Source organism: Lissotriton vulgaris, chromosome 2_1 (genome assembly GCF_964263255.1).
Source record: "Lissotriton vulgaris chromosome 2_1, aLisVul1.2, whole genome shotgun sequence".
NCBI lineage: Eukaryota > Metazoa > Chordata > Amphibia > Caudata > Salamandridae > Lissotriton > Lissotriton vulgaris.
This window is the reverse complement of record NC_141687.1, coordinates 1851196629-1851268717: the sequence shown is the minus strand read 5'-3', so window position 1 is coordinate 1851268717 and position 72089 is coordinate 1851196629. Positions and strand designations below refer to the sequence as shown.

The window sequence follows — 72089 nt, the reverse complement described above, 5'->3', positions numbered from 1 at the left end:
CTCCCCACCACCACCCAAAAATACACGAAAGGGCAATCTGAATGAACTTGCCTTATTAAAGGAAATAATGCGCCCTACCTGCAGACATGTGCACACACGGGTTACCAAAGGTTAGAATCCAGGTGGCCTCTTTGTACAAAAACACGAAAACCTTAGACCCTTGCCACAAATTAATCTCACACGGCACCCCAAAATTAGCACATGCTGTCAAAATACAGTCCTTCCTTCTAATCCTCTCCCTGCTCGGACACTTCTATAATCGCACATTGAGTAGCCAGGCCATGCAGAAGATCAAAGGCAACAACTTCAGGCTGCAGGATACCGAGAAACCAGTGACTACTCCGCTGGGAGAATGAAAACAGCGCACACCGTAAAAACAAGCATTACATGCCCGCCGCAGACACGTACCTGTTCACAGCTTCCAAGAGCAGGGTAGGAGCGAGGCTGGGCTCTGGCAAACGGCGGCCCACACGGACTCACGCGCAAGGAGACAACTCCGCTGAGCGACCGGCGGTGCACACCTCAGAAAGGCGGCGGGAAAGCGCAGGGGTTTGGGTGACAGACGCTGTCGGCCTACCTACCACGAGAACCGTGAACAGTGCGGCTGCATCACTCATCTGAGGTGCACAAGCGCAGCGTCACCGACAGCTCCTGTGAAGGGAGCGGGTGATGCCCTCGTGACGGAAGAGAAGCACTGCTCCTGGCTGTGGTGTCACCTACTACAGATCTGCTTCAGACACAATGTCCCTGCCACAGTCCCAGCGCGCGAAGCAGGGGTGGCGGCCGCGTGCTGGCACAAGAGACGGCGCCTCTCCTCCCCCTGGGATGCCGCCACTCTTGTTGCCAGACAGAGCACAGCACACCGAGTGCAGACCGGCCTCTGCATCCCTCTGGTGCCCACACTCGGCGTCCTCTGCAGAGCTGGGCTCTGGTACTCGCTCTGCCTGGTTGCTAGGCGACGTGGTGATGCTGCATCGATGCAGCAACCGTAAAGTCTTTCAAACCCGAATGTATTCAGGCGACGAAAAAAACAAGTCAGGTCCCGTGCTGTGATTGGCTGCCGGCCCGGGACACCCCCGTGACGTCAGCCAATCACAGCGCGGCCCGGGAAATGACGTCACGGGGGTGTCCCGGGCCTGCAGCCAATCACAGCGCGGCCCGGGACACACTGCAAAAGGGGCGGGGCTTAAAAAAAAGACCCAGAAACGCCCCCGAATCGCGTTTTAACGGGAAAACGTGATTGACAGGCAATCTCTTCCAATGGCTAGCCTCCATTTATGGAGCTAGCCAATGGAACAAGGGGTGGATTAAAGTCCCCCATATTGTAAACAATAGCTTTCGCCTGGGCGTGGCACTGCTTCGCAGTGCTCCGGCCAGGTCGAAACCTAAAAAAACGATGTTAAATTAGATAGGTTTGCTTTGTTGAACCATTTGGCTGAAAAACAGGCATATAGTATCCACAACTCAAATGCAGGAATTGCAAAGGAGAAGTCATTTATCTTGAACATATTAAAAAGGGTGTGAGGAAAGTCTCTAAAGAACGCACTGCAGTTTTAAAATGGAGTCCACCAACCACCAAGCAGAAGGTTCGGATGTTTCTTACAATAGGTTTTCTCTAGTCCTCATGAAAAAGATTGATGTCCACTTCCAACTCTCATTTAAAAACATGGAGGACCACTGGTGTACCTTTCCAGGGTATCGGAACCAGTGGCTGCAAGTCTCCCAGAATTTCTGAAAAAGGTTGCAGAAGTTTGTTTTAACAAAGTGAAGCAATCGTAATGGGCCATACTTTAATAGTCTATGTCCCTATTTCAGTAGGGATCCTGTTAACAAGCTCAAAAATCCAGCACATAACTAATAATAGATTGGCACGTTATGAGCAGACCATTCTTGCAGCAGAGAACATTTCCATTTGAAGATGCAATGTCCTGAATACAGCAACAATACTTTTAATTTCAGACAAGAACTGTGAAGACAAGCACGATCAAACTGATTGAGTTCAGCACAATTATATAAAAGTGACAAAATTATGCACAAAAAGAGACATTGGAATTAGCAGATCTGGCATTGTCAATGGTTCTCATCTAAAAGATCAGCATTGTGGTTTAAAAACTGCTTATGCGGTATGTTCAATCACAGAGACACAAAGAATCATCTCCACCAAATGGGACATTAGCGCAAGTGGCAGAACTGACTGCCTTAACGACAGCGTGCTGCTTATCAGAAAATTTGAAAGTGTAAATCTATAAGATAGCCAGTTTTGTTCATGATTATGGACAGCTATGGCCAAAAGTGGGATTTTTGGCACCTTCAGAAGATTTAATAAAAAACTGCATATATATATTGGATTTGTTGGATGCAATTCCGATGCCAAAAGAAGTATCTGTTGTAAAGTGCATAGCCCAAAAAGCTGGCAAAGATAAGGTCACATTAGGAAATAAATATGCAGATCAGATGGCAAGATACTGTGCCTTACAAGAATAGTTAATTTTTCAAAATACTTCCTTTGTAACTATTGTGACTAATGTAAACTGTTACTTTATAGATTTGATCTAAACATCCTTGAGTGGACAGAAGTTCAGGTACATGTTCCTGAAAATTAGAAAACAAGTAGAGAAAATAAGGCTATGAAAATAATAATCAGGATTTGTAAGTAAATTCAAAACAGAAATAGGTCTTGACAGACTCGGTGTTGTAGTCCATGTGTAAATACTTGCATAATGAAGCTCTTGCAGTAAGAGATGGTTTGGTGAAAAGACATTAGTAAAATACAGAATTTAAGACATGTTGCTGAAGATTTGTGTAGTCAGTGTACGTCTAACGTCATTGTCGTTACAGACCTAATCTTCTTCATGAACAGAAGAGCCTACTGGTTACAAGCCTTCACGTCCATGCTCTGTGCCAAATCAATAAAGAAAACACCTGACAGTTTTAGACTATCCATTATTCACTCTCCAATCTTCAAAGCTGATCTCGCCATTGCCTGATACGACAATGGGATCATTCTTATTCAATCATCAAATCCTAGAACAGTTTGAATATTTAATACTCATAAATAATTTGTCAATGGCTAACAATGTAACTTCTTCGCTACAAGAGCAAGTTCTAACAACCGCAGTGAAACCTCAATGCATTGTTAGCAGTGCTACCTCCTACACACCATGGACTTAGAACCCAACTCACCTAGTGATGGTATCAATTTGACACTTCTTCCTACCCATCTCTCACTCCCCACCTTTGATACACCATCCTTGAAACAGCAATCGCCCGTCAACTCTTCCAACACCTTCCTCCTCTCTTATGAGATTCCTGTGTGCCTACTTCCTCTCTCCCTTTGGATGGATCACATGCTCAGGCTACCACCAGGACTCCCATGCACACGCTAAACCCTCTAAATAGGGAGGATAAGCTGGCAGACATCAAGAATAATCTTTAACTAATTAAAGAGATCCTCTAGATGTTATTTCACTTCTTTTTAAAAATGGAGAAGTAGGAGGATCTCAGTACGATATTGGAGATTAATCAACCTAACCTCTTCACAATGGTCAAATACTTCTGAAGGGAAATCCCGTCCAGGGGCAACAGAATTATCACTGGAACTCTGTCATATACTAACAATCACTCCAGACCAAATAGGATTTCCGATCACCTGACTATCCTACAAATCGGATCATATTAAATCTGCTCCCTCAACATTCAATATCTATACTATTCCCTCCAATCAGTTTAGGGAACCCAGTGTCGGCCTCAGATCTATGAGCAGGGAAAACTTACTGTCCAAACATCACACCTTGAAACAGTAGTGACCACATCTCACATCAAATCGATGCGTATTAATTGCAGATCAGTGAAGACATGCAGCTGAAATTGCAGACTTCAAACTCTCACATGAACTAGACCTCCTGATCCTAACTGAAACCTGGCTCAAGGACACCTCAACACCAATCCTGGACATTCTAGCCCCCCCCCCCACCCCATACTAGGACATCATTGGAATGCATAGGCTAGTTAAAATCAGGGGTAGCATTGCCTGCATCCATCGATCTAGTCTTTAGTCCCTCCTTGAGACAGATACACTAAACAACAATGTCCTACTACGAACACCTGGAACTCGAAATTTTGAACAACAAGATAATATGCACACTCCACACGATCCACCATCCCCTGGAGTTGATAAGACCAGGACAACCTCGTACAAAAAAAGAATGGTAAGAAAACAATGGTCTCGGGATCTGAGAAACAGCAACGTAAATGATTTTACCCTCATGAACAATAATCTCCCACCGCACCCCAACATGAGAAATCTAGATGAAAAAAATGATCACTACATTGACTCGAGGGTGGATATTTTAAAACGCACTTCGTTTCATCTAAAAAAAAATCCCAACCAAACATTCAAAACCTTGGTTCAATGGCTACCTTAACGAGGAACGATGCAAACTTAAGCTTGCTGAAAGATCTTGGAGACATTTTCCCTCCCTAGCTAACTTCAAACAGCTATGGAAGGCAAGAAACGCTCATAACAAACATTTACGCAGCACCAAATATGATCACTTTTGATCATAGCTTAACCAAGCAAACAGACCCAAAACACTTTTCAAAATAATCAACAATCGAACCACTCCTCCAATCAACTATTAACACTCATGGACTCAATCCCAAGCAGTGAGGAGTTCTCAGCCCACTTCGCTGAAAGATCAAATTAGATCTGTAATCCTCCTTACCAGACTTAGAATCAGGCTCACTCTTCATCCCCTCCGGGGGCACCTTCCAAGGTTTCTTACTTCCTTAGATATTTTAGGAGGTGGTCCCAAATAGCCCAGCCAGGTTCAAAGTGGGTCATTATTTTTCCAATCACATGCGAGTATTTCCGTTTTGGAAGCATTTTATTTGAGATGGCTCCATGTCATCCTCTGATCAATGTCTTTGGATAGCAACAGGGGCACCATAATTTCCATGGCCAATACAAACTTAATCGAGCGGAGGGGACACCCTGGTTTAGCCCCCCTTTCCAAAACAAAATACGCCCTAGATTGTATTGTCTGTGCGTACTCCAGCTAATGACATTGTGTACAATGCTCAGAAATTCAGGGACCATCCTATTTCATGCTGCCCTGCTATCAGACAGCCAACCCGGCACATCAAAAGCCTTTTCAAGGTCTTAGGCTACCCAACCATTAATAGAATTAAGTTTGGGCCAGTGCTTAATTTGTAAAATAAAGAGTGCCAGTGCCCAAAGCATGCAAAAGGCACAATTTATGGACGGAAAGCAGATCAAATCAAAACATTTACCCCCTGTCAAGAGGTCTGGATTAAATCCATCATTCTTTTGGTCACCATGCCACCCCAGTTTAGACCTGGCCATATGCAAATCAGTCTTGACCCTGTGCCTCATGGGAAAAGTCCAGCCCGAACTGCCAAGCCAGGTCCTCCCTGGACCAGAAACAAGCATCCTATGACCGGTTTCAGTGTTTCACCCCTCATCAGCCAGGATAGCTTGATTCCAGTGGCACAGTGAGCCCAGGACCCATGTCTGGGCATACCTGGCACACTTCGGGTGAGAGAGCAAAAGACACACAATTGATGGACGGAATGCAGAACAAAAGCATGGCTCAGAAGCATGGTTGGCTCTATTAAAAGAGAGCACATCAAATACCAAGACTGCGTAGCCCCGTAGCCACCTCAGGCCTCTTTAATCCATTGCCAGATACTGCCTGTCCCTTTATGTCATGACAGTATATTCCTGCATTTTCCCTGGTGACTTTATTTTCGTCTTTCCCGTTTGTGTTTACTCTCTCTTGGTCACTGGAAATGTCTGATGATGAAAAGTGAGGATGCTCAAAAATGAGAGGTAGTGGCCCTTAACAGAAACCACTGGCTCACACTTAACACTAGTTTTACCCAATCCATAATCCTAAACAGATGGCGTAAATTGAGATGCGTATTTCTGCCAGAGATAAAGCAATTTTGCTCTGGGTCAACCACTGCATATACAATTTTGTTTGCCAGCACGTTCCCCAATATTTTAAAGTCAAGGTTCAAGAGTGACAGAGGGCAATAAGAGCCCCCACACACAAGGAGTTTCATCCTGGCTTCGGAATCACCACTTGCAATGCTTCCCTCATTGTTTAGGTTAGTAGCCTCAGTTGTTGTCCCATTTCAGAACCAGTAGTAATCAAGTGGCAAGCCTAGATCCGTAGGTGGCATAAAACTGAATCGGGAGGTCATCCGTTTCAGGGGGGTTATACTTTTCGCTGTCAGGGTAATAGGTAGCATTAGTTGCTCTAGGCAGTGGTCCTTTCAACTCCATTTGTTGTAAAGTATTTATTCGTGCTTGTCCTGAATTGGTTCAGATCTTTACTCCACAACAGATCACAACAAATCAAGGTTCATCAGTCTCTTTTTATTTACTCACCTGTCACAATAGGAGTCCCACAGCAATCAACGCTCTAACCCACCCTCTGTAACCTGTTCATGGAGCCACTAACTGAAATTGTGAAGCTATCCAAAATCCACTATCACATGTATGCCGACGGCACCAAACTCTACTTGAATATCTTGCCCCTGAAGATAGCCGGTCTCTTAACAACTCTGCTAAAACCACAAAACTGGTTGACACACAACCACTTTAAACACTCAAAAAACTAACTTCCTCTTAATCGCCCAACCTAAACAGTCCTTGGATATCAAAGAATGGATGAAGCAACTAACAACTGTTATCTACCTTTCACCCATTACAGATTTCATGAGATCTTTAGGAATAACTCTTGGTGAGAACTTGAACATGCAGAAACACTTCAGTATGGCCACTAAAGGTGGCAACTTCCAAATGAACAGCCTAAGGAAATTAAAACCCTTCCACCCCCATAACGACATTAAATCAGTTGTACAAGCACTAGTGATTTCTAGACTGGACTATGGAAGTGCAATCTATGCGGCCTACCTAAATCAGCACTGGCTCCTCAAAGGGCTTACCTTAACTGCTGCAAGCCTCATCAAAGTATCTAAAAGAAACAACCACATCACTCCTGATCTACAGGCTATGAATTGGCTCCCATATAAGGCAAGGATTGAGTAAAAAGAAAAATTGCTTGCATGACGCATAAAGCCACACAGTTCAATACCTGAGGTACCTGGCTCAAAAACTTGAGTTATCTGGTGGGTGTAGATACTCTAGAACCTTACTGCTGAAACCTCAGAAATTATTTAACCCGTTGCATGCTCATGACGAGCTCAGCTCGTCATGAGGCACGGTTGAGCTGCACTCATGACGAGCTGAGCTCGTCATGACCGTTGGAACGTTCACACGCGGTGATAATTTCCCCGCTGTGCTGAACGTTCCAAAACAGGTGTGGTCGTGAAAAGCTCAGCTCGCCATGAGTGCAGCTCCACTGTGCCTCATGACGAGCTGAGCTCGTCACAAGCCGCGCGGCCCCCACTCCCCCGCACAGCAGGTGAAAACGCCCCGCAGCCAAGGAATCAAAAAGAAAACTTTCAAGTGAGCCTTCTCAGGTATTGTCCCGACAATCTAATACTCCCTTCCCCCTGAAATAAGACTGATCCCCTCAACCATATCATTTAAACAAAATTTGCAATGCAATAGGTCTTGCATTACTAAAAGTTTGAGCAAGTGGTGTTGCAAATAATGCATCGCCAATAGCTCAAACTTTCAGTATTGAGAGACCTATTGCATTGCAAATACTTGTATGCAGTGCTTTGAGGCTTAGATGAGAAAGACATACAGTGGGAAGCTGGCTGGTATGGTGTTACATTTGTTTTACGGCTAAGAACAGATCCTCTACTTACAATGGCTTTAGAATTAAGAAAATGCCTATCCCGTGCCTTGTCGCAGGCTAGTGATGCTGGCGGCGGGCACCCACTAAGAAGGGGCACTGGGAGGCACGGGTTTGATGGTAAAAAAAATAATAATGATTATCATGATCAAATGGGCGCCGTGCTGCAACATCAAACTTTGCGCCTGTACATATTAAATTAAGTGGGCCCCGTGATTAAGCAGGAGTCTGCAGGCAATTTAAAAAAATAAAATTAATGTTGTTTGGGTGCTGATTGCACAAGAGAAAGTGCAAAGGCGCCATGTTAAAGATATAGCTTGCTCTAGCAATTACAAGCGGTGAAACAAGGCTGGTGTAACGTAAAAAAAAAGGTTGCGGGAGAGCATGTCCTGCCTGCATCAGCTGGTAGGAGAAAGTCCTGTACGAAAATAGTGCTCTCCGTCTGCAATTAAAACATCCCGAATAGCAACACAAGTAAAAAGGCCAGTCCTCATGAGAAGTTACAAAAGTAGAAAAGGCGGAACTAAGGAGACACTACTAAGCCTTCTATTGATGAATCAAGTGACGATTTAGAAAGGGCAGTAACAGGAGCAATTGCAAAAATGGACGGAAAATGAGTGGAGCTTAGTCCATACCTGAATACAGCATGCCTCGAAGAGACAGCACAAGTGCTGCCTTGGCAAGACCAAAAAGAGAAGTCAAAGTGCTAATAATAAACAAATGTTGCTCTAGGCCAGGGGTACTCATAGTACGGCCCGCGGGCCGGTGGCGGCCCGGCAAGCCTTCCTTGGCGGCCCGCGGACCTTACAGACATGTGCCAGTTTAAAAAACAATAATAATTCTCGAGTGTCAGTAAACACCACCGGTTGCAGCAGCCAGGACTAGGAGAGGCTCTGCTCTCTGGGGGCTGAGAGATTACAGCCATAGAGTGGAGCTGCAGGGGCTTCAGAAGAGGTGAAGCAGAACAAAGACTCATTAAAAAGTTAATGGTCTTTAAAGACGTGTGAAATGCTCCGGCGCGGCTGTGCGCGCGCCAGGCAAGCTGTCTCATCCCGGGCTGACAAGGGGGTGGCAGGGTGCTAAGAACTTCAGTGTATGTCGTCTTTAACCAGCAAATGTTCAACGTTGTGCCAAGTACATCTGCACTTGAAAGAATGACTTAAATAACTTGCTTCGCAACAGGAGCCAAACTGCCAACTACAACTCTGAACACTCTTTTTCTTATCACGGTGCCGGACACAGGCACAGGGAAAGTGGGTGGCCGGAGTGTGCGTGTGCTGCTGACCAGCCTTTACATTGCTGTCAGAGCGCGACTTGCAGAGTTGCTAAAATGCATATTTTTAATTTTACCAGCCTTGCTGCCCTTTGCCCCCAAGAAGGCATTGCTGGGGCTTGGCGGGCTCCCAGGAGGGAAAGTCAGGGGAGGGAGAGAGAGGGAGGGGGAGAGAGAGGGATAGTCAGGGGAGGGCGATGGAGGGAGAGAGAGGGAGAGTCAGGGGAGGGCGATGGAGGGAGAGAGAGGGAGAGTCAGGGGAGGGTGAGGGAGAGGGAGAGAGGGAGAATCGGGGAGGGCGAGGTAGGAAGAGAGTCAGGGGAGGGTGAGAGAGGGGGAGAGAGGGAGAATCAGGGGAGGGCGAGGTAGGAAGAGAGTCAGGGGAGGGCGAGGGAGAGACAGGGAGGGAGAGTCAGGGGAGGGCGAGGGAGGGAGAGCGAGGCTGGAGGGAGAGTGAGGGAGAGCCAAGGCGAGGGAGGGAGAGCCAGGGCGAGGGAGGGATGGAGAGTGAGGGGAGGGTGAGAGAGGGAGAGAGACAGGGGAGGGCAAAGGAGGGAGAGGGAGCGAGAGAGTCAGGGAAGGGAGAGAGTCAGGGGAGTGAGAGAGGGAGAGTCAGGGGAGAGTGAGGGAGGGAGGGGGAGGGCGAGTCAGGGGAGGGAGAGAGGGAGAGAAGGGGGAGGGAGGAAGGCATAAGTAGGGATGGAGAGAGAGGTAGGGAGACAGCGGGAGGGAGACCGAAAGAGATGGAGGGAGACAGAAAGAGAGAGGGAGGGAGACAGCGAGAGAGAGGGAGGGAGACAGCGAGAGAGAGGGAGACAGAGAGAGAGGGAGACAGAGAGAGAGGGAGGGAGGGAAGGAAAAGGAGGAAGGGAAGGAGACAGAGAGGGAGGAAGACAGAGAGCAGGAGGGAGGGAGACAGAGGGAGGGAGGGAGACAGAGAGAGAGAGACGGAGGGATGCAGAGGGATGGAGACAGAGAGAGAAAGACAGAGACAGGGGGAGGGAGACAGAGGGAGGAAGAGGGAGGGATGGAGACAGGGATGGAGACAGAGGGTGGGATGGAGACAGAGGGTGAGAAGGAGCAAGACCGAGGGTGTGAAGGAGGGAGAAAGAGGGTGTGAAGGAGGGAGACAAAGGAAGAGGGAGGGCGACAGAGGGAGGGAGGGAGACCAAGGGAGGGAGGGAGACCAAGGGAGGGAGGAAGAGAAAGAGAGAGAGGGAGGGAGAAAGAGAGGGAGGGAGACAGAAAGGGAGGGAGACAAAAAGGGAGGGAGACGGGGAGGGAGACAGGGAGGGAGGGAGGTATAGAGGGAGGGAGACAGGGAGGGAGGTATGGAGGGAGGGAGACGGGGGAGGGAGAGAGGGAGGGAGGGAGACAGGGAAGGAGAGAGAGGGAGGGAGGGAGACAGAGAGAGGGAGGGAGAGAGGGAGGGAGACAGAGAGGGAGGGAGACAGAGGGAGGGAGACAGAGAGAGGGAGGGAGACAGAGAGGGAGACAGGGAGGGAGACAGGCAGGGAGGGAGACAGGAAGGGAGGGAGACAGGAAGGGAGGGAGACAGGCAGGGAGGGAGACAGGCAGGGAGGGAGACAGTGAGGGAGGGAGAGAGAGGGAGGGAGGAAGACAGAGAGAGGGAGGGAGACAGAGAGAGGGAGGGAGACAGGGAGGGAGACAGAGAGGGAGGGAGACAGAGGGAGGGAGAGGGAGAGAGGGAAGAGGGAGAGAAAGATAGGGAGGGAGGGAGAGGAAGAGAGAGGGAGAGAGAGAGAGAGAGAGAGAGAGATATGTGTGTATGCTGGATCTGGTGAGTCAGTGGACAAAGACATCTGCTGCAGGGGCCTGTGTTCAACCTCATGGTCACAGTTTTTTTTTGCTCTAGCCCCGCCCCCTATCTCACTGACCCCGCCCCCACCGGTGCGGCCCTCGGCCGCAAACCACACTGTAACTTTGGCCCCTGTGAGAAAGTTTGTGAGTACCCATGCTCTAGGCTCATGTATTCTACTAGCCGGCCACATTTACAATAATCATATAAAGTGCTGGACCTTTAGGATCTTGCATATGTATATATAGCAGGTGGCATGGGATTGGCGATTGCCTCCTGCCGGGTCCCTCCCATCATGTTCCTCTGTAGATTCGGTTATCTGTTTTACCATTTCTTCCCTCGTACCCTCTTGTAAAGCGGTCCGATACCCCATTTGGAATAAGCGAGTCCAACAGGCATAAGGGAAGTTTGGTGGCGATGGGGCCTTCCCGCTAGCTAATTTTGATAAGAAGAGGGCAAATGGTGCATAAAAAAAAACATTTGAGTAAACAAGGTTTATAAAAGCACTTTGAAAGTGTAGACTTGACAACCCTCCATAGCTTACTGAATTACAACTGTCCAACAATTACTGTAGTGTGCAAACTGAACCATGGGTGCAGGTAGGATAACTTAATTACCTTGCTTGTCACATTGTAGTCACTGGTCTGAATCACATTGGTTAAACTGAAAATCTTCATGCCATATTGACGATCGTATAACAAGTACAGATATTGTAAAAATCAAAACATAAATGTTAATTATGTTTTGATCAAAAATTGCAACATTAGCTTGTCCTTAACTATGCAAGTTACATCAACAAGGGGGAGGAGCTTGCGGGATTTAAAATACTGAGATGCTGTATTGAATTAATTTTGGTGAAGAACTCTCTGCAATTCAGGGCGCTGAGGAAGTCTATAGGCCGAAATGCATCTGCCGCTATTGCTTACGCTGCCAGATAAAGCTTGGTTATTCGCCGGACTCCCCCTCTGGCCTCTGTTTCTTCTACGTGTGGAGGGATGTCTTGTCATATTATCTGCACCAGCCGGCGGTGCAGTCCAGATGGCCCTGCTGCAACAAGTGACCCGGACTACAGCTGGTAAATAATTGCTGCTTCGCACCGATTTTCGTGCTCGGGACTCAGTTCAGGAAGGCTCAGGCGGAGTGAAGTATTTTTCCTCCTTCAAGGCGCCTTTTGGGTCCGGATGTTTGCACCTTGTTGTCTTGGAAGAGTCTTCGAAGTATCACGAGATGGGGGACTCCTCCCCTGGACTACAGTGCGCATGGGCATCTTCTCCATCTTCAGATTGTTTTTCGCCATTGTGGCAAAGATGGAGTATAGAACAGTAAGAGATGACCATGTAAATGTATGTTAAGAAGGTAACCCTGCAGCTGTGACAGGCACCGGGGAGGAGGGTGGACGATATGAATGTCAACAGCCATACATGCCAAGAACAGATGCATACTGGTAAGTAGCATTTCCCGTTCGAGGCATGTGGGCTGCTGAATTCATATCTCAGCATAGACTGTATAGCAGTTTCTCCTCTAGCGGTGGTCACCTGCAAAAAGAGTTTTGAGGACAGCCTGGCCAACAGCAGCTTGTTGCTTAGCTTGCACGTCAACACAGTAGTGTTTAGTGAAAGTGTGTATGGTAGACCATGTAGCTGCCCTACATATGTCTTCTAAGGGAATATTTCCTAGGAAAGCCACGGATGCCCCCATTTTGCACGTTGAGTGTGCTCTTGGGGGAACTGTTAAAGTGCGCTTTGCTTTTTGATAGCATATTTGATCCATCTGGCTATTCCGGTCTTGGAAATGGGATTACCCTTATGTTGTGGTGAAAAGGTAACAAATAGTTGTTTTGTCTTTCTGAATGATTTTGTTCTGTCAACATAATATAGCAGAGCTCTCTTAACGTCTAGTGTGTGTAGAGCTCTTTCAGCTACTGATTGTGGGTTTGGAAAGAAAACTGGTAATTCTATGGACTGATTGATGTGAAAAGGGGAGATGACTTTTGGCATAAATGTAGGGTTTGTACGGAGTACTACCTTATTGTGGTGTATTTGCATGAAAGGTTCCTGAATGGCTAGTGCCTGTAGTTCACTTACTCGTCTAAGAGAGGTAATGGCAATTAAAAAAGCCACCTTCCATGTTAAGAATTGTAGTTCACATGAATGAAGTGGTTCGAAGGAAGGTCCCATGAGTCTGGTAAGTACTATGTTTAGGTTCCAGACTGGAGAAGGTGGATGCTTTGGAGGGATAATTCTTTGAAGTCCTTCTATAAAAGCTTTGATAGGTGGTATTCTAAACAGGGAGACATGTTGTCTGTTTAGAAGATATGCTGCTATAGCAGCAAGGTGTAGCCTTATTGAGGAGTATGCTAGGTTACATCTTTGAAGATGTAGCAGGTAACAAATTAGGTTTTGGATGGAGGCATCCAATGGATTGATTTGATTATTATTACAATAGATTACAAATCTTTTCCATTTAGCTGCGTAGCATGCTCTGGTAGTGGGACGCCTTGCTTCCTTGATAGTGTTCATGCAGTCGGGAGGCAAGTTAAGATATCTGAACTATAAGACCTCAGGAGCCAGATCGCTAGGTTCATCTGATTGGGATCTGGGTGCCTGATTTCTCCATGGTTCTGTGTTCGCAGTTGTGGTGAAAGGCGTAGTCTTTGGTGGGGGACCACAGAGAGTTCCAGCAGTGTCGTGTACCATTGCTGTCTTGTCCATGTGGGAGCAACCAGGATCATTGTGAATGACTGTTGCCTTAGTTTGCGTGCCACTAATGGAATCAGTGGGGTTGGTGGAAAAGCGTACGCAAATCTGCCTGACCGGTTCATCCATATCGCATTGCCTTGTGACAACGGGTGTGGGAACCTGGCGGCAAAGGACAGGCATTTTGAGTTTTCGTTTGTGGCAAACAGATCTATTTCTGGATGTCCCCACTCTTGGAAGAATGGTTGAAGAACTTGAGAGTGAATCTCCCATTTGTGTACTTGTTGACTGTGTCTGCTTAGTAGATCTGCTATCTGATTGTCTATTCCTGGGAGGTGTTCTGCCAGGAGATAAATGTTTTGTGGAATAGGTGAGATAGCTGCAGAGTGTGTCCCCTCTCCCCGTTTTTGGATGTAGTACATGGCTGTCATGTTGTCCGTCCGGATTAAAACAGCCTTGTAGTACAAGTATTTCTGAAAGGCTTTCATCGCTAGAAATACTGCTAGTAACTCTAAGTGGTTGATGTGTAGTGTCTTTTGTTTGACTGTCCAGAGACCTTGGACTGTGTATTGAAGGAGATGGGCTCCCCAACCTGTTAGTGATGCACCCGCTGTTAATACTACTTGTGGAACTGGCTCTTGGAACAGTCACCCCTTGAAAAGGTTTTGTAGATTCCACCACTGCAGAGAGCTGTAAGTGCGACTGTCCATCAACAATAGGTTTTTTAGTTGTCCTTGAGCCTGATTCCACTGCCGGGCTAGACATTCTTGTAGGGGACGCATCCGAAGGCGAGAATGAGGGATGATGAATATGCAGGAAGCCATCATGCCTATAAGCTGCATGAACACTCGAGCTGGCAGGGAGTGTTGTGGCTGAAATTTTTGAATGAGAGACTGTATGTTGGCTATCCTGGCTGAATTTGGATATGCTTTCCCCACTGAGTTATCTACTGTTGCTCCCAGATATTGTTGTATGTGGGAGGGTTGCAGAGGTGATTGAGTAATTAATGGAAAACCCTAGACTGTGCAGTAGCTGGATTGTCTGTGATGTATGGCTGGCACACTGTGCATATGAGTTGGCATTTATGAGCGAGTCGTCGAGGTGGGGGAACACATGGACGTGTTGCCATCTGAGGTGTGCTGCTACTACTGCTAGGCATTTTGTGAAAACCCTTGGTGCTGTAGTTATTCCGAAGGGGAGAACTTTTAATTGATAGTGTTGACCCTCTATTGTGAACCTGAGGCATCTCCTGTGAGCTAGATGTATGGGGATGTGAAAGTAAGCATCCTTTAGATCTAGTGTGGCAAGGAAGTCGCCTTGCTGGAGCAGTGGGAGCACTTGTTGTAAAGTGATCATATGGAAGTACTCTGAGAGTATGCATTGGTTCAGAGGTCTCAGTTCCAATATTGGTCGGAGGGATCAGTCTTTCTTGGGGATGAGGAAGTATAGAGAATATACTCCTGTCCCTTGATGTTGTAGTGGGGCAGGCTCTATGGCACCCTTTTGTAACATGGAGAGCACCTCTTGTTGTAACAGCATCATGTGTTCATTGGACGGTATGTTGGGTGGAGTAGAAATGAGTTGCAGGCAGTAACCATACTGGATTATTTGTCTCACCCACTTGTCTGTGGTGATGGAGTTCCACATTGGTAGGAATTGTGTTATTCTCCCTCAGTCTGGTGTTAAATGGTCTGGAGGGAGTGAGAACAAGTCACTGTTTAGTGGCGGTGGAGGCTCTGGTGTTGTTACCACCACGTCCTCTGCCCTTGTGATTGTTCCCTCTATAACCTCCTCTATTGGAGCCTTTGTTAAAGGTGCCATGTGAATGATGAGGAAGTTTGGGATGTGTTACCTCTGCCTGATGCTCGAAAGGAGGAGCGACGAAAGGAGCCCCTAGATTGTTAGAACTGTAGTGCACCCATGGACTTAGCGGTTTCAGTATCTTTCTTCATCTTCTCGAAGATGTTATCTAGAGCAGGGCCAAACAAGAAATCTTGGTTAAATGAGTTGATTAAGTATTGTTGATTGCACTTCATTCTTAAAACCCGAAATGCGGAGCCAGGCATGCCGGCGTAGTAATACGCTAGTATTGACAGACCTGGCGGCTGTATCAGCTGCATCTAGGGTGCATTTTATGGATGAGTTAGTGATAAATTTCCCTTCCTGTATTAGGTAGTTTGCTTTAGCCTTATACGGTTCTGGTAGGTGTTGTAATAATCCCTCCAGTTGGTCGTAGTGTGCTGTCGTAACGTGCTAGGATATTGGCAATTCTCCAGGTATTTGCTGCCTGGGAGGCCACTCTTTTACCTGAGGCTTCTAAGATTTTTGACTCCTTGTCAGAACGGGGAGCATCACCCGTTGTTTATGAATTCGCCCGTTTCCTAGCATTAGAGACGACTAGTGAGTCTAATGGTAGCGGAGCCTTAATATAAGAAGGGTCTGTAGGGGCTGGTTTATATTTTTTCTCAATCGGTGGATTGAGGACACGCACTCTGGTTGGGTCTTTAAATATGCCTGGCGCGTGTTTTAGTACTCCTTTTAGCATAGGGAGTATACGTACACACTTTTCTGATGTTGGGAAGGTGTCAAATATGAAATCTTCCTCTATAGTGTCAGTGCATGTGTACGCCATGATACTGAGCTGCCCTGTCCACTAGCTGGTTAAAAACAACAGTGTTGTCAGTAGGGGATGGCTTTGTGGGGTATGGAGAGGGATCAGGTAAGGGTGTTGGATTATATGGGACATTAGGGTCACTATGTGTCATCCTGGTTTCCCTGATCGTCAGGTTGCATAAAGTCATCCTGAGGATCTTCCCCCATGTCTTCTGTTTCATCATAATCTAAGGTTGGAAGAGACTATGGAACATAAGGCATGTTGGGTGTGAAAGGAGGAGGTGTAAAAGGTCTTGAAGGAGATGTTCCAAAGTCCTTCTTCTTAGGAGGAACAGGAGAAGGGGTTTCGGTGTTCAATCTTCTTTTGCTCTTATTGTAAACTGTTATATGTCCTGTATCAGGGTCTATATACAGTTTGTGTTGTTGTGGGCTCACTGGATCTGGATGGAAAAGTTCTTCCTGAACTGCCCATGGCTTTGGCGCCAAGGTCTTCGGATCGGTCGCTTGTTTGTCTTTATTCTTTGATTTGTGGTGAGTCTCTGGCTCGAGGACTCTTAGGTGTGGAGCTTTCTTCAGCTCGACAGGCTTTGTCGGCTCGAGTGCTCTTTTTGGCTCAACCGTACAAAAGGGGGTGGTGATGGACGGAGCATCTGAATCAATCAAACACTCGCACCCAGTCAAAAGATCTGGGTTTAATCCATCACCGTTCTTTAGCCGACTGCCACCCCAGTTCAGACATGGCTATATACAAATCAGTCTGACCCTGTGCCTCATGGGAACATTCCAGCCCGAACTGCCAAGCCATGTCTTCCATGGACCGGAAACAAGCTTCCGAGGACCGGTTTCGGGCATTCCAGCCGTCTTGCTTGAATCCAGTGGCAAAGTGAGCAAGGGACTCACGTCTGAGCATAACCTGCCACACTTATGGCGGCCAAAAGCGGTAAAAAAAGGGGGTGGTGATGGACGGAGCATCTGAATCAAACACTCACACCCAGTCAAAAGATCTGGGTTTAGTCCATCACAGTTCTTTAGCCTACTCTGCCACCCCAGTTCAGACACGTCTATATACAAATCAGTCTGACCCTGTGCCTCATGGCAACAGTCCAGCCCGATCTGCCAAGCCATGTCTTCCCTGGACCGGAAACAAGCTTCCGAGGACCGGTTTCTGGCATTCCAGCCGTCTTCAGCCGGTCCTCGGAAGCTTGTTTCCGGTCCAGGGAAGGCATGGCTTGGTCAGACTGATTTGCATGTAGCCGTGTCTGAACTGGGGTGGCAGAGTGGGCTAAAGTACGGTGATGGATTAAATCCAGATCTTTTGACTGGGTGTGAGTGTTTGATTGGTTCAGATGCTCCGTCCATTACCACCCCCTTTTGTACCGCTTTTGGCCGCCATAAGTGTGGCAGGGTATGCTCAGACGTGAGTCCCTTGCTCACTTTGCCACTGGATTCCAGCAAGCCGGGCTGAAGACGGCTGGAATGCCAGAAACCGGTCCTCGGAAGCTTGTTTCCAGTCCAGGGAAGGCATGGTTTGGCAGTTCGGGCTGGACTGTTCCCATGAGGCACAGGGTCAGACTGATTTGCATATAGCCATGTCTGAACTGGGGTGGCAGAGTGGGCTAAAGAACGGTAATGGATTAAACCCAGATCTTTTGACTGGGTGTGAGTGTTTGATTGGTTCAGATGCTCCGTCCATTACCAACCCCTTTTGTACCGCTTTTTGGCTCGACGACTTGCTTTGGTTCAACAGCCTTTTTTCACGGCTCTGCTGAGTCTTTTGGCTCGACGGCCTTCTTCGGATCGACAGCAGTTTTCGGGTCAGAGCCCTTTTTGGGATCGACGACCTTCTTCGGGTCAATGGTCTTCTTCGGATCTACAACTTTTTTGGGAAGTGTCTTGCTCTGTCCCGGGGTACCAAAATGCTTGGGTGTGGTCTTCGGAACCGAGCCGGAAGGCGGGGCTTCTGAAGCAGTATGTCGGTCTCAGCTAAGGCTTTTAGGCGATGCTTTGACCGGAGCCTTGTCTGGAGATGTAAGCGGAGGATGGGCTCGGTACTCACGGTTTGCCCCGGTGTGATCTGCTCATCGGAGTCCGACTGGTCCTCGACGGTGACTATCTCGAGGTCGGAGTCCGCCACTTCTGGGAGTTCATGTTAGTCATCGAAGATGTTTTCCGGTTCAGGCGCCTGTTGCTGCATCTCTTGTCGAGCAGCTCTTCCGTTCCGGATAGTTTTCTTCGACCGGAACTGAGCACAAGCTGGACAGTTTTCTTTGTTGTGCTCCGGAGATAGGCACCTGTTGCATACTGTATGCTTATCGCTATGTGGAAATTTGGATCCAAATTGTGGCCATCTTTTGAACGGGGTCCTTTCCATCCGCAGGAGGCCCACGTGGTGTCGAAAAGGCCCAACGGCCCGCGTCGACGACAAGGAGAAAGATGGAAAGTGTTGTTGAGTCGAGGGATACCGAGCGGAAACAATACCAATGAAGGTAGAAGGTTTTTGGCCTTAGAAAGTTGAAAAACTTCGGTCTCGAAGTTGGAGTTGTCAAAGTGCATCCGCACCCAATGGCGGAGAAAAACAATCTGAAGATGGAGAAGATGCCCATGCGCACTGTAGTCCAGGGGAGGAGTCACCTATCTCGTGATACTTCGAAGACTCTTAAATGACAACAAGGTGCAAACATCCGGACCCAACACTAGGCGGCGATCTATGCTAAGATATGATTTCAGCAGCCCACATGCCTCGAACAGACATTTATTAGGATATGGACATAGTTGCTTTGTTCTAACACCAAAAAACATCAAATTGCCGTTGAGATAACAACGTAGTACTTCAAAGATTTCTTTATTAGATTAACTTGCAGTTTAAATCTACTGAGAAAATAAAAGCTAGTGGGATTTTAGTGACTGGGCAGACAAAGACAGCAAGACAAACCATAAAGGGTGCCCTACAAGGCGCTTAATGTGATATATGCAAGGGATGAAGAAATATGATCACATCACCCCCACCCCTCCAATCTTCTGCAACTCCATTAGCTCACCTCAGTCCACTAAATCAAAACCAGGTACATTGTTATAAACATTGATGATCTAGTGGACCAGCAAAGCCACATGATCCGAGGCACCCCTCTTATCTTGGGGGAACACTCACCTTCTCTGCTAAATCTCGCAATCCTGCAGTTAGGTCAGTATCACTGCAGATTAAGTGTAGAAAAAAAATAAAATAATGGCCCAGACATTTTCCATCTATGCGCCTAGGCTCAGGAACAAAATTCATGTATCCATCATCACATCCAACACTACCTGTTGCAGTGTAGGAAAGATTTGAAGATACACTTCTTGAAATAACATCACAATACAATAACAAACCACTAACAAGCTACCAGTCCTGTCAGTAGTTGACTGAATAGCTCCCTTTCTTTGACCGTGACCAGAACTTTCCTGCATTTTTGGGCAAATTCCAGCTACACAAGTACATACATATATTAATCAGCACACAATTCTCTGGGGCGATACATCTTAATGAATGTTACTTTGCATTATATTCACCAGTTGGGAGACCCACATGTTGTACATGAGTGCAATTACAACCATCAACAAACCTACAGAACAACGTAATAAAAAATGAAACCTTTTTTTGGACCAGATAGCAATTGCATAGCGGCAGTATCAACCTTCACAACTTAATGAGATAGGTGCTGCTAAAACAAATATATGGAATCTGTAATGTCTCAAATGTTCAGTATTAAGTTTCAGAGCATCTATTTTGCAAAAGAGAAAGCCTGGCATACATCACTGAGTTCACAGACTCCAATATCTGTACTACAGAGGTCACAAACTGCCAACATTATAGAAATGTTAGGATTAACACTTGTGTTCACTTTTTGTAGATGAAATCAGCACGCCGTTCTTTAATAGCTGCAAACTTCTCAATTACTTGAATATTAAAGTCCGGGATTCGCTTAACAAGGTCTCTCTCTATAGATAGCATTGCTAAAGCATTTAGTCTTTCTTCAATTATGGTGCTCCTCAAGAATGTCTTAATTCTTTTCAAAGTTGGAAAACATCGTTCCGACTCAGTTGTTGTCATGGGAGTAGTTAAAAGTATTTTGAGTAAAGTCATTGTCTCTGTAAGGGTGTTTTCCATATTAAGTTTATGAATTAAAGCGAGCAGAGAAACTGCACCAGTAGCCTGCCGATAGACATGCATTCCATATAGTACAGTTAACTCGGTTCTTAGATCGTCTTTGTTGAGCATAGGATAAACTTCCACAGCTTCATGCAGTGCTTGCTCAGGGAAAGAAATATCATAATTTGCAAACTGGTCACTTTGTAGTAATGTGGCACTCACCAAATGCTTTGTAAAAAAAAAACGTTGCTTTGCATGCTCAACAATAGTGTCACATATTTCCTTTGCAATTAGGGTCAGGCTGCTGATGTTTTTTCTGCGGTTTGAAAAAATAGAATCTTTTGGCAGTCTGCTGTCTAAACTGTCAATCTCCTCTCCAACTTTGTCCATACCGGTGATAAACTGAATTGTAGCCCATTGTATAAATACAGTCGCTATATCACGTTTTTGTAGCTGGTTATGGAATTTGTCAACAAGAGACATTATTTCATGAAACAAAAACAGAAAAAACTGGAACTCTCGGTCTTGTAGTGTTCTTGCAAAGCCACGGGCCTCACTTCGACTTTTGTATTCAAAGTCACCACTGGCTTCAATGGTATTGTAACATTTCTCCAGATCAACCCTATATTCATATATTAAGTTGACTGTGCGCATGTTAAAGTTCAAACAAGGTGCAGATCCATTTTGAACCCTACTCTCCACAATGTCCTGAAGTATTTTAGTTCTTTTTGATGAACCTGAGAAGAATGCTGCAATACTGGCTACATCCAAAAAGAAAATGTAGGCCTCAGAGATCCTGCCTACTGCTTGCTGCATAATAAGATTTAGTTGGTGGGCATAACAGTGGACATAATGAGCATTAGGATACACAGCTTGAATTTTTTCCTGTACTCCACCAAAAATTCCCCTTGTAACTGAAGCACCATCGTAGCTTTGTGCAATTAGTTTTTGCTTTTCAGAGTGCTCTGGAAAAATCAAGTCCAGTTCAGTGAGCATAGCTGTAGCAACAGTTTCTGCAATGAAGTCTTTTAAATGTATAAAACCATAGAATCTCTCTACTACTTTAATATCATTTTCAATATAGCGAAAGATTAATACAGCCTGTGTTTTATTGGCCACATCAGTGGTGTCATCAGCCTGAATAGCCACAAAGTCTGTTGTTTTTAACTGCTGAACAATGTAGTTTCTTACAATCTCGAGCATACATTCAAGAAGTTCGTTTTGTATGGTTTTAGAGGTGCCTTTTAACACTGCAACATTTGCTAAACGTGCTTCCATTTCACGGTCCAAGCTTGCACTTAAATCTACAAGGCCTCTGAACATACCAGGATTTAAGGAGCTTTCAGAATCATCATGTCTTTGTAACACAAGTTCAAAAGCCCCACAGAAACGAATACAATCAATTAATGTTGACAATATGCGTCTATTTTTATCGACTGCTTCATTGTGTTTCATTATTGCTCTTCGGTATGTGTCGCTTATGTGGGCTTCAATGGTTGCATCTCCCAACATTCCAAGTCTTGTCAGGTTTTCCATATGACATTTCGAGTGTGCGTGCTTCTTTATTTTATCTGACAAATGCTTCAAATCGATCACTCCTAGTCTTGCCCACTTAAGGTCACCACCAAACAGCAAGCAGGGAAAGCAGAACAAACAATTTTTGGAAGTACTTCCTGTAAGCCAATCAACTTTCGCGTACCAGGTGTTTGAGAATGTACGTTTGTATATCTTCCCTCTGTCTTGGGAACATTGATGTAGTTGCAGGTCTGGTCGGTCAGGTCCTAATCGTTTTATCATTAGTTTATTTTCATGACTCAGTCCCAGGAATGGTTTTGCAAGTAGCTGCTCTACTGTATTCATCGTCTCTTACCAATATTACAGGTACCTGTAAAATTAAAATACAATGTGTAAGATTATGCAAATATCTCACATTTCTCTTCAAATGCATATATTGGGTACTTTAGCATTATACCTGGACAATGTCCCTTTGTGCTATACAACTTATTAACATAGCCTAATCTCTGGCTATTCCGTTGCGGAAGGCCCTGAAACAGAGATACAGGCCTAGACAGGCGGGGGCCGATAAAGAGGAAGAAGGCCTTTAACAACCAGTATAGCCAAGGCAGAAGGCTATTATCACAATCCATCTACCGAGGGCAGATTTTTTTTTCTTCAAAAAGGAGGAAACAAAGACAAACTTTGGAATGTTGGAGCAGAATGTTCAAATCAGCCACTTCATTGTCCTCAACTGAACTCTCAACACTCCAGTCTTCCAAAATGATTATATACACCTCTACAAATTATACTATCCCACTCACTATGTAGACCACATACAAAGCCTGTAACTACTATGTAAAAAATTACATAGCATCAGTTTTTTTTACTCTAAACCCTGGGGTTCGTACCTTGGAGGTCAGCTGCAACAAGCGCAGCAAAGGAAGTTGGGTTCTGTGCAAGACCTCTTCTTCGTCAAACAAATTATGTAAACGTCTTCAGGCGTTACGACGCTGGAAAAAAAAAAGGACTACATAATTAGTGGTGCCAATCAGACACATACATTTCACATTACAGACAAATTAGTTCATACTACACAGTGAAAATCACTTATGTGAAAAGGGATTCCTTTCTAGAGGTTCCTTAATTGTAGAGCTGGCAAAGAAATGGTAATACACACAACAATTGGTCCTCGCAGATGGTTAGGACAAGTTAACTCTAATAACATATCGTGAGACAACACTACTAAGCCTAACACCCAATCAACAGGAGTGGGGCCAGTGTAGACCCAGCAGAGGGAAGAGCAGATGATGTCATTGCCATATTGAGGCTGAAGAGTCAATTGGGTGAATCTGTTGCAAGGGGCTCGCATTCTTTGATTTGATCAACAACTTTGTACCTTGGTTTGAAGTTCTCATAAGTCGCTCTGAGGTGATGCCCATAGATTAAATAAGCAAACTGTGAATCTTCAAGGTGAAGTTTGTAGTAGTTTTATTATAAAGGGAGTGGATTAGAGACGTCACCCACAGAGGAGCAAGAACCAACTGACAAAATTCAATAAATCAACATTCTCCCTGCAAGTGCTTACAGTCTAAATTACATCATCTCCATGGCAACCAGAACTTAGAGGAGATGCTTACTCTAGAACACCACATCACCGCCCCCCTTAATTACACCAACCTAAGACGACAAAGGATTAACAAAACAAAGATAATCTTGAGAAATAAAGATGGAGCAAATCAAAGAAAACAAGTAAATTAGTGGACACACTCTTGCAAACGAAGAGGCATCGTCCTTGTGCGAAGAGATCTCCTCTTCTTGTGTCACAGGAACCTCCGCACCATTCGTTTCTTGTGGGTGATATTTGGCAATCCTATTTAGATTCCATATCCTATGGTCATTGGTTTAGGCAACACTGTCAAACAGCTTAATGATCTTCATGAGCTTTTCAAACTTGTACTTGCCCAGTGCCTTCTTTGGTAACCTGACGCTGAACAATCGCCAACCCCCACAACTGTCTTCACCGTTTTCCTCAAACAATTCCTTCCTTGTCTCCCTCTTTCCTTGCACCTGTACAATCCACACCACTATCAGCTTCTTTCCTTATAGACGCCACCCACAACGGAATAACCTCCATGATGGCAGCTCTTCCTTTGAACAGCCTAACAGGAGGCACCCCCGTAGAGGAATGTGAAGTAAACCTGTAATCTCACTTTTATTCTTACAACCTCTTCCCAGTCATTACCAGAGACTACTGCCAATTGCATAGCTTCCTTAAGAACCTTTACAAACCTCTCCATCACACCATTGCATTCAGGATGATACAAGCTGCCTTCTTATGCTAGATATCTCTAGAGGAAGTGAACTGAACACCATTGTCTGATAAAATGGATGCAAGAAAGCCTTCTCTTTCAAACAGATCCCCCAGAAATTTGATTACTGCTTCTGATCCCACAGAGTTGACTATCTTCACCTCTGGCCACCTTGAGAACATGTCCAGACAGACTAAGACATAGCGATCCTGAGACTTCAACTTACCCGGACCAAAAATGTCTATTGCTATGTCCACCCAAGGGCCACAAGTTTGTTATCTGATCACCATAGGTGGAGTCCTGCACTTCAGTACTTTGTCACTTCTAGGACAATGAGGGCCATCACGTACCACTCTCTATATAGGTACAACCATAGCTGGCCAAAAGTATGCCTCTCTGATCCTAATGGACATTAGCCACCAATTTGCTTCTCAAACTCTCAGGTACAACCAATTTACTTTGACGCATTTATATCCCATTCTTTACAGCCAAATCTTTAACATGCCAAAATCCTCTGAGATTCTCCTCCCACTCCTGTTTCTCTCCCCATCCACATTGTACTTTAGCCACCACTTGTTTCAACACAAGGTCCTTATCTAGGCTTTCACTCCACAAAGCTTCAGTGATTCGCCCATCATTAATCATGCAGACATTTACCTCCTCATCAAACTCTTCTCCTGGAAAAAAAAAAAGATATATATATCACAATTATCAGATAAAATCAGAACTCTCATTGGTTCCAGTCAACCTGGATAGACAGTCTGTCAAAATGTTTTAAGAACTGTGTATGTTTGAGACTTTGAATTCAATATCTTGCAAGGCAACCACCCACTTCCTTTTCCTGCGAGAAACAAAATCAACACCTTTTTACCAAAGACTTCTTTCAAAGGTTTATGATGAGAAATGACCTCAAAGCACTTACCCCACAAGAGTTTTTTAATTTATGTATTGCCCAGTAAACTCCAAGCGCCTCTTTCTCCATCACAAGTAATTTCATTCCTCTCCCCTCACAGGTCCGGAAGTGAACAAAATAGTCCTCTCAGAACCTTCCACATTTTGCAATAAGACTGCACCTAACCCCTTGGAACTTGCGTCAGTCATCACATATGAATCCTTAGGAGGATCAAAACTAGCCAGACTAGGAGCCTCATTCGGTTATTTTTTAATCTCATCAAACTGCTCATTGCATGCTTGACCCCAAACAAACTCAGATCCTTTTTTAACATACCCGCATGCAATCAGTTTTTGCACAAAGTTGGGAACAAACATATTATAAAATTCCACCATCCCCAAAAATTTCACCAAATCTTCTTTATCCTTGGAATAGCTCAGATTGGAGATGGCATCTACCAACGATGGTCTAGGCCAGATCCGAAACCCAGAGACCAAGTGCCCCAAATATTCAATTTCTCCAACATCAAAATCGCATTTATCCACCTTCAGGGTGAGGCTAGCATCAAGAAGCTTTTCCAACACCACAGTCAATCTCTCATTATGCTCTTTTAGATCAAGCCCATAAACTAGATTGTCTTGATAAATCTTAATTCCATGAATACCGTTCAGAACACTCTCCATTACCCTCTGAAAAACAGAGGCCTCTGAGATTTGACCAAAAGGCATCCTGAAAAACTTGAAAGTTCCGAAAGTGGTGATAAAAGTGGGGAGGTCCCAGGATACTGGCGTTTGACCCGATGATACGCTGAAGACCGGTTAAACGCGGAAACCTTTTTTGCTCCACCCAGAGACGACAGCATTTCAGTTATATTAGGAAGTGGGTAATAATCAACGACCACCTTTTTGTTCAATTCCATCAACTCATTGCATAGTCTAGCCTCACCATTAGCTTTGCAGGCCATGACGACAGGGGCAATCCATTCACTGGCATCCACCCCTGAACTATTCCATTCTTTACAAGTTTGTCTAATTCATTTCTCATGCTATATTTGACCAACAAGGGACCATCCCTAACTTTTGCTATTTTATGAACAGCGCCTTATGTGATGGACATAGTGACCCTCCCATAATGACCCGTTCTTCGCAACTGAAGCTTGTGACCTTCCACCCTGGACACTCCTTATAATTCACCATATGACCAGAATTCTCACATCTGAAACATTTACCGTGAAAGTGGATGTTTTAGTCGACATCATGGTCTTGTCAGATCTGTTTAAAAGTCTTATCAGAGACTTTGTTTCACACCTCCTTAACTACTTCACCTTCACTCTTTCCTACACTGCTTTCTTTATGAATCGTGACCGCAAAAGCTTATAAATGCTCATGCATTTTGAAAATAGTTATTACTTCTTGCAGCAAAGGGTTGTCTTTTTGCCACAAAACTTTGCTTTGTCAATAATGAATCCAAGCATAAGCTGGTCCCTTAACCTTTCCTCAAAGGTTGCACCAAAACTACACGTGGATGCCAACTTTCTCAACATGGTGATTTACTGCTCAACAGATTCTTCTGGTCTTTGCATTCTCTTTCCAAAGTGATAACGCTCCAACACCATACTCAATTTAGGAAGATAATGTAAATCCATCTTTCTGATGCAAATCTCATATTCATTAAAATCTGAAGCCTCATTGTCAGGAAACTCAGAGAGATGTTCAAACACCTCTTGCCCCTCTGAGCCTAGAAATGCATAAACAAAGAAGTCCCACACACTCTAGCATAATTAAACACCTTTTTCCATTTCAACCGAGGAATCAAAGTTGAATGGCTGATTTAGTTGCAAGGGGCTCCCATACTTTGATTTGATCAATGACTTTGCGTGTACCTTGGTTTGAAGTTCTCACAAGTAGCTCTGAGGTGATGCCCACAAATTAAATCAGCTGGCTGCGAATCTTCAAGGTGAAGTTTGTAGTAGTTTGTTGTGCAGCAAGTTGATTAGAGAACTCACCCACAGAGATGCAAGAACCAACTGACAAACTTCAATGATCAACATTCTCCCCGTAAAGGCTTATATTATAGATTACTACATCATCTCCTAGCAACCAGAACTTAGAGGAGATGCTTACTCCAGAACACTAAACACACCCCTGATTTGAATTTGCCCTCCAGATTGCTTGATTGCGCACTTAAATTAAAGGGAGCCATTCTACACAGAAGAGATGCGGCTGACTTACACAGTCTTTAACCACATGGCTGCTGGGCGTTTTCCCCCCTGTGCTGGAAATTGCTCTGAGGCTGTATTCATGACGAGCTCAGCTCGTCATCAGCACAGCTCAACTGTGCATCATGACGAGCTGAGCTCGTCATCAGCATCGAAAGGGTTAAATTCCAGCAATTATGCTTTAAATGGTGATGAAAGGAACCCCAGTGATTGCAAGAACTCTTTGGAACTTGGCAGAATTAATTACAGCTGGTCTCCACCACTACCGTGTGAGCAATGCCATTACTGGTACTGGGCACGAAGAGGGAACAAAGAAAGGGATAGAAATGGCCAATCGCCACATGGCTTAAGGCTCTGTTACCTCATTAAGGACCACCAAACAGACACCTAACCGGGTATCCCGAGCCTACCCAGAATCAGCTCCATTGCTACTAGGAGTGGGAGCAGCGCCAGGATTGGTTCGAACAGGTAAACCCAACGCACATTAAGCGTGTTACAATGTACTAAAGGCACTTACTGTGTTGAACCTGACATGGGGTGGTATTGCATCCTCCTCAAGTTACTCCCTGAATGCTGACTTTTATATTTAAAGGGAGCCCTTAACCCTTTACAAGAAAGGGCTTAAAAAAAAAACATATGTCACAATTCAAGGAATGCAAAGGCAGGGGCGGAGGTTTTTGCTCTACCTCGCAAATCACTATTCTTATTTTTGCCACCATTCACAGTGGGTCGCAAAATACTTGCGTGCTTTATACATTTTAATGAGGCTAGAGTTTTTGTAACTGCCTGGAAAAGGGCATTTTGTTGATGCAACTAAATAGACCAATCACACTGCAAAACAAAGCCAATTTGCAAACATGTTTGTAAAATATGAGAAAAAGGACTGTGATCCGGGCTTTGCACATAAGGACCTTCGTTTTTCACTGTGTAGCGACGAACCTCTCAGCACATAATGCATCAAAAGGCACAGCGAGTCAGATGGCCTCCAGAACCAACTAGTCCAAATTAAACTTGACAGGCTTTTTTGTCCCAGCAGGAGGGAGTTTGGCTGCTATGTGTTGTCATTCAGTGCATTGTCTGTGGTGATGTATGACAATGTGTGTGAATGAATGGGATATATGAGCATGGGTGACAGTCTGTGTTGTATGTATATGTGGAACAGGACATACCTTTTCCACATATGACACCGTAAAGTATACAACACAGACAACCATTTTTTTAAATGGGAAATTTTTTAAGTGATAATAAGGAAAAAATGTCTGCACTTTATAACTTTCTCCCTTTTTAAAAAAAAAGTCTGTTTTTCAGATATAAACATGGGCAGCGTGTCTACCAGTTACTGGGAGCGAGATTCCTGCTGTGTGAAAATGAGCCACTTTGAAATGGGAGAAAATTCTACTGAAGAGTTAATGCATTACATAAAACTCATTATTTTAATTCTCTCCATGTCAAAGTGTCTTTACAAACACCAGGTATTTTACTCCCAGTGGCCTGTAGACATGGTGCCATATTTATAACAGGAAAGTACAGCATATGCAGAGTAAAGAAACATCCTTCATAAAAAAAAACTTTAGGACTTACTTGGCTTAATTTTAAAAGCACAAGCACATTGGGGTGTAATTTTCCAAGAAACATGCTTCTTCACTTTTAAGTTCTCCCATTTGAAAGAAAATAACAATTTGCAGTCATACATGTGACACTGTCTACCAGCTACTAGGAGAAAGGCTCCTGCTGCTTTTATATGCGTTGAAAAGGGAGAAGATTAAAAGGAGTTAATTGTTATCATTGCATCGTGTTTTAATTTTTTCCGATTTAAATGTTTTCTTAATTATTTTGTTCTCATGCTCCAATATTTAGTTGAGAATTACTTATTTAAGAGTTAAATACATTGGTGCTTCAGTTCTGAACTTCTGTAACCCACTAGGGCAGAGGTCTTCAATCTGTGGGGCGCGACCCCCAGGGGGTTCGTGGAGTCCTGGGAAGGGGGTCACAGATTCCCCAGCTTCACTTGTCCCTGCAATAAGACAGCTGGCTAATTTAGATCAATATCAACTGTTTGCCTGAAAGAAAGGCAAATGTGCCTTATCAGCTAATCTGCAAGTGTAAAGGATGCTTGGGAGTAGTTCTGGCTCTTTGTGATGACAAAGATTAGTTTTTTTGGAAGTGCAAAGAGTTAACAACTGGGCTGGGAAGTTCTTGCTTTTAATTTTAACTGCATTCACACAGCCCTTAGTGCCCCATTAGAGGTGTTGAAGGGACAGTTATGTAAAAAAAACACGCATTACATACGCTTTGGTATTATTAAAATCTACATTTTGAAAGCACCATTTTATAGTAAAATTATTTGCACGTTTTGCAGCATTCTATCTTCCCCTGTGTATAATACAAGTATAAAATATTGACTTACATAGTCGAGGTGCTTTGTGACAGGATGCGACTTCGTAGCACTAAAAATACACATCACTATTCTCCACAGCACCAATCAAGATTTAATTCTGTGGTTCTTTGGTTACACACAGACCTCTGCAGTGCATCAACTAATAGAGGTTTCATAATGTACTATAATGCATTTCCCACTGAGCAATAACTTTAATTTCTTTTTCATTTACTCCTCCCATAACTTAAATGTAGATACCTGATGGTGAAAGACCTAAAAAAAACGTACAGAATATTTTTGGCTTATTTATGAGTGGCTTGCCTCACCAGAGCATCACTTTTTTTGATGCTCCGGTGGCGCAAGCATCTCAACCATACCCATGAGGCAGTGCAAAGTCACCCTGCATGGCTTTGCATGTCCTTTCAGATATGGAGTAAGACATATCAGCGTAAGTCACTGCGTTGCTTTACTCTGCATCAAGGAGGTGTTCCATGGGCTTTGCGTGGGGTTCCCACGCAAAGCCCATGGATTTTGATGCTGCCCCATATTTACAAAATCGCGTAAATCTGGGGCAGCTACAATAAAGGAACGCCTTCCTAGTGGAGGCGTAACGAGGAGAAAGGTTTTAATTTCTCCTTGTTTTTCCTCTTTCCATGTGTGCTGCATTTTGAAGATATCCTAGAAATAGGAAAACGCCCCTCAGGATAGTTTTGATGAAGGAAGGTGCCCCTTCCTGTCAAAACCAATCCTGCCTATGTTGGTGTTAGGCAGTAATATGTGCGGACTGGAATGCACCGTATTTCATAAATACGCTGCATTGCTGCTCTTTCACATTGGCCTAAGGCAGCGCAGAAAGAAGACCTGCGGCGCTGCCCTACGCCGATTCCTCATAAATTAGGACCTTTGTTTTTAAGATACACCTCTATGCTCAATGACCTTTGGTTTGCCAAACACTGTTTAATATTTCCCCACGGTAAAAAGTATTTGTTGTGGTAATTGGGGACTGTTTGAAATGTGGGTCTCTAGTTGGCAACGATTTTCACCTTTGTCCAAGTAGGGACCCTTCCTTCTAGTCTGGGTAAGAGGGATACACTACTTAAATACCCCCTTGGTAGCTTGGCACGAGCAGTAAGGCTTATTTCAGAGGCAGTGTGTAAAGGATTTGCACATAACAGTAATACAGAGAAAACATTTCAAAAGGACAACACGCCAGTTTAGAAAATGATCCAGTAATTTATATATTCAAAACAAGAGCAAAACGATAAAAAAAAAATCCAACATACATTACTTATAAGTATGTACTTTGTTAGAATAACTTTAAAAATGCAGTTCCTTGAAGTTGGTAGCTCCGTCCGGTGCTGCCGTGGTGCTGAGAACAGAAACCAACGCGGTGCGGTGTCCGAAAGTTGCAGTGAAGGCAGCAGCTCGGCCACGGTCATCCAGCGGCATCGGTGAGACCAGGGCTGCGGTGCAGAGTGGAGGCGTTGCTGTGCTGACAGATCACAGTGCAGGTGACAGTGCCAGGTGCAGGGAGCTGACATCGGTCGGTCCAGACTGCAGTGTGGGACGGGGCAGTGTGTTGCAAGACTAACGAGCAGTACCCCCAAGCCAGGGTGCGTTCACGTTTGTCGAAGTCTGCCTCTGAGACCAGGACGGCAAAGTGAAGTGAGGCGTGCAGTGCCCACAGATCGGGGTTACAAGCAGCAGCTCGGGGGTGGCAGTTGACGTCAGTGAGACCGGGGTTGCAGTGCGAGATGTGACGGTGCCCTCTGAGGTGCCTTTATGACACGTAGCCAGCGAAGGTGTCTGTGAATGAGTCGGTTGCTTCCTCCCCCATCTGTGACAACTGAAACCATGGTTCCAGAGGCGGTACCGTGAGCTCAGTGAAGTCTTTGTGGTCCCTGAGAATTCAGAACAAGAGGAAAGCTCTACTTCAAGCCCTTGGAGATACTCGGCAACAAGTAAAGTAAGTTCAGTCCAGTCCTTTCACTGAACAAGGCAGAAGAAGCAACTGCAGGCCAACCCAACAAAGCAACAACACACCAAAGGGGCAGTACTCTTCTTGGCAGTTCTTCAGCTCTTCTTCATGCAGGTTCCTTGATTCTAGCGAGTTCTAAAGTTCTGGGCCCCAATAGTTATACTCGGCTTCTATTTGTTCTTTTGGGCAGAGAGTACCTGTGCCCAGCCCAAACCAGTTCCATCCTCTCTGGCCCAGCATCCTGGAGACAGCATTGTCCAAGGCAGACCAGGCCCATTCAGGTGCAAGAAAATCTCCTCCCACTACAATAAATACAGCCCAGGATTATTTAGCCCAGACTCATCCAGGAAAGGCAGGACACGCCTTTAGCCCAGTGGCTGTCTAATGAGAATACACATCCCCAGCCCCTGTCATTCCAAAGCTAGACAGTTAATCCACAAACCAAGCAGAGGCACACAGGATTGCTAAGCAAGAAAATACTGAGGGGCAGATTTACAATCCCCTTGTGCCACTTTTGCGTCACTTATCATGGGAAAGGAGATGCACAAGTGGCGCAAGGGGCTTGTAAATCTGCCCCCTACTTTCTAAAAGTGGTATTTTCTAACAGAACATAAAATCATCTTTACTAAAAGATGCATTTTTTATTCCGAGTTCAGGCATACTAAACCCTATTTCTCTAACTTGTCCCAATGGGAAGATATGCTTATAAGATGTTATAAGTAAACTTCAATTCTATCCTCTGCTACAGATAGCCTTTCCATAGTGAAAAATGAAACACACTGTAATTAACTACCAGGACATGTCATACACACCAGTATAGGTCCTAACTTTAATATACACGTACCCTGCCCAAAGGAGTACCTTGGGCCTACCTTAGGGGTGACTTACATGTAAGAAAAGTAAAGGTCAGGGCCTGGCAAGTGGGTGTACTTGCCAGGTCGACACAGCAGTTACAAACTGCACGCAGACACTGCAGTGGTAGGTCTGATAAACCTTTTCAGGACTGCTTGGGTGAGTGGCACAATCATTACTGCAGGCCCATCAGCAGCATTTGATTTACAGCCCCATGCGCCCTCAGTGCACTTTACAAGGGACTTACTAGTAAGTCAAACATGCCTATCATGGAAAGACCAATCCATAATAAAATTTACAACAGGAGCACTTGTAGTTTAGCACTGAACAGCTTTGAGAAAGTTTGCAGAGACACTAAACCAGCAAAAACAGAGTCAAAACTAGGATGTCAAAAAGGAAAAAAACAGGGAAAACATACCAAAAGATGTCTGGTTTAACAGGGGCATACATGGTTGTTGGTAGATGATGAGGAGTACCAGTTTCTAGAAAAGTTTGTCAGAAGGGGGGCCCTTACGCCTAAAGAGGTTTGACAAGGGGGTCTTGATATCAAAAAGTTTGAAGACCTCTGCACTAGGGTCACAATTCTGAGTGGAACATTGCTCATTATCAGGCTCTGCTATCTGCAGGTTGATAACAATGTAAAAGAAACATAGCTTTTATTTAACTTTAAAAGGAAAATACAACACATATATTGCAGTTCTTAGTTAAATTCAAGTTTTCTGTGTGCTTTAAGCCCTGCAACCGACGGTTGGTTGCGGTCTCGACTGTTGGCTAAAAGAGCTGTTGTACAATGCTGGGGGCAAAAATCACTCCCACTATAAAAAAATGGATCCGTGGTCTACTCTACTGTAGAGACCAGTTGGAGATCTATGACCTGTAATATTTGAATTATAAATGTGCTACACCATACTTGAACACTATCACTTGGCGTAGGATTCCACCTCTCGACTGTGTCAATGCTTTGCCACTCGTGAGTATCTGCTCTGTTTTGGGTTCACAAAACTACTATTGTATTATATCTGCCTGCCAGCGGGGTGGGGTTTGTTTTTTTGCTGATTGATGCCTCAGGGCATAGCGCTGCTCCAGCGAAAGACCTATCGTTGTGGGTTTCCTGGGAATGGCTGAAAGGGGGTGGTTACGCGCATTACCTCGGCGATTTCACCTAGAGGACGCGCTTCTGCTGGCGGCCTGACTCTCCTGGGCGCTCGCGCTCACACGCACGCGCTTACACACACACACACACACACACACACACACGCGCACACACACGCGCACACACACACGCGCACACACACACGCACACACACACACGCGCACACACACACACACGCGCACACACGCGCACGCACACACACACACACACGCGCACACACACGCGCACACACACGCGCACACACACACACACGCGCACACACACGCGCGCACACACACGCGCGCACACACACACGCGCACACACACACGCGCACACACACACGCGCACACACACACGCGCACACACACACACACACGTGCACACACACGCGCGCGCACACACACACACACACACGCGCACACACACACACGCGCACACCCCCCCCCCACTCACCTGGCTCTTTTGTCGAGACTCCCCTGGTATCTCCGCCGCATCACCTGGCCTGGATTGCATAAGTCAAACGGCACCCAAAAGCAGTGCGCCAAGACCGAGTGGAAGCGGACGCCACGTCCCCAGCACCCCCTTTGCCTGTAGCAGCCGCCTCTGCTGACCCGGAAACGCTCCAGCCGGCTCCCCGCAACCAGTACCCGGATGTGGGAGGTAGCCATGGGTACCTCATTGTTCGAAGACGGGAAGCATTGTAATGGGGTGAACTGAATGGGGGCAAATCAAGGTAATATCTGGGTTTTACTTGTTGTGTTGTATATTGTGTGTGTTTTTTTTTTAAACCTTCCAAGTGCATGTTTATCAGTAATCATTGGGCTCCCGTGGTACCTTGCAGAGGACGGTGTCTCGTCCCCTCACGTTCTGGTAGCATTGTTGTCTGCTGTCCAGCTTTACTCCTCGTCTGACTTTTAGGGCTGAATTGCTCTTTCTGTATGAATATAAAGGTGTTAACTGTAAAGGTCACTAATAGGAGCAGCACGCAAGGGGGTAGTTGAGCAGTCCACGCTACTGCTGCAATGAGGAGTGCATCGTAGAACTGGGAGAAAGTGTGCAAGAACCCCGTTAGGGCTGTGAAGGCGAGGAACGAGCTTTGTCTGGCGTGTGCCTGGATTACTACATTTTATAAATGTTTAGTGACCTTCACTGTGTGTCCTCTGCAGCCTTAGTTCGAGAACAAGCTTGCATACGTTTTTCACCAGGACGATAGTTACTTGATTATATATGTTGGTACACAGCCCCACAAAAAGAAATAGTGTCAACTTTAATAGGCTGTGATGTTGCATTTAGGATCATCAAAATCATCTCGTCTATAACTTGGAGTGGTCCAGTTCCTCGCTATATGCAGCACATGCTGGCCCTTTGTTTACCTGTGTATTTCACATTGATTTCAAGCCTCTTCTGATAGCTCTTGTGTTATTATTTCAGTGGCCTTACCTCATGTCTCAGTTTTGCTCCGGCTACCTTTAATATTTTTTGTCGTAACTTGTGGTTAATGTTACCTACCTTCACGATACTCAAGTCACCTGACCTCAAAGATTAAAGGGCTGAAGTTCATGAGATCAGTTACCTGTGCTCCTCCGATTACCTGTTTTCAGCTGTGATTTCCAGGTTGGGGGGACATCCTTTGGAGACTACATCATTTGTTGTGATTTTATGGCTCATACTTTTGTGCTGCCCAGTTGCTTCTTTTACCCTAGAGATATCTACATATGCCAGGGTGACTTCAAGCGATCTGGTTTCTCTATGCTCATCTAGGACATTGGTGCGTTGAAGGTGCTGATGCATCTTTTTAGGTCTGGCTTAGACACAGCTTTGTCTACTGCCAGCCTCGCTTTAAAAAATAAAATTAAAATATATATACAGGGGCTTTGAGTTACACTTTACCTCTGTACATTGCATATAAATGGGAAAATTAGTTAGTTAGCTTCAACCATTGGTTCACCTACACTGTGGGTAAAGGCGTTTGCATGCTCACCTGTGCACGTCTTTCTGAATGGAAGCGTGCTGATGGATCAATGCCATTTTTATTTCAATTTCTAGCTTTCATCATTTTTTTTTAGGTATCTTTGTGTGTTTTAACTATATTTTCCGTGTAAACTACATCGGTTCAGGTTTTTACCAGTACGCAACAAATTACTCGATCAGGAGCGGGATTTTGTTTCCGTCTCGCTTTAAGTACTCAAGATTGACTTTAGAACTGATGAAGAACCCCCTACTGTTTCCTAGAGGTCAAGACAGAGTTAGATTGCCTAACGTGCTGAGAACTTTGTTGGCAGGTCCTCAGCTGTCCGAAGGGAAAGATTTTTTAACCCTTGATGACCTCTGGGGGAGGGGAACTTCCAAAGAAAGTAGTCCAGCCAACTGGGCTTTATTCAGAGTTTCTCTGCCATGGGCGTGGACATTTTAGTGTAGTGAAAAAGTGAATACATTAACTCCGCACCCCCCGTTTCAACTTTAGAAAAATGTAAGATTACTACCAAAAATGATGCAGTGACTCTTTATTGCTAGTGCCCTCTTACTTCATTAGTTACCTGTCCCATTGAAATAACAAGCTCTGTTTGATCACCGCAGAACCTGTGCAATTAACCAGATAGTTATGCTGATGAAAGCGAAATTGTTCCAGTAAAATGAGAAATAGCTCATGGAATTAGGTACAGAATTAATGATTCCACCAGTAATTTCTAGTTTTTTAAAGCTACACCTAATAAGACATGACAATTCTGCCTCCAGTTGTAACTTGATACCCCGGCAATAGGTATATGGTATATTTGTTGTTGTGTTGTAAAAGAATATGGAGTTTCCAGAGAGAATGTACTATAGTACAATTGCAATAATTTCACAATTACAACAAAGTGAGCTATTGCCATTTTGCATTACACCATTTGATTAATGCCCCAGGAAGGGAAAAAAAACAACATTTACAATGCCAATAGCTCAAAACAATGTAATTGCGAGACCTATTGCATTGTAAATGCTTGTTATGTCTGTTACCATGCTTTTGGAACTGAATAAACAAAAAAAAACTGTTTTACGTTTTCTGTGAGCTATTGGTAGCTTGCCATCGACTGGTTGGAGATACCAACTTTATATCTTTTAAAACCCAGTCTATGTTACACTAAGGAAATCAATCCAAAGAACTTGGACATCCTATGGTATGGTACAATATATTCTACACATGAGAACTTAGGAAAGCACAAGAACATTTAGTAGGCGGTTTCCATGATGACACTTCAGATTGAGTCTGTTTCTACTTTTGGAGTAGCATACCTTTAGAACCTTACAAGAAAAGAAAATGTGAAAGCAATACACAGACCTTCGTGACACTTCTAAATATATATATTTTTAGGGAACCCCTCTGCATGGTCTAAAGCATGGGTATTAAAAAACTCTCTCACTGGGTCAAAATTAGAGTCTAGTTTGAGGCGGAGGGCTGCACACGTGGGGGCGGGGTTAAAGGATAAAAAAATATATATCATTTTCAAAACATTAATATTACAGGGAGGTGCAGAGGAACCAGGCTTTACAGCTAAAGCCAAAGGGAAAGATACAACAAGCATTTACAATGCAATGGTTTCGCCTTTGGAAAAGTTAGAGCTATTGGCATTGTAAATGACAAAATTTGTATTTATGTGTTGGTTTTGAAAACAGATAAATAAATGGCATTGTCATTTACATTGCCATTAGCTTAATCTCTCTCAAATGTGAGACCTATTGTACCCTACGGCTGAGCTCAGTGTCAGAAATTACTACCACACACACACACCCAGAGCCACACACACACACACACCCAGAGCCACCCACACACACACACCCAGAGCCACACACACACACCCAGAGCCACACACCCAGAGCCACACACACACATACACCCAGAGCCACACACACACACACGCCCAGAGCCACACACACACACACCCAGAGCCACACACACACACACACACACACCCAGAGCCCCTCACACACACACACCCAGAGCCCCACACACACACCCAGAGCCATATATATGTAAAGTAATTATCCAAATGTGGGCAATACAAGCACCTACGCTCAACAAGAGCTTTATCAAAGGGCTGGTTGGTGGTTGACCGTTTTGCATGAAACACAAGAAATGTGCTTTATGGCTCACAGGCACTCGTAAATGTCCTCTGAAGAGTAGACAGGCGCAAAGTTTCCTGGGAAGTAATGGAAGAGGAAAGGAAGAGAGGAAATGGCAGGATGAAGGTTGAAGCGAAGGAAGAAAGGGTCAGGGAAGAATAAAAAAGGGGAGACGTGAATAGAGAAAGAATGAGGGTGAACACAGTGGTATAAACTTGGAACACAGCTAAGTATGGTGGCCAGATTTTGAGAAGCAAAAACTGGGACGCAAATGCCAATACCCTATTCAGAACAACAACAGCTGCACTGTGTCCAAGGTAAAATCGCATGTATTGTCATTACTCTGCCATAAATATTTACTTGTATGCATGTTTAATAAACACATGAGCACAAACACAATCATAACCGTATAAATGTATTCCCATCAATATAAATAAAGTGGTAGTACCATATCATATACTACGTCCTTTAATCACGTTACCGGTTTGCTTTTTCGTATTTTCGGATCCTATCGGGCGGCGTTAGGACAGAAGGGCGCAAAGTTTTCAGAAGCTCTGAGCCTGGTTCGTTTATTGCCGCCGCATCAAAATACACGAGAAAGAACAATCCATGAATTCACAGTAGCAGGGCTGCTAATAAACAGCAACAAAACAGAAGCGCAAGCTACAAGTTTTGGTGTTACAACCTGTTGCAGCGGGTGTTGTGGGGCGAGGTGCTGACCGATGCCACGGTATTTTACTTTGGAATTATTGTGCATTATACAGCGGTGTTGATTCTTCTCCAGGCGGCTTTGCTCTAGACTGGTAACAAAGGGTGAGCAGTTAAGAAGATATGCGGCTCGAACTTTCCTGTGAAATAATGCCCATGAGAGGGAATCAGGAATAAGAAAGAGGGAGAGATGCGTGTCATTAAGTGTGAAAGAGGGCCAGTAAAAGAGAGGGCGGGGAAAAAGAAGCAGAACATAACGAGTGAGACTTGGGAGAGGCCAGGAAAGACAGGAAGAGAAGCAGAACATAACGAGTGAGACTTGGGAGAGGCCAGGAAAGACAGGAAGAGAAGGCTAAAACGAAAACGACCCACATCATTAAAGGGGGAGAAAAGACACACGGTGAGAGCAGGACAAAAGTGAAAGGGTGCAAAGAAATTAAGAGAGAGGGTAGTGATAAAGCACACGAGAAAAGGGAAACAGAGCAGGGACAGGGACGAAAGGGGAAAAGAATCTCAAGCCACGGGGTCAGGGGCGTGGAGCCCGGACTCAGCACACACGGCCATCGGAGCAACCCCCGCCGGAGCGCACCGGGACTGGCCGGCAGCAACCCCAGGTAGGCAGCCTGGCACCTCTGTCTCTGAAATAGGTAGGAGTCCGAAACAGCAACAGGTCGCCTCTCTGACCTATCCTCGGAGCAATCATCTCTCTGCAAGGTTTTAATTCGTCATTAATGATACCATATGGGGCTGCAGTATAATCAGTGACTCTAAGGCAGGCCAGTAAACAAACATCTACAAAGCAAATGATAGCAGGCAGCCTCTTGAAAGAGATCTCTTCCTTACAACAGTCTGCGGGAAAGGAACAAAGCGCCGAACTGGGTTAGCCTAAGAGTAGATAAAACTTTTCATATCAAAGCAATTTGTGTGCGTCCTTTTATCTCAGTCCCCAGTGACCTTCTAACCACCTGGCATTATGCATGTTAATGGGTTTCTGGGTCTGCCACAAGCGCTGCCTCTGGGTATAAATATTCAGGCCCCTGCCCTCAATTTATACCACTGCAGCTGGTATCCTTGGCTGCTCCAGACATCGGCCCCTGGAAATGGCATACAAGTTTGAGGTTAAGGGCGCAACTGCACAACAGCAAGATTCCGGCATAAACAGAGCACAACCAAGCATGTGCCTAAAAGTTAGTTCTTAGACACACAGGCATGGTAGCACTAGAATACATTGTCAGAATATCAACTGACATGAATATCGTCTCTTAGAAACCGTTTACTAAAATATCACACGGACAGCGGGAGGGGGGGGCGGGGTAACGGGCTCACGGACAGCGGGAGGGGGGCGGGTGAACGGGCTCACGGACAGCGGGAGGGGGGCGGGTGAACGGGCTCACGGACAGCGGGAGGGGGGCGGGTGAACGGGCTCACGGACAGCGGGAGGGGGGCGGGTGAACGGGCTCACGGACAGCGGGAGGGGGGCGGGTGAACGGGCTCACGGACAGCGGGAGGGGGGCGGGTGAACGGGCTCACGGACAGCGGGAGGGGGGCGGGTGAACGGGCTCATGGACAGCGGGAGGGGGGCGGGTGAACGGGCACAAGGACAGCGGGAGGGGGGCGGGTGAACGGGCACACGGACAGCGGGAGGGGGCAGTCACACGGACAGCGGGAGGGGGCAGTCACACGGACAGCGGGAGGGGGCAGTCACACGGACAGCGGGAGGGGGCAGTCACACGGACAGCGGGAGGGGGGTCAGGAAACAGCCAGCGGGATAGGGACAAGGCGAACAATGAACACAAACATCGGTGTAAAAAAAATAAAAGTACACGCCCACAGTGGCCACGTCTTCATGACGTTGCGGAGAGGGAAAGAATCGGCGGAACGCCCACCAATCGCCTCGGGAAATGATGGACAGTTCTCTCTTCCAATGGCTAGCCTCCATTTATGGAGCTAGCCAATGGAAGAGAGAGGCGGAACGAAGGCCACACTGTTCTAACATAAGATTTCGCCTGCACGAAAGGCTGCGCAGTGCGCAGCTTTCGACAGGCGAAACCTAAAAAAGGGCCATGGAGGAGCGACAAGCGTTACTACATCTATGCAGCAATGTCACTCGATTACACCATAAACATTAGCAAATACTGACAAAATAACTGAAAATAAGGCAGTTATCAAGAAAGAAACAGGCCTAGAGGCCAGAGATACTTAACTCCGCTGCTGGAGCAGAGAAGAAAGAGGAGGCCGTAACAGCAACAAGGGACTATGAAGATGCTCTGGCTTCATCTGATTAGGAATTATTAAAGTCTGAACTGTGACTTTTCCCCCCCAAGGGTTGTGGGAAATGAAGTCTGTTGGTTGTTTCTCTAATGTCTGCTTTTGATAAAGTGAAGAAAGTACACCATAACCCTCGTCTCCGGACCTGACACAGAATAATCTGTGCCTCTGATTCTTTTAGGCATTCGAAGATCCTCCTCTGCTTGCCCTTGATCCTAAGCCTGTCCACATTCAAAGACAACATCCGAAGAAGGAATACCTTCTCCCTATGCCCCATGCTTAGCCTTTTCTCTACTTACCTCTATATGTAGATCGCTCACCGGATATACAACCTCCCCTGCAGCATCCTGCCCTTGCTCCCTCAACCATACCCGATGCTTCTGGGAACAACATTTTTTTCTTTCCTCTCATGCTTCCCAAACTGGCTGCGTATCCCACGCAAACCCTTCCACCCTGTGGAACCTTCCCTGTTTATTTTATGGGAACCAACTAATTGTGTGTTTGAGATTCTCCTCAGGTCTTTTTCTAAATTTTGTGGGACTTTATCTGCTTAATTAAACTCTCCACCTCCTCTGGCTCCCTCGAATTATGCATAGTATTACCCCACATTACTTTCAAAGTCACAGTAAATTGTATTTGGGCAGTAGTTCCCAGCCCCCTCAGATCTTTTATAACCACCCCAGTTAACGCATTCTATCTGCGGTTGCCCTGAAAATATCAGACCTTATATTGAACGATAATTGAAATGCCTTCAAACTCCCTGCTTTCAGAGCTGCTACCAGTATCTGCTCTTTAATAGAGAAAGTGTTGAAGTTCACCAAACTTTTCCTTGGGGGTTTTCTTGTTCGGGTTCTTTCTAAAAAGACCCCAGTGCACCCTCTGTATATCAGCGGAGAGGTCAGTGGCAGAATCTTGGAGCGGGACAGCTTTCTTAAGCGCCTCAATCACAAAGTCTTTCAGATAGTTCCCTTCTGGATATTTCAGGATCCTTAAGTTGTTTCTCCTTGCATTGTTTTCCAAGCTTTCCAGTTTCTTCCTGATCTCTCTTACCCTTGTCTTCAGCCTACCGATCTCTTCACTATTTATTATTATTTTGGTCCTCAGATTCTTAAATGAGTCTTCTAGGGCTTTTTTCATGTACAATTAATCTATGTTCCTATTTAATGCTTCCTATGGACCTTGAATATACCATTGATTTTTCTTGTAGATTGCAAACTGTGACCTCCGCCCCTCCACTCATATGTTGAACAATATCTCTACATCGCTTTGTACATTGGTACAACCAGCTTTCGCCCCCTGCTCCATGACCCACCTCCCCTTTAAGCAATTGTTGCTTCTTCCCCTGCTAACATTTGGAGTCTGCCCCCAACGGGGTCGCACTCACAGATTCCTTTGTGCCAATAGCCAGGCTGCACAATCCTGCCACCCCTATTACAACTATGCTGGTGCTAGGCTGTCTATTTACTTCCTCCTCTTGTTTTCGCTATGAAGCCCCTCTCGCATGTCACCTCTTCTCTCACACTGGACCCTGAAACAGGATCTTAGTGACTGGGTAATTCTAAGTTTGGTTGGTGCGTTCAGTTATTACTTTGATCCAAGTGTCAGCTTTTTATTCTTCCCCCTGTTTCTTCCTCGCAATGGAGCATACTGAGCATGGTAATACTAAGGTCTTCGCCGTCTCCCACCTTGATGTTGCCCCTCACTGTCTCCGCCTCTTTCCCCAACGCTCCTTAAGTAATATCTTCCCTTACTATTAATTGGCCCGCAATTGGCAATTGTGACTTCCACTGACCTTATGTCCTGATTTTTCTGTCTAATGTAACAGTGGGGCTCTTTCTCTGCTGCCACCTTTGTGAGCCCTTACTGTAATTACTGGCATCTGATTGCTGGCTTTAACAGTTACACTCCTGGATAAAGACTCCAATGCGGAGCACGGCAGTAGTACAGCAGACGACTGCCCTGATGTGCTTAATTGTCTGCTGTGCCCAAAGTGAGATCCGAGCCACGTCTGCCGTTCCTTTACAAGCCTTGCCGCTGCCTCCTTCCAGATTGCTAAACCACCCTGCACCCAATCCTTTTGCAGGTAACATCCCAACCTCTGCCCCCCAAATGACCATATTCTGTATTACAGTGCCGAAGCCATACAAGGCAAGTGTACTTTTACTCCCATTGGCACACTGTCCATGACATATGCAGACACCTGAGGAAGACTCACGACCAGCTGAACTAACTGGACGCCGTGTTCCAAACCTGGCCCTGAAAATCAACTTTTTTCAACTAGGCATTTTGTCTCCTTAATATCCTGTGTTATGCACCAATGGGATCTCAGTTTTGTGTTGGCATAAGTCATATTCTTGCTTTGAGCCCTTGCACAGCTGCCCACTGAAGCTGCAGGCAATCAAGACAATCTTCCTAGTGGCTATTAGGGGGATCAGTAATGTTCAGGCTCTGTCAGTCCTACCTCGGTACACCAGCTTTTACCTGTTTAAACAGTTTCTCTGAACAGATATGTGACTCTTTTCTGCTGAAGGTGATCACTCCCTTTCATGTCAGCCAGGGTAGCAGCCTTCATACTTTTTTTCCCCACCGCATCCTTCTAAGTGGGAAGAGAGATTCCACCTCCTTGACCCAAAGAGACCTCTCTATTTCTACATCAATCGCAACAAAGAACATTGGATGGACGATCAGCACTCACATGTTCATGAAGCACTACTGCTTGGACAGTCAGATCCGTAAGGACCAGCATTTCACCACCGTTCGTCCTTCAGGACATTTTGGTTTGAACCAGTTTTCAACTACCTCTGGGGAGGTATTGCTTTGATATTCATTCTAAGGTGTGAAATATGCAGTTAGTCTCTGAGCAGAACAAGTTACTGACCTTCAGGAATTATTTTTCTGCTAGAGACTTTAACTACAGATCCCTCAACAATACACCCCCATCCTCCCCATTATGCAGACTGGGATCTTCATCTAAAAGACCCCAATAGATGCTGCACACTGGTCAAAAATTCAGATGAGGCTCTGCGTCTTTGGTGCAGAATTAGTCATGATCGAAACTGATGTCAGCGCACCAGGGTGTCACATTTATGGGCAACATGACATCATTTCAGATGACGTCAACAGAAAGCCGACAAACGCTACCTAGGCTACTGGTATGCAGAGGTTCTGCTCAAGATTTTCCAATTCTAGTCTGACGCCTGGGAAATATTTTAAGGTGATAAATCTGCAGTTAGTCTCTACATGAACAAGCATTTGCAATGCAATAGGTCTTGCATTTGTTAGTTTGAGTTATTGGCATTGTAAATCTATTGTCGGCTCTATGATTATGTTTGCAGTGAAGTGAATTTATGTCAATATAAACAGTTGCATGTATTGTAGCGGACGATGTATGTGATTGCGAACTGTAATGTTCGTTCTTTGTGCGGTGCTTGGATTTTTCATAATCCATATGCCTTTAGAGAAGGAACATTGATTGCAGCACCCCCTTAGCCTGCCTATTAATATTGTTCCAGCACCACCGCTCCCACATAGTACAAAACAATGACAGCACACTTCCAACCACACACCTTACACAGTGTAGCTTGCTGACAAAGTAGTCAAGTGCTTCTGTGCCCCACAAACATGTAGTAAGCGCTATATAATTGCTGCAATACAATACACTAACCTTCAGCAAAATTCTGCAGGTCTTTAATGATCACGAGAAATCACACGAGCGCAGATGCTACAAACTCAAAATGAGTCCTGAAAAGTGAGCAGTCCCAGAGTGTCTGCCTTTAAGGAGAAGGTGGTAAACGAGACAATAAAATAGAACCCATATTCCCAAACCCTGCGTGTCCAGTGTGATTTCACCACTATGGTGGCATTTCAAGATGGCACGGCACTGAGTCAGCTGCGGTGATGTAGTGGCCGCGTGCAGCCATCTCAATGCAAGTTCTCAGAGTCCCACTTCAGTACTCCGTGTAATCCTGAGCAGCAGATGTTTTTTACCTTTGTCTCATTTGCATAAAGGGCTGAATGGATTCACGGAACAAGAAAAAACGCTTCACATGGTGTGAAGAGGTTTTAATGGGACCATCTGTAATACACAAACGGGGCAGGAATTCACACGCAAAATAATCCTATCTTGTGTCGCGACACTCATGCCCCCATTTATGCCGCGGCTGGTCCTGCGATAAGGGGGAGGGGTGGCACCCACACTGCAGGGGTATGGACCTCCATATTTTAATATCATGCACACAAACTTGAACTGTGAGTAACCGGATGCGTTTGTTTTCACCCCCTCCCCCGTTGTTCAGTGGTAGCTCCCATCGTGGCGCACAGCATAAAGTTAAGAGAAGGTGCTAGATTGTGGCAGCGGATGAATGAATGCTGTTATAGCTAAAGACAAAATTTCGATCGATCCAGGGGGAGACATCCCTTCGCTGCAGTGCACACATCTGATCTGTGTGACGATCGTACTAAACAGCTGATCACCATACTATACCTCAGCGTGTACACTCCGGCATGCGGGACGGCCAGCCGATCGTGCCATGCTCTTCATCGCAAGCCGATCACAGTCCTCTGCTGTCCGCCGATCAGGTTCAGCTAATCCTTGACACAAAGCTCCCCCGCTGCTCCAGCTGCCTGCCCCTCTCTCGACACCACTGACCTCCATCAACGAACGTCGATGGCTGATCCGCACCGGGCATGAGGAGGAGGAGCAACAGCTAAAAATAAGATACACCTCGCTCACGTCAGAGAAGTGGCGGGGTCTGCAGCCAGCCCCGCCCTCCCTCGCAGCTGCAGCACCACCGGGCAACAGGAGAGAGTGACGGAGGAACCACCAGAGGCAGTTGGAATGTGCCATGGGCTCACGGAGAGCGGGAGGGGGGACGGAGGGGGGACACGGAGCAAGGCAGGACCACACGGAGAGCGGGAGGGGGGAGAGCGGGAGGGGGGACGGCGGGAGGAGGGACACGGAGGAAGGCAGGACAGCAGCAAGCACGGCCCGGCCGGACCAGATTCGGGGGCGTTCCCGGCTTTTGGCTGACGTAGCATGACGTAGCCAAAAAGCCAAAAATTCTCGGGAACGCCCCCGAATCTGGTCCGGCCATGACGGACGCCTCTGTTCCAATGGCTAGCCTCCATTTATGGAGCTAGCCAATGAAGCAGAGGGGCGTATTCAAGGCACCCATACTAGAAACTACAGATTTCTCTGGAGGTGGAGCTTACGCTCCGTTCCCCAGCGAAACCTAAAACGCAGGTCTTAGACGTCAGTGTCACAAAGGAGTTACACAGAGACCACTGGGTTAAATTGATCTCACAGTAAGAGATCCAAAAGGGTAGGCTCTAGTGCCAGTGTAACAGTGGTCCCATAGGGGCAAAGAGGTGCAGCAAGTGTATCAGTGGGTGCACAGAAAAACAAGTGTTGGAAATGCAATAGCTTTAACATTTGCTTGGGTTACAGCTATTGGTGTTGTAAATGAGAATGTATTTTACCTATGCGTTATGAAGTGTATGTCTGTGGTGTCTAGTTGAATTATGTGGTTTGGATGTGAATTGTTAGTTGTGGAATTGTGTGGTGTGGAGTGTATTTGTGTAGTGGAGAAATGTAGTATGGTGTGCAGTGGAATTATGTGGATAGTAAATATGTGGTATTTAGTGTATTGGAATTACATGGTGTGGTAGTGTGTGTTATGGTATTTACTGTTATGGAGTGGTATGTAGTGGAGTTTAATTATGTGGCGTACTGTTGAATTTTGTAGCCTGATGTAGAAATCTGTGGTGAGGATTGAATGTATGTGGTGTGTTGTGCAATTATGTTGTTGAGTTGCATTATGCAATTTGGTGTTGAATTGAGTGTGTAGATTAGAAATGTGTGGAGCTGTATTGTGTGGGGTGGAACTGTGTGGATAGCTTTGCCTTTTTTGATTAAACAAAACAAGTCGGTAGGAGCAGAGTTTTTTTGGTGTTTATAAAGAAAAGTGCAATAGGCGTTTAGTAAAACGAGGGTTTAGGTAATTAAACATTAAACATAGCACAAAATTACTGCAAAAAATGTGAAGGTGAAATCCGCAAGATTGAAAATCCAGCATGAGAATACATGTACATTTTTTTTTTTTAACTGCATCACAGAGGAGGAAAGGGTAGAAGGGTGAGACGGAGCAACATCGAGCGCAGAGAAGGAATGAGAAGAACAGTATGGGGACAGCTTGAGAATATATGAGCTCAAGACGTGAAAAAAGCAGTTCCCTAAAATAAAGCAATGAAATGACAAGTAAATTAGGAATGCTCCAGGGGAGGACGAGCCACAAAATGGAGAATGCAAGCCATGAAATAATAATGAAAATGAGAGTAACTGTAAATACAACCTACGGAAAGCAGCGCGTGGCTGCAAGCCCCTTTATATTTCTGGTAAAGTCATAATATGACAATTAGACAGCTTTATGAGGATGTTTTAGTAACTATTTTTAAAAGAGGAAAACCATGTTTTATGAAAAGTTTAGACTTGTAAAAACGTTGAATGTATATTGAACGTAAAAGCGCAAATTATTTGTGAAACTGTTCCTGAGTGTGCTCTCTCCTCTATTTTCTTTAACCTTAAATTGTGTATAACAAACAAAGATGCTGAAAAAAACTTGTGAAGCTTCACATTTGGTAGTCTAGATTGCATACTACTAGGTAATAGTATTGGCCAACAGAATTGAATTTGCTCGAAGCGTCATTGGAGGTGCCGGTGGTAAAAAAAAAACAAGCATTTACAATGCAATGGTCTCTGCATTATTGAAGGTAGAGCTATTGGCATTGCTCATGAAATTTGTTTTCATTTTTTTTTAAACATAAATAAATGGTATTGTCATTTACATTGGCAATAGGTGAGCATTAGAGAGTAGTAGAGAGTATTTGCGGACACAGAGCCACACACACACACACACACACACACACAGAGTGCCACACACACACACACACACAGAGTGCGCCACACACACACACACACACACACACAGAGTGCGCCACACACACACACAGAGCGCCACACACACACACAGAGCGCCACACACACACACAGAGCGCCACACACACACACAGAGCGCCACACACACACACACCGCCACACACACACACACCGCCACACACACACAGCGCCACACACACACACACACACACACAGCGCCACACACACACACACAGCGCCACACACACACACACACACACAGAGCGCCACACACACACACACACACACAGAGCGCCACACACACACACACACACACACACACACACACACACACACACACACAGAGCGCCACACACACACACACACACACACACACACACACACACACACACACACAGAGCGCCACACACACACACACACACACACAGAGCGCCACACACACACACACACAGAGCGCCACACACACACACACAGAGCGCCACACACACACACACACAGAGCGCCACACACACACACACACACAGAGCGCCACACACACACACAGAGCGCCACACACACACACACACAGAGCGCCACACACACACACACACAGAGCGCCACACACACACACACAGAGCGCCACACACACACACACAGAGCGCCACACACACACACACACACACACACACACACAGAGCGCCACACACACACACACACACACACAGAGCGCCACACACACACACACACACAGAGCGCCACACACACACACACACACAGAGCGCCACACACACACACACACACAGAGCGCCACACACACACACACACACAGAGCGCCACACACACACACACACACAGAGCGCCACACACACACACACACAGAGCGCCACACACAGAGCGCCACACACACAGAGCGCCACACACACACACAGAGCGCCACACACACACACAGAGCGCCACACACACACACAGAGCGCCACACACACACACAGAGCGCCACACACACACACACAGAGCGCCACACACACACACACAGAGCGCCACACACACACACACAGAGCGCCACACACACACACACAGCGCCACACACACACAGCGCCACACACACACAGCGCCACACACACACACACACACAGCGCCACACACACACACACACACAGCGCCACACACACACACAGCGCCACACACACACACACACACACAGCGCCACACACACACACAGAGCGCCACACACACACACAGAGCGCCACACACACACACACACAGAGCGCCACACACACACACACACAGAGCGCCACACACACACACACAGAGCGCCACACACACACACACACAGAGCGCCACACACACACACAGAGCGCCACACACACACAGAGCGCCACACACACACAGAGCGCCACACACACACAGAGCGCCACACACACACAGAGCGCCACACACACACACAGAGCGCCACACACACACAGAGCGCCACACACACACAGAGCGCCACACACACACAGAGCGCCACACACACAGAGCGCCACACACACACACAGAGCGCCACACACACACACAGAGCGCCACACACACACACAGAGCGCCACACACACACACAGAGCGCCACACACACACACACAGAGCGCCACACACACACACACAGAGCGCCACACACACACACACAGAGCGCCACACACACACACAGAGCGCCACACACACACACACACAGAGCGCCACACACACACACAGAGCGCCACACACACACACAGAGCGCCACACACACACACAGAGCGCCACACACACACACACAGAGCGCCACACACACACACAGAGCGCCACACACACACACCCACACAGAGCGCCACACACACACACCCACACAGAGCGCCACACACACACCCACACAGAGCGCCACACACACACCCACACAGAGCGCCACACACACACACACACACACAGCGCCACACACACACACACACACACAGCGCCACACACACACACACACAGAGCGCCACACACACACACACACACACACAGAGCGCCACACACACACACAGAGCGCCACACACACACACAGAGCGCCACACACACACACACAGAGCGCCACACACACACACACAGAGCGCCACACACACCCACACAGAGCGCCACACACACACACCCACACAGAGCGCCACACACACACACCCACACAGAGCGCCACACACACACCCACACAGAGCGCCACACACACACCCACACAGAGCGCCACACACACACAGAGCGCCACACACACACAGAGCGCCACACCCACACAGAGCGCCACACCCACACAGAGCGCCACACACACACACCCACACAGAGCGCCACACACACACACCCACACAGAGCGCCACACACACACACCCACACAGAGCGCCACACACACACCCACACAGAGCGCCACACACACGCCCACACAGAGCTCCACACACACACACACACACAGAGCTCCACACACACACACACACACACAGAGCTCCACACACACACACACACACACAGAGCGCCACACACACACAGAGCGCCACACACACAGAGCGCCACACACACACAGAGCGCCACACACACACAGAGCGCCACACACAGAGCGCCACACACACACAGAGCGCCACACACACACAGAGCGCCACACACACACAGAGCGCCACACACACACACAGAGCGCCACACACACACAGAGCGCCACACACACACAGAGCGCCACACACACACACACACAGCGCCACACACACACACACACAGCGCCACACACACACACAGCGCCACACACACACACAGCGCCACACACACACACACAGCGCCACACACACACACACAGCGCCACACACACACACACAGCGCCACACACACACACACAGCGCCACACACACACACACACACAGAGCGCCACACACACACACAGCGCCACACACACACACACAGAGCGCCACACACACACACACAGAGCGCCACACACACACACACACACACAGAGCGCCACACACACACACACACACACAGAGCGCCACACACACACACACACAGAGCGCCACACACACACACACACAGAGCGCCACACACACAGAGCGCCACACACACAGAGCGCCACACACACACACACACAGAGCGCCACACACACACACACACAGAGCGCCACACACACACACACACAGAGCGCCACACACACACACAGAGCGCCACACACACACACACAGAGCGCCACACACACACACACACAGAGCGCCACACACACATTGATTGTAGACTGGAGTGGGGTAGGTAGGGATGGAGTGGAGTGAGGTAGATTGGGGTCGATTGAAGAGGGATAGATTGAACTGGAATAGATTGGAATGGAAATTGGAGTGGAGTAGATTGAAGTGGAAGGGGTAGTTTAGGGTGAAGTTGGAGTGGAATAGATTGGGTGGATTAGAGTAGGGTAAACTGGAATGGAGTGGGGTAGAATGACGTAGCTTGGAATGGGATAGATTGGAGTGGGATAGACTGGAGTGACGTGGGTATATTGGAGTGGGATGGAGTAGAGTGGGTTGAGGCAGATTAGGAAGGAGTGGGGTAAATTGGAGTGTGGAAAAGTGGAGTGGATTGGGATAGAGTTGACAGGGGTAGATTGGAGTGGAATGGGGTAAATTGGGGGAAGTGGAGTGGGATAGATTCGGTGGAATGGGGTAGAAAGGAGGGGAGTGGATTGAGGTAGACTTTAGTGAAATTGAGTGGGGTATATTGCAGTGGATTGGGGTAGAGTAGAGGAGTGGAGGGGCGTAGAGTGGAGGGGCGGTAAAGTGGAGTGGATGGGTGTGGAGTGCAGTGGCGAGATGTATTGTATAGTGTCTTACAATGGAGTGTCGTTGAGTGGAGCGGCATGGCATAAAGTGGAAGGGCATAGAGTGGAGCAGGGGGCTGTAGAGTGAAGTGGTGTAGACTGTGTAGAGTGGAGTAGTTTAAATGGAGTGGAGTAGTGTAAAGTGGAGTGGTGTATTGTGGAGTATGCATGGTGTGATAGCGCACTGCCATTACAAACAACACATTTCCAATTGAAATGGCCATAACATTTACAGACACATAGTTAAATGTCATCACCTAGTATATTGATGTGTTTTGCTCCTATTAAAATATTTACTTCCACCGCAAATAAAATATGCCTCATTTCTACTTTTCTCATTCTGATGTACCAGCACAGTTCATTTTTGTTGTGTGCTAGAAAAAATAACATCATGCCACCTATCCTTTCACATGGCTACTCAGCAGGATGGATTGTCACCTGAATTCTCTCAACTTGAAGTCAGCTGAAAGGTAAACACCAAGCTCCCTTGAGGGACACAGCTTTACATCTGACCTCTGTCTTTGAATGCCCAGCAAACTCTACAAGTTTGAACAAGATTTACAGGCCTGTTTACAGAAAGCGAGTTTGTGAAATAATACAATAAACAAGGGTTAAGGATTGTGCAATGGGAACTCAAGCTGGACAGCCTAATGTAAATAAAGCCAGCAAATAGAAATCCAGAAAATGTGAGTTACAAACCACAAAGCCCATAGTAAGCAATGGGCGGAATGGATTCCTAGGTCAACTTTCTGAACCTCCCCAAAATATTTTTAGTCTGCGACTTAAACTTGGGAACCCATGTACAATAGAAGAAGGCATGCTTCAATAAAGAAAGGGGCTCCCTTAAAATATGTGGCCATAATCCTCATCTGGTGCAGTGACCCTGGGCTACACTTCTGCGAAATTAAACAGGCCCCCGCCTCCATCAAACCTAGAACTAACCCCCCTAAGACATCTCACTTGACAAACCATCTTAAACTGCCCTTTACTTGAGTTAATTAGTGATTGTTAGACGGACCGGGAGGGTCGGCCGAGGTTACGGGGAGAGGTCTCCAGGGAGAGCCGTCTCCAACGACTGTACAGATAAGTAACTTCCCCCCCACAGACGGACACCACACAAGATTGAAGGTTAACGAGACTTTATATGCAATTCTTAGGTTACGTCAATATGATACAAGGAGGTCTGGACTCAGGGGTCCCCTCGGTTCTGATCTCTGGTTGAGGAAAAGGGTAGCGGGACAGTCTTAGTTACCAATGAGTTCAATAGCTCTCAATCCTCGAGCTCGGCGGGTTTGCTGATCGGGCCGTGGAGGAGCCAAGCAGGTCCCGAGATGGATGAAGGATGGTCGACGGGCCGTGGAGAAGCCAAGCAGGTCCCGATGCAGATGACGGTTACAACGGTCCGCGGCCTCGCCAGCAGATCCGGACGACGATGAAGGATGAAGGTTACGACGGCTGTGGCAGCGCCAACAGGCAGGATGATGGTGCACAGGACAGAGCTACGGCAGCGCCAGTAGTCCGTCCAGGATGAGTTCTTCTTTCGTCTCTCGACTCCAAGATACAACTGCCTTCCTGCTCTGGAGCTGCCCCAGTTATAGGGCTGGCGTGCTTTGATGTCCGGACCCTCGCACTTGGAGGTCGGGAGGTCCGGGATGAGGGAGTCCAGACACCCAGCAGGGGGGTGGAGCCAGCGCCCGGGGAGGCGATGGGCGAGCGGCACTGGCCGGGGGAGAACCATCGACACCTCTTCCTCCCATTGACTGGCCAAGTAGCTCGCTCACCTCCTGGGTGGAGGGTGGTGCCGGAATGTCTGAGGCCGGGCTAGGCCCAGGGTTGAGGTCGATCGGGGGCCAGGCTGCCTCGTGGCGAAGTGTCCAAGATGGCGGCCCCGGCTGGGCGCATGGGTCGGCAGTGGATCGGACCCACGAGGTTATCATGCTCGAGGGCAGGTGTCCCTGAGGGGACGTAGGACGTGCAATGGTGGTGTGTGGTGCTTGCGTGACTGGCTCGGGCCTGGTCGAGCCGGGGGAGAGCGGCCCGTCATGTGGCCTGTCCAACATGCGTCCCCCCCAGCTGAAGGCGGGGAGAGTTACCCATCCTCTTGGGGACTCTCTTCGTCGAGGCGGAAAAACCGGGACAGGCCATCCGCGTTGGCGTGGTCGGACCCAGGCCGGTGTTCAACGGTAAAGTCCATACCTTGCAAGGAGATGGACCAGCGTAGCAGCTTTGGGTTTTCCCCCCGCATATGCATCAACCACTGCAGGGGTCGGTGGTCAGTCTGCACCCGAAAGTGGGTGCCAAAAAGGTAGGGTCGGAGCTTCTTGAGGGCCCATACCACAGCGAAGGCTTCCCTCTCTATGGTGCTCCAGCGTTGTTCCCGTGGCAGGAGTCTCCGGCTGATGAAGGCCACCGGTTGATCAAGGCCTTCGGTGTTCACCTGGGACAGGACCGCCCCAATGCCCTGGTCGGAGGCGTCCGTCTGGACGACGAACTCTCGGCTGTAGTCTGGGGCCTGGAGCACAGGAGCGGAACACATGGCGGCCTTTAGCTGTTCGAATGCCGCTTGACACTCTGGGGTCCAGTTCACCTTCTTGGGCTGATTTTTTGACGTGAGTTCGGTGAGAGGCCCCACGATGGTACCATAGTCTTTCACGAACCTTCGGTAGTAGCCCGTGAGGCCCAGGAAGGCTCGTATCTCAGTTTGAGTGATAGGGGGTTGCCAGTTCTGGATGGCGGCAATTTTCAGTTGTAGAGGGGCCACTAGACCGCTTCCCACCTGGTGTCCGAGGTAGGTCACCGACCCTTGTCCAATTTGACATTTGCTGGCCTTGATCGTGAGGCCAGCTCGCTGAAGGGCTTGCAACACTGCTTGGAGGTGGTGGAGGTGCTCGGTCCAATGGTGGCTGTACACAGCGATGTCGTCCAGGTAGGCGGCGCTGAACTCTTCGAGCCCCGCCAGGACCTGATTGACGAGCCGTTGGAACGTCGCTGGGGCATTTTTCATGCCGAAGGGCATGACCGTGAAATGATAGTGGCCATCGGGGGTGGAGAAGGCAGAACGTTCTTGTGCTCGGGGTGTGAGGCCGATCTGCCAATAGCCCGCCGTTAGGTCGAAGATGCTGAGGTAGCGGGCAGCGCCCATTCGGTCGACCAGTTCATCTGCCCGGGGGATGGGGTGTGCGTCCGTTCTGGTGACTTCATTCAGGCCCCGGTAGTCGACACAGAACCGGAGTTCGGGTGTGGTTCCGGGGGCGGCTGCTTTGGGGACCAGTACGACCGGGCTGGCCCATGGACTGTCGGAGGGCTCGATGACCCCGAGCGTGAGCATCTTGGCTACTTCCGCCTGGATGCAGGCCCGTACCCGATCAGGTACGCGGTAGGCCCGGTGGCGGATAGGAGGGCTGTCTCCGGTGTCCACATCGTGCACACACCAGGAAGTGACACCTGGGGTGAGGGAGAACAGGCTGGCAAATCGTGATAGGAGGGCTTGGCACTCTTGGCGTTGTTCCTGGGTGAGGGTCTCCGAGAGTCGGACCCCATCCACGGAGCCGTCTTGCTCCTGGGTCCGCAAGAGGTCAGGGAGAGGCTCGGAGTCGTCCTCAACCCCGTTGTCTGTGGCCATCAAGAGGCTGAGTTCTGTTCGTGCAAAGTGGGGTTTCAGTCTGTTGGTGTGGAGGACTCGGAGCGGATTCCGGGCGGACTCCATATCGATCAGATAGGTGGCAGGACCCTTGCGCTCGATTACCTTGAAGGGTCCCGTCCATTTGTCTTGGAGAGCGCACGGTTCTGTGGGGGACATTACCCAGACCTGTTGCCCCGGCTCGAATTCAATAGATGAGGCGTTCTGGTCATACCATTTCTTCATGTCCTCTTGACTGGCCTCTAGGTTGGCTTTTGCTAGGTCTCTGAACCGCTGGGACTGGTTGCGGAGGGTGAGGAGGTACCGGAAGACATCTGGAGGACTCTTGGCCGGAGGCATCTCCCAGCCTTCTTTGATCAGGCTGAGTGGTCCCCGTACTGGGTGCCCATAGAGCAGCTCGAATGGGCTGAAGCCTAGGGACTTCTGTGGGACCTCCCGGTAGGCGAAGAGGAGGCACGGCAGCAGCACGTCCCACTGGCGACGGAGGGGTTCTTCCAATCCCCCGATCATCCCTTTTAGTGTGCGATTGAACCGCTCAACAAGTCCGTTTCCTTGGGGGTGATAGGGGGTCGTGAAGCGGTAGGTGACCCCACACTGTTGCCAGAGGGACTTCATATATTTGGAAATAAAGTTCGTGCCTCTGTCACTGACGACTTCTCGGGGGAACCCCACACGGGAGAAGATCCCCATCAGGGCCCTGCCGACCACTGGGGCTGTCACGGTCCGGAGAGGAATAGCCTCAGGGTAGCGGGTGGCGTGGTCCACTAGTACTAGGATGAAACGATGGCCTTGTCTTGTACGCGGGTCTAGGGGTCCCACAATGTCTATTCCGACCCTCTCAAATGGGGTCGTGACTACGGGAAAGGGTTGCAGGGGGGCCTTTAACTTGCGGCCGCTCTTCCCACTAGCTTGGCACGTGGGGCAAGATCGGCAATGCTGGTGCACATCGTTTCTCATTTTTGGCCAGAAGAAGTGGGTCACTAGGCGGCTGTAGGTTTTATCTTGTCCCAGGTGCCCTGCCAGGGGGACATCGTGGGCCAGATTTAGCAGGAAGTCTCTGAAGCGGAGGGGCACCACTAGTACTCGGTTGGCCCCCAGCTCGGCGATTCGTTGCTCGCTGTACAATAGGTCATTGTCCCAGTAGACCCAATGAGTTCCGGAGGTATCCCCTGCGCTTTGGGCGAGCGCTTGTTGTCGGAGTCCCTCAAGGGAGGGACAGGTCTTCTGCTCCTGACGAAATTGTTCTTGTGTGGGTCCCCCTTCTTGAGCCCACTGGTCAAGATTAGCAAGGTCGGAAGGTTGAGCAGGTTCGAGGGGGATGTCCTGGTCGGGGGTCTCGGCGGGGGCGACCGGAGGCGGAGGCGCCGGCCATTCTGGTTCTTCCGGGTGATGGTTGGCACGGGCGGCCATGGACCGGGTGGTGACACACGCCCAGTCTGGGACGCCCAACATCCCCAAGTGTTCTTTTCGCTCCACGGCTGCCCACGGGGAGCTTTCCAGGTCATTTCCGAGGAGGCAGTCCACGGGGGCGTCGTCTCGGACCGTTACTTTCAACATGCCGGAGACCCCTCCCCACTCAAAGGGGACGCAGGCCATCCGACACAGACTCTCCGAGTTGTCGGCTGATCGCACAGGGCAGAGAATGTTCGGTAGATATTGTTCTGGGGTCACCAGGTGGCAGCGGACGGCTGTCACACTAGCCCCGGTGTCTCGAAGGGCTTCGGCCCGCTGTCCATTGATGCTCACCCATTGGCTGTACTTCTGGGTGTTAGCGGGTAGGGGGACCCGCGGGACCATGTCTCTTCCCCCTAAGCACGCGAGAGTCATGGCGGCTGGCTCCCACTCTTGATACTCTTGCTCGCCTGTTTCTTGTTCCTCGGAGATCTGTTCTTCCCCTAGTGCCGCGGCGGCCACCTGGCGGGGTCTTGGACTCTGATACTGCGGGCAGCTTGGGTCGTTTGCATAGTGGCCGACTCGTTGGCATCGGTGACATGTAACATTGGCTCTGTATCCCGGTCGCGCCGGGGTGCTGCCCCGGTTGGCCGGGGGGGTGGTGCTGGTAGCGGGGGCGGCCGGAGTATTGTCTCTTCCTCGTCCTTGGCCCCCTCCTCCTCCTCTGGGTCGGTAGTGACCATTGTTGTTCCTGTTCTGCTCGTAGGACCCATTCCGGCCCACTCGGGTGATCTCCCACCGGTCAGCTTCAGCTGCGAGCTGCCGGGGATCGGTTAGCTTGCTGTCGAGGAGGTGTTGGCGTAGTTCAATGAAGCAATTGTTGGACAGATGCTCCCATACCATCAGATTGAACAACTGCTCGTAGGTCGTGACGTTGTTCCCTCTGATCCAGCCTTCGAAGGCTCGGCTAAAGTACGTTACATAGTCCACCCAAGTTGTACCTGGAATGCGTGTGCAGTCTCGGAACCTCTGACGGTACATCTCGGGCGTGAGGCCATAGCGAGTGAGGAGGGCCGCTTTCATATGGTCGTAGGAGGTCATCTGGTGGTCTGGGAGCTGTAACAGAGTATCGCGGCCCTCATTGAGGAATTTGCCCCATAGGCCGGCTCCCCAGTCGGCTCTATCGATCCGGTGCGCAGTCATCGCGATTTCATATGCCTTAAACCATTGCTGGATGTCGTCTTCTCGAAAATATTCTCGGACCACATCCTTGGGGATGTGCACTTTTTTGTCCGTGGTCCCTGGGGTGGACGGTCTGTCGGGCACCCCTAATTCTTTATTCTGTTTGCGCAGGTTGATCTCGGCTAGGTTCCGCTCGTGCTCGTACGTTAGTCTTTTTTCCTCGAGCTCCCTTTGCCTCTGTTTCTCCTCTCTTTCTTCTCGGAGGCGAAGGTGCTCTAAGTTTATTTTTTGCTCGGCCAATTTGAGTTCTACGTCCATCTTGAGTCGGGCCATTTCGAGTTCGTGTAGTCGGGCTTTTTCTCTTTCTTGGATCTCGTCTTGCGAGAGACCCGTTCTTTGCTCTTCAGGGGCCGTGTTGGTCTTTTTCGCGGTGCTTTGCTCAGGGGTTTCGACATCCCCGGTTTCTGCCCAAGATTCTAGGGCATGCTTAAAATCGTCCTTGGTGCTTAGTCCGGTGGTAGCGATACCTAGTTCGATGCAGAACTGCTTTAGTTCACGATGGCTGTATTCCTCTAGTTTTTCCATTTGGAACTTCTCAGTTGCTCCGCTCTCTTTAGTCGACATTGTTGTTCGTTGTGGGGTGAGCTACTCTCTGTACGTTATGCGGTGATTCGGATCGCGCCGCTGGCCACCAATGTTAGACGGACCGGGAGGGTCGGCCGAGGTTACGGGGAGAGGTCTCCAGGGAGAGCCGTCTCCAACGACTGTACAGATAAGTAACTTCCCCCCCACAGACGGACACCACACAAGATTGAAGGTTAACGAGACTTTATATGCAATTCTTAGGTTACGTCAATATGATACAAGGAGGTCTGGACTCAGGGGTCCCCTCGGTTCTGATCTCTGGTTGAGGAAAAGGGTAGCGGGACAGTCTTAGTTACCAATGAGTTCAATAGCTCTCAATCCTCGAGCTCGGCGGGTTTGCTGATCGGGCCGTGGAGGAGCCAAGCAGGTCCCGAGATGGATGAAGGATGGTCGACGGGCCGTGGAGAAGCCAAGCAGGTCCCGATGCAGATGACGGTTACAACGGTCCGCGGCCTCGCCAGCAGATCCGGACGACGATGAAGGATGAAGGTTACGACGGCTGTGGCAGCGCCAACAGGCAGGATGATGGTGCACAGGACAGAGCTACGGCAGCGCCAGTAGTCCGTCCAGGATGAGTTCTTCTTTCGTCTCTCGACTCCAAGATACAACTGCCTTCCTGCTCTGGAGCTGCCCCAGTTATAGGGCTGGCGTGCTTTGATGTCCGGACCCTCGCACTTGGAGGTCGGGAGGTCCGGGATGAGGGAGTCCAGACACCCAGCAGGGGGGTGGAGCCAGCGCCCGGGGAGGCGATGGGCGAGCGGCACTGGCCGGGGGAGAACCATCGACACCTCTTCCTCCCATTGACTGGCCAAGTAGCTCGCTCACCTCCTGGGTGGAGGGTGGTGCCGGAATGTCTGAGGCCGGGCTAGGCCCAGGGTTGAGGTCGATCGGGGGCCAGGCTGCCTCGTGGCGAAGTGTCCAAGATGGCGGCCCCGGCTGGGCGCATGGGTCGGCAGTGGATCGGACCCACGAGGTTATCATGCTCGAGGGCAGGTGTCCCTGAGGGGACGTAGGACGTGCAATGGTGGTGTGTGGTGCTTGCGTGACTGGCTCGGGCCTGGTCGAGCCGGGGGAGAGCGGCCCGTCATGTGGCCTGTCCAACAGTGATGGACCCTCGTGGCAAGGCCTTTGCTGCAGCACTATGATTATTAGCACTCCAGGGAATCCCTTACTCACAAGCGAGCTCCAACCAGTTAATAAGGTCAGCCGAGTCAATGATCCCGCCCTACATAAAAGCACGTGTATGAGGTCGCAAGGCGCAACCTCAGTGCAATGAAATTATGCTCTTGTTCTTTTTGCACCTTATCCTCCCATTCTAAAACCACCACATTCTCAAGTGATAGCACACCGAAACCTGTGGTGGATGAAATAGCCGCATATTTTCAGCGTGACCAGTCTGTACGAAGAGTGATGAGAGAGGTGAAAAACGAGATTAGCAAATGAGACTTGCAAAGCTAAGCACCGAAGACTGAATAAACAAAGAATCCTGGTGTTGATTCCACCATTCCACAACCTCGAAGTACTCAAGAACCCCTCTGGAAGCATCCAACTGGAATACCCCTCTCAAGGGGCCCACTGAGAGCATTCCTCTTACAACAATCAGCCGTGATCTTCAATGACAAGTACTAAACTGTGGTACTCCACCTTGTTCGTCTTGTGAAACCTATACCAAAACTTGTCTTAATGGCAGATCAGATTTTTGCTAGGAGGGACAGCGGAGGCAACATTTCAGAGTAACTTAGGAGCATTCACCTGTGAATGGTCTAAACGCTAACACCAGACACAGCACCGAGTCTTTTTACAAAGATCCCATTTCTGTTCAGCCCAAGGTCAATGGTTTCTTTCCCTTATAAAACAGACTGCATTAAAGCTAGGAAGCAGAGTGTAATCGTGCAGTTCCAGGCAAGCTTCAACCTATCGTACAGCTGCCGAGTGGTGCTGTGGTGCTGCTGAGTGGTGCTGCCGAGTGGTGCTGTGGTGCTGCTGAGTGGTGCTTCTGTGGTGGTGCTGAGTTGCGCTGCCGAGTGATGCTGTGGTTGCGCTGCCGAGTGATGCTGTGGTTGCGCTGCCGAGTGATGCTGTGGTGGTGCTGCTGAGGTGGTGGTGGTGGTGCTGCTGAGGTGGTGGTGGTGGTGCTGCTGAGGTGGTGGTGGTGCTGCTGAGGTGGTGGTGCTGCTGCTGAGGTGGTGGTGCTGCTGCTGAGGTGGTGGTGGTGCTGCTGAGGTGGTGGTGGTGCTGCTGAGGTGGTGGTGGTGCTGCTGAGGTGGTGGTGGTGCTGCTGAGGTGGTGGTGGTGCTGCTGAGGTGGTGGTGGTGCTGCTGAGGTGGTGGTGCTGCTGCTGAGGTGGTGGTGCTGCTGAGGTGTAATCGTGCAGTTCCAGGCAAGCTTCAACCTATCGTACAGCTGCTGAGTGGTGCTGTGGTGCTGCTGAGTGGTGCTGTGGTGCTGCTGAGTGGTGCTGTGGTGCTGCTGAGTGGTGCTTCTGTGGTGGTGCTGAGTTGCGCTGCCGAGTGATGCTGTGGTTGTGCTGCCGAGTGATGCTGTGGTGGTGCTGCTGAGGTGGTGGTGGTGCTGCTGAGGTGGTGGTGGTGCTGCTGAGGTGGTGGTGGTGGTGCTGCTGAGGTGGTGGTGGTGCTGCTGAGGTGGTGAACATCGATAAACTAATGACAAATTCTGAACAAACAGCCTCCCCGTGAGAGAAACCTGTCGCTAGACTAACAGCAATCTATTCCCAAGGTACACCCCACGGACAAAACGACAAAGTCTCAGGCGTCAGCTACGGCGAGCTCACCTCCTCTGTTTAAATGTTCCCTGGTGTATCCTGGTCCAGAACGGAAGAGACAGTGTTGGGAGAAGTGTCCGTTTAAATACCCTGTCTAATTAGAAAAGTCAACACACCTGTGTACCCTTCAACTTTCCATGATAAAGAGTGAGCACATATTTATGTATTAGAGAGCGAGTTTTTAGCCATACTGCCAAAATTATATGCCTCCTATATTGCATATGGAGAAAATAAGCTGGTAGCACATACAAATTCTGTATTTGCAATACCCGAAAGTAATTAATAACAAATACTGGAATCATCCGTGAATCAGGCTTATACCCGGCGCGAACACCACAAGACTCTTGCTCTAAGGCACGCTGCAAAAGCAATCGTGCTACACGCACGTGTAATCAAGAGCTAAGAAATCAACTATAAGGCTTCCGTATTGGTAAAGTGTCAACACATGTTTTAAACATATCTCTGGGGTGCTGGGCCATTTTCTCAAACGTCACTGCCAAAGTTTCTGCTTGGTATGTTCCATATAGAGATCATCAACTAATAGCATGTGCAGATTCTATATTTACAAAACCCAACAATAATTGTTAAAAACCAGATACTGCAATCATTTGTAAGTCAAGCTATATGACCGGAACGAAAACCATAAGTCTCTACGTCACAGACTCGCTGCCAAAGCAATCGTGCTACACGCACGTGTAATCATAAATGATGAAATCAAGTGTAAGATATAAAGATTTCGTATTAACAGAATGTCAAACTTGTTTTAAAAAAATCTCTGGCGTGTTGCTAATATGAACCATTAGTTATTATATATGGAACTAAGTAAATGAGCAATGAGGGTGATACTAGTAAAACAAGTTTAAACAAGGGAGCGCTGGGAGGGGGGCTGGGCACGAACTGAAGTGCTCTGGCAAGAAGCATCAGAGGTGCCACGAGGAGAGCTGCGCTTAGAGCTTAGTGCCGGCACAAAAGGGATGCTGCAGGGCAGGAGTGAAGTGCACTGGCAGAGCTGCGCGCGGGTCTGCGCATTTGAGCAGTGGGGCCTACTGCAAGAAGCATCAGAGGTGCCACTGGGAGACCTGTGCTTAGACCTCCGTGCTGGCATAGCAGGGACGCTGCAGGACAGGAGAGAGGTGCATTTAATGGGCCAAGACATTTCTGCTACTGAAATAGCAGGCGATGCTGCAGGGCAGTGCTGATGTAACCTGGAAGAGCTGTGCTTGGAAGTCCGTGCTAAAACAGCAGGGGCGCTGCAGATTGTGGTGCACGGGCAGAGATGGGTGTGGGTGTCAGCACTGGCACAGCTGGGCTAGTTCCGAGGTGCATTGGCAGAGCTGCGTGCGGTTTGTGGACTTTGAAATGGTGAGACTGATAAGCATAATGTCAGACGAAAGGAAGAAAGATGCTGTCTTCAATATCACTAGTGGTAGCAACTTAAGTTATTAAAAACGTAGAGAACTCTGATGTGATGGGCTGCGAGCGGCTGGGAAACTGAAAGTCGGGTTGAAGCAACAGATATCTGAATTAAACAAAATGTGCGGCCGGCCATGAATAATTAGGGGAGGAGAAGCCCTTTGGGAAACTGAAAGTACGGCCGGCCTGCGGCCGGCCATGAATAATTAGGGGAGGAAAAGCCCTTTGATGTGCTGGGCTGGCCGTGAATGCACGTGCTTGTTTGCTCATGTGAACTTCAAGAAAACCGCAGCAGAAAGCCCTTGGTTTGACGATGATTTTGGCTACATGAATTCTCGCTCCCTCAATGCGCTTGCGCGCATTGTAGGTCACAAGACCTAACAAGCAGAAAGCACTCAACGAACCTACCTTGAATGGACCATCAAGCAGTTCTGCGAGGAGGGAAGCAGCAGTCATAATGGCCAGTGGCGTCACTAGGGGGGTGCGGACCGCACCGGGTGTCACCCCATCTGGGGGTGACACCAATCTAGTTAGTTAGCCTGGCCACTAGCTGTTGAAGCGCACACCACCCTGCGCCACGCACTGTGCACTGCACCTCACCTGACCAGAGATCATGTATGTGAATGATCGTCACTGGTGGTGCGATGCGGATGCGCGCGGCGTGGCGTACACACAAGCTGGCACTGAATTGAGTGAGTGCAGAGACGAGAACAACTGCACATCGTCAGTAGTACCCACTGGGGGGGTCCGTTCCAACTGAGAGGTAGAGGCAGCGGGCGGCAGGTGCACCGGAATCACGTGCTCGGCTGGCTGGCACAGGCAGCACTAGTCAGAGCGCACCTTCAGTCTGTTACAGTGGGGCTCAAATTATATCATCTATGTTCTGTCCCCTGCCAGTAAATAATGATTTCTGACCCGGAGGGCCGGTCGAGGGATGGTGCTGGAGCCTGTGTCTGACGGGAGTACAGGCAGAGTGAGGCTGCTGCTCATCGCAGCTGGACAGGTCTCTGCAGTACTAATGGGCCCCTTTTCGGTCTTGGTATGCAGACTCAAGCCTTAAAAAAATGGAGTAAAGTCAAGACAACACCCTCAGAGAATCAAAGAGCAGCAGGACCACTAATGTCAGTCATGCACAACAATTAAAAGTGCGGTCGTGACCAGTAAAAAACAGACCGGAGCAGGTGCCTCTGTGGAAGGAAGGTAGGCCCAAGAGAAGCAGGGAGTACAGAGGGTTGCTGGGATTTTTGGAACAGTTGAACTTAACCTGCGCAAGCTAAGGCTGAGTAAGAGCAGGTGCGTAGCCCTGTTTGCCAAAACATTTTCATTTTTCATAACGGATATTTAAAGGCAAGGTGACATTTTTCACAACTGTGTGAAAATGGCGCTTCATCTGTATTTGCAATTTGTAAAATGAATCCAAATTAACGTTTTCAGATCAAAACAAACAGTGCAACCTGGTGAGAGAGAGATGAGAGGGCTAGAGAGAGCGCATGAGAGAGGAGAGGGATAAAAAGAGGCAGAGACAGGAGAGGGATAAAAAAAGACAGGAGAGGGATAAAAGGATAGAGAGAGTGTGCAAGAGGGGGGATGGATAAAGACAGGAGAGGGCTAGAGAGTGAGTGTGAGAGAGGAGAGGGATAAAACTAGACAGCGAGAGGAGGGGGATAAAAGGATAGAGAGGAGAGGGATAGAGAGAGAGTGTGCGAGAGGGGGAGAGGGATAAAAAGAGACAGGAGAGGGATAAAAGGGTAGAGAGTGTGTGCAAGAGGGGGGATGGATAAAGACAGGAGAGGGCTAGAGAGTGAGTGTGAGAGAGGAGAGGGATAAAACTAGACAGCGAGAGGAGGGGGATAAAAGGATAGAGAGGAGAGGGATAGAGAGAGAGTGTGCGAGAGGGGGAGAGGGATAAAAAGAGACAGGAGAGGGATAAAAGGGTAGAGAGTGTGTGCAAGAGGGGGGATGGATAAAGACAGGAGAGGGCTAGAGAGTGAGTGTGAGAGAGGAGAGGGATAAAACTAGACAGCGAGAGGAGGGGGATAAAAGGATAGAGAGGAGAGGGATAGAGAGAGAGTGTGCGAGAGGGATAAAAAGAGACAGGAGAGGGATAAAAGGATAGAGAGGAGAGGCATAAAAGGATAGAGAGGAGAGGGATAGAGAGAGCGTGCGAGAGGGGGAGAGGGATAAAAAGAGACAGGAGAGGGATAAAAGGATAGAGAGGAGAGGCATAAAAGGATAGAGAGGAGAGGGATAGAGAGAGAGCGTGCGAGAGGGGGAGAGGGATAAAAAGAGACAGGAGAGGGATAAAAGGATAGAGAGGAGAGGGATAGAGAGAGTGAGCATGCGAGAGAGGGATAATGACAGGAGAGGGATAGAGAGCGAGCGCTTGAGAGAGAGGAGAGGGATAAAAAGAGACAGAGGAGAGGGATAAAAAGAGACAGGAGAGGGATAAAAGGATTGGAGAGGGATGAAAGGATAGAGAGGAGAGGGAAAGAGAGATCATGCGAGGGGAGAGGGGAATAAAGACAGAGCAGAGGTCTAGAGAGTGAGCGCGTGAGAGAGGAGAGGGATAAAAGGATAGAGAGGCGAGGGATAGCGAGAGAGAGTGTGCGAGAGGGAAGAGGAATAAAAAGAGGAGAAGGATAAAGAGAGGAGAGGAATAAAGAAAGAGCGATAAAGAGAGGGAGAGAGCGAGGGGCAGGGATAAAGACAGAAGACGGATAGAGAGCGTGTGAGAGAGAGAGGAGAAGGATAAAAAGAGAGAGAGAGGAGTGGGATAGATAGAGCGAGAGCATCGTGGTCACACACAGAGGAAAGCTTGCATTGTGAGATATAGTTGCCGTAGTAGTTTATTCAAAAGTTTATTCAAAAGACTGACGTGTTTCAATTGGAGCATTGTTGCAATCATTAGAAGAGAAACGAGAAATCGGAAAGTGAAATGGCCCCAAAAAGGGAAGAGGGAAGGGGGTGTGCTCAAAGGCTGTGTGAAAGATTTTAAAGATAGTACACAGACTTAAACATAATGTACATAAATCCAACGTCGACGCCTCTTTACTTTGGGACATCCGGCACATCTCCTGTATTCGATTGAACTATACATGTGACCGTGGAATGTCCTTATTTGAAATACCTGCCCAATGCTTGCCTTAATTGATGTAGGCCGTTTTGGTTTTTTGGAATAATTCCTAATTCCTTGTTGATTCTTGGATTTATGTACATTATGTTTAAGTCTGTGTACTATCTTTAAAATCTTTCACACAGCCTTTGAGCACACCCCCTTCCCTCTTCCCTTTTTGGGGCCATTTCACTTTCCGATTTCTCGTTTCTCTTCTAATGATTGCAACAATGCTTTAAAAATCGTTATCATGTGTTGTTGAATAAATGACAAAATTTTTTCCTTTTTGAATACCATCTTAGTCTCTTCAATTTTTTTATTTGTTTTTGTTTGTTTATAAATAATTCCTCCTCACGGGGACCCCTCTATACATTTACCACATAACGCCCAGGTCCCCGCGATTGCATGGGTTCTACCCCCCTTTGTAATGTGTTTCAATTGGAAGCAGGCAGAGGGTGAGATGGTGCAGGCAGAGGGTGAGATGGTGCAGGCAGAGGGTGAGATGGTGCAGGTGGAGGGGAGATGGTGCAGGCAGAGGGGACATGGTGCAGGCAGAGGGGACATGGTCCATCCGGTAAGTTGTGAGGGGGTGACACCATGAGTTACCCGCACCGGGTGACACCAGCCCTAGTGACGCCACTGATAATGGCGAGGGAGAGCAAGCTGCAGACAGAGTCGGAGCTACGAGCAGAGATGAATCAGCAAAAAAGGAAGCTTTCCAAAAGGCCCCATAAAAGTCTGCTGTGAAACCGCAACAGAAGACTTTTGGCCTCTTGCTTTCCGCCACTGCCATGCGTGACGTCACAGAGGCGGTCAGCTAACACAAAAGAGGGCCGCTGGAGCACACCTAGTTAAGCTGCTATCTCGCATGGTCCAGTGGCCCCCTCTAATGTTTACTGAACCTCGATAAAAAAAAAAATTTAAAAAGACATTACCTGCAAGATCCACGGACCGCTGGTGGTCTGCACCTTGAGTACCACGGTCTAAATAATGCTTTATGCTTCTAGTTCCGGCCACCGTTACAGGGCTGATTGTTTTTTAAAACGCAGCACATACCCTAATTGTAAAAATGTATTTTACTGGAGCTTTCCTAACCGGACCTTAAACTACTACAAACAAATCTTGTCCATCATTACACCTCTCCATGACAGGAAGATAAAAGTATTCAGTTCTGGGCTTCAGCTAATTACATACAGCTCAGTGTAGCAAGGTAACCTTGCTTAAAATGAAACTATTCCAAAATGTCCACAAAGGATCTCCTGCAGTACCTTGGCAATCATCCCACGGGGTCTGACGAGTCCAGTAACAGTCCACGTCACCCTTCAATTCTATCTTAAAAAGCCAAGTTATATTATGAGAAAATAAGGAATAAGCTGGTTACCGAGTTTTGAATATAGATAACGTTTATTCATCCTTACAAAAATGTTTTTTTCCTTCTACGGATGGTATTCCTAGTTTGTCTTGCATTCGAGGCAGCACTTTTCGCCTACCAAAAAAAGAATGGGTCCTTGGGATACATAACTAGGGTTGTGTAAAACGCTCCAATACCTTAGGGTAGAGTTCCCGCTATATAAATCTGCACATCAAAAAAACAAGCTACCACCTGGAATATGTGCATACATGCCCAATACAGGCTGGAGACTCACGATTTCTGAAACCCAAATGACTTTATTGTGGCCGTTCCCTGCCGGAAACTGCCTTTACGTTAGTGTAAGAAAAATTTTCTCCAGATTATCTCCCACCTTCCCCTTCTAAAATGTTGGCATGTAGTATGTATGTGGGGGGTGGGGGGGTATGCTTTCTCCAAATATTCTAGAGCGAAAGTTAGAATCGTGAATTTAATCTTTCACTTCACACAACCCTTCTAAAACAGTGTGGTGAATACGGCAAGTATGCTGTGCCTCTTGACTTGGATTGGAGGGATATTTTAAGCAAAATCATAAACATCATATCTCTTGTAACAGCAAAATTCTACTCAGTTCTGCTGTACAATAACGTATAATACGTATAATTTAAACTTAACGGACACGTCCACGCTCATTTGGAACAAATATTTCTACTTACTGAAAAACGACGCAAAATGAAGGACCTTTATTGCCACAGGAAAAGTTTGTTCAGGCACGCGGCTCAGATCCGTGCTTGCTTGAGCGACCACTCTAAAACCAGGCCCGTAGAAGACTGGTATCCACCCAAAGACCCCGGAAGCAGTTCACAACTACAAGATAGACACTACCTTGCGCATGCGCGTACTGCAATGCTTGGCGTGGGAATGGCGCAGTGTGTCCTGGGATTGTTCTAGCTGCTAGCAGGAAAGAGAAGGCACGGGTCCTTGCTGGAAGGAGTGGAGCCTCACACTGAATGTCGCGCATGCGCGGTATAATATCACTTCGGGAACTTGAATAGCACCCTATTCCCGAACTGACCCCATCAAAAGACACAGGAAACCCCACACTAGAAGCCTGGAGGAGGCCCCTAACTCCTCAAGTGTACTGCGCACAGCGTCATTTATTGCAGTATTACCCTTTTACCTGTGTTTGGTACTCTGACATGCACACGTCACTTTTCTTTTGTAACACACTGTTTGCTACCTCTTACATTTTGTTTGCTTTCGATACTTGCACAAGTGCCACCATTGCCTACGTAACGTTTGTTCTTGTGTTTGAGTGGCCTCCATTTATTGCAGTATTATACCTCTATTTGTACTTTGTAGGCTTTTGTAACCTGCACACGTCACTTTTTCCTCCTGTAATGCACCGTTTGCTACCTCTTGTATTTTGTTTGCTCACAATTGTCACTTTTGCCTCATGTAATGTAACGCTTGCTTTTGTATTTTGTTCACTTGTAATGTTCTCTTGTATCAGTTCTGTTCCTATTGTGAAGCGCTCTGACACCTTCGGGTAAAGTCCGCGCTATATAAAAACGCATAAATAAATAAATCACAGAGAATTTTTCCTGGTGGGGGCGGGGGTCTAAGCAACGTGCAGGTAGGGAGGGTTCGGAGAGCTCCTGGAATCATCAAGGTGTAAAGTCGGGATCAAAGATAGAAGCAAAAACATTAGTGTGAAAGACACAACAAAAGGGTTCCGGTATACCGGATTCCGAAGTGTAGCGGGAGGGGCGGGATTGGATCAAAGGCTTCAGTGGCAGGTGGTGGGAGAAGGGGTTTAGTGGCAGGGCCATAGAATCGCTTTATGGAGGTGCCAATGACGGCCCCCGGGGGAAGTTAAGGTCACAGACTTCCCCCGGGGCACTTCGCGCAATGGCTGGAAGGACAAGGTGGGGAGGGATTAAAATAGAATTGGGGAAGACGTGGGAGCTGGGAGTGTATAAAGGTGTCAGGGGAGGAGGATCCTGCATCTTCCTGACACCTGGCAACACCGGTAGGGCTGGGGAAATGTTAGTGAGCAGAAAAGAAAAGTTGCAGGGTTTAGCAATATGCATAGTAAGCAGGCATGCTTACTATTGCTATGCCTATTCATGTAAACTGGTCTGACCACTTTCTCTTCCCCCTTCTCTCTTCAACCATCGCACTCTATAACTCTTGGACAACCTAAAAGGACTACTACCTGGTTCCATAATACCAAAAACATTGACCTCAAGCCTGTTGCATGTGCTAGAGGGAGTGGGAGGCAACCTGTACAAGAGACATTTGTTATTATTGGGACTTACGATTGCCAAGCAAGACATAGCCAGAGCCTGGAGGGACCCGCAAGCCCCGTCACTTATCGCTTGGAAGAGAGGCCTGGATTTCTGTATGGGGATGGAGAGGCCTATCTTTCTTGCCCGTGGTTGCCCCAGTAAACATTACAAGATTTGGAAAAGGTGGGCTGACTACAGGGGTCTCTGGCTAGAGCCCCCGATGGAGCAAGATCCGGAATTGGAAGTATGAGTGAACTCTGCTGTAGGCTGTGTGTGCGTGAGTGGCTGGATCGATCAAATGCCGTGCAGGGGGGGAGGGATCCGGGTGGGATGGGATTGGGGCTGGTGGGGGGGCTCGGGGGGAAGGGTGGGGGGACTTGTTAACTGCATTGATCCCATTGTTCTGACTACAAAAGTAATGATGGATTGCGTTATTTTATATGTGTATTGATACAGATACCTCTGGGGTACAGAGCTCCGCGGCTGTCTATGTGATCTGTCAATAAAAATCTGTTTTTAAAAAAAAAACATTGACCTCGATACTCTGTGTTTCTGCTATGATATTACTTCCAAGGCTAGACTCTAACTTGGACGTCAATGATCTCGCCTCCCAATGCCTCTCAGTCCTGAGAATCCTGGAGAAACAATGCAGACAAGCTCCATCCACCACTAATCTTGCTACGCTACGTTCAGCAAGATCCAAGGACCACAAACACTTCTTCCTTGAAAAAGCATCACACTTCAAAATCCTCCTCGACTCAGCCAAAAACATACCCAGAAAACTTTTCGATCTCGTCAAAAATCCTAACTGCTCTCCCCCAACCCTCAAGCCGAAGGATTCTCCAAAGAAAGCAGCGGAATTCGCTATATTCTTTCATTAAAAAGTGAAATCATTGGGGGATCACGTCATTCATCCTACCCCCCTAAAGGAGCGCCAATCCTTAGTCATTTGGCAGAACTTTGATGCCATCTTTGAAGATGCCCTCCTCAAATGCATCCTCGAAACAAAGCCCTCCAACCATTCTCTTGACCCCATCCCTATTGACATTGATATTGACTTCTACACCCATACTCTTTCCGATTGGACCGGTCTGGTTAACCTATCCCTCAGTCAAGGCTCCCTTCCTATTACCTTTAAAACAGGACAGGTTACCCCTCTTCTTAAAAAACCCACCGCTGATGCGAACAACCTCAACAACTTCCACCCCATCACTAACCTCCCTTTTCTTTCGAAAATCACAGAAACGTGTAGCGAAACAACTTTCCCATCATATTAAGGTCAATGATCTTCTTGACAACTTTCAGTCTGGTTTCATTCAAAACTGCAGCACTGAAATAGCCCTGCTGCAAGTGATTGATGACGTGCTGTGCATACTCGATTTAGGGGAGTCTTGTCTTCTGATTCTTCTAGACCAGGGGTCTTCAATCTGTGGGGCACAACCCCTAGGGGGGCAGTGGAGTCATAAAAAGGGGGTCCCGCATTCCTGGTCGCACTTCTGCCTGGAACTGGAATCTTAAATACTCCTTTATTTTTACGCCTGCTCTTTCCTCACTGCTGCCTTTGTGATTCCTCTGCTCTGCCCTCCCTGTTAGCTTTTGCCGTTCTTCGACCTCCTTTTGTTCGGATGGCTTGTGGAAAGCCCACATAGGCTATCCCAGGCTCGGGGTGGGGGGAGACAGTCACACTCCCACCTGCCCCAATGTAAGGAACAACTTTTAAAACTAAAATAGGTGTTTTTAAAGACAAAACTAGTCATTCTTAACAAAACCCAGGGACCAGATCCCAGAGGTAAATGTACTTATGTGCAAATGGAAATCCCTGTGTAGCTCACACTTCTCTGTATGCTTGCTTCCCCGTGAGTGTGCATGCACGGCACTTACTGTTATCAATTACTCCAATCAGCTCAGTTCTTCCTGACTTGTGCATACACATCTTAAAACCCTGCTGTGCACTGTCCTTGCGGAATCTACTAAGCCAGTTAGATTTGGTAAATAGCATGATTTTTATTACTGATATCTGTTATTCGACTTTTAATGCAAAGTTGTCTTACCATTCTTTTACATTTGACAGTTCCATCTGTGCTTTAAAGTCCCATAGGGAGGCAGTCACATTACCACCTGCACCACCAGAAGAAACAATTGTTTCAAACAAAAAGTTTTTTTTAAAGACAAAACTAGCCATTCTTAACAAAACTCAATTATGTGTTGTTATTTTCATTGAGTATTCAACACATGAAATAAAGAGAATCCAACCAACATGTTGTTTGCATTCGACCCAAGCTCTCAGGGGGATAGGGGTGTGCCGTTTACTTTCTTCTCGAGGCAGGGTTGGGCCAGTGCGGTTGTGGCACTGCCAATCAGCTGACAAAAGAGTAGTGTGCTTGGTGGGGCCCCTTGGTGGGGGGTTGGAGGGGGCATACCACTGAAGGGATGAAGGGGAAGAGCCTGGACAGACAAGGCACTATCTGTGTGTGATTACTAGGTATTAGAAGACAGGGCAAACATACTTAAACTGACAGATGTGAGATGGGGTATGCAAGGCCGATTGGAAGGCAAGGAGAGAGGTGAGAGGCAGGATGAGGGTGTGAGAGGGAACTGGAGAGAAGAGGTGGATGATGTACGGGAAGGGAGTAGAGGCAAGGTGAGAGATGTGGAAGAGTGAGCAGGGAGGATGTGAGAGGTGAGGAAAGATGTGGGCGAGAGAAGACGGGATGAGAGAAGACAGACAAGAGAGGTGAGGAGGACAGCAAGGGAGTCAGAGAATTTGATTTAGGAGGTCAGGGATAAGAAGAAATGTGAAGTGGTGAAGAAAATGAAGAAACGCAAGTTCACCGGTGAGTGTGATAGAAAGGTAAAGGCAGAGAGGAGAGCTACTATTAAAGGGTCAAAGAAGATAGCTGAGAG

At 47.6% G+C, this 72089-nt stretch overlaps 1 protein-coding gene across 1 annotated transcript; it reads right to left on the bottom strand.

The window, feature by feature from the left end:
• Positions 1–19020: 19020 nt before the first annotated feature.
• LOC147733405 (zinc finger MYM-type protein 1-like) lies at positions 19021–67909 on the bottom strand. The gene is made up of 3 exons (XM_086958025.1): positions 67611–67909; positions 22726–22827; positions 19021–22205 (listed from the first exon to the last, which is right to left on the bottom strand). The coding sequence occupies exon 3, from the start codon at positions 22178–22180 to the stop codon at positions 20069–20071; it is 2112 nt and encodes a 703-aa protein (XP_086814151.1). The 5' UTR covers positions 22181–22205; positions 22726–22827; positions 67611–67909; the 3' UTR covers positions 19021–20068.
• Positions 67910–72089: the final 4180 nt, after the last annotated feature.

Coding starts and splice junctions, on each gene's coding strand:
- LOC147733405 (XM_086958025.1), bottom strand. CDS start 22,180: ATGAATACAGTAGAGCAGCTACTTGCAAAACCATTCCTGGGACTGAGT.